The 72,089-nt window shown below is 37.0% G+C and overlaps 1 protein-coding gene across 1 annotated transcript; it reads left to right on the plus strand.

Annotated features, from left to right (window-relative positions):
• The first annotated feature begins 32,733 nt into the window (after nt 1–32,733).
• On the plus strand, nt 32,734–35,038 carry LOC111895950 (uncharacterized). The gene is made up of 5 exons (XM_023892005.1): nt 32,734–32,916; nt 32,976–34,024; nt 34,086–34,454; nt 34,551–34,733; nt 34,846–35,038. The coding sequence occupies exons 1-5, from the start codon at nt 32,734–32,736 to the stop codon at nt 35,036–35,038; spliced, it is 1,977 nt and encodes a 658-aa protein (XP_023747773.1).
• Nucleotides 35,039–72,089: the final 37,051 nt, after the last annotated feature.

The raw sequence follows: 72,089 nt of genomic DNA on the forward strand, positions 1-72,089 counted from the left end.
TTCCTTGCATTCTTTAGTAGAGGCTTCCACTGCAAGCGAAGCCTTTTGGCATTGAGAAGTGGAGGCATCAATGGCCTTCGTTGCATTGGAGATAGAGGTGTCATGCTCCTTAACTGCAAAAGAGAAGAGGGCCTTAAGAGCAGCTTTTGAGTAGGGATTAGTAGAGGAAGAGGAAAGTAACTAATCAAGCTTATCAGTCACAGCTGTAATATGTCGCTTGGTAATAGTAGCGTCATCATCATCGTCGCTCTGAACACGATAAGGACTGAAGTAAGTGGAATTAAACTCCAAGTCCTCACCTCCAAGAATAGTGTTCGTTTCGGTTGAACGGGTAGGAGATGGATGTTTAGTAGTGACAGGGGTTTCGGGTCGAGAAGAACGAACCCCCGCATTAGATAAGTTGGTCTGAACTCCCGTTGTTGTGGCAGTAGTAGCGTCGACAAAAATGGGTATAGGGATGGGAATCTTGGAAGAAGGTTCAGATGTGATAACGGGGAAGGTTGTGGGTAAGGAAATAGGAATAGAAGCAGGTGGAGGAGAAGGAGCTTTAGATCAAACAGGTATCTCTGGAGTCGGCGAGCGAGGAGGGGTATCACCACGAACCGAAACCTCCTCATCAGAGCTTTCGCTCCCAGATGCAGTAGGAGAGGGTCGTTTATGTCCAATAGGGACGTAATCAGAATCAGAATCACTTGAGGACTGAAGAATAAACCTCCGAGCAGGTTTCTTTGTCTTTTTCTGCTTGGGCTTTGAAGGTGCTGCCTTCTCAGTCTTTCGTTTCTTTGGAGTTTTCCCCTTAGCTTTTTTGATTACCAGTCCTTCATTCTGTTTATCTTGTTTCTTTCCCCTCTTGGATGGTTTATCTGCTTCCTCAATGCAACGAACCACTGATGGTGTGAGTTCCCTTCGGCCCGAAGAAGGAAGTTTCTTGTATTCTTGAATGATTGCATTATGGTTAGACACACATGCATACATGGATGCCGAAATTGATCCAACAAACAGATACTTGGACAGATCAGTGACTAGAATCTTGGTTGTATGAAACATGGCAATAGAAGAGAGAAGCGAATCTACCATGATTGGGACATGGAGACCATCCATCGCCCATTTTGTGATAATAGACTAGAACCTTCCACAGGAGACTTCAGAATGTTGTGAAGAAGAGGATAAGCTTTGAACAAGTTGTTGCCATAAAACGGAGGCATAATCCAATTGTACCCCATTGTACAAACCATAAAGCATGGTCATAAATGATTTACTGGCACCATCAGATCCAACGCTTCGCTCAGAAAGACCTTGGAACAACAAGGTGAAGAGGCCATTCCATTGAGGAGGAAGGCATGATTTCTTGAACTTTGTCACTGTGGTTAGGGTTTCATTATACCCCATATTGTAGAACATTGACAATAATTAACCAGTGGTGATGGAATCGGGGTTTACCATGGTGGGTTCATGAGCAAGAGCTAGCAGGTTGCAGAAGCGATTCTTGGAAATCAAGGTCTTCTCATTTTGAATGTCAAAGTGTAGTCTCTCAGAAACTTTGTCGTAGTATGCAGTGGAGTAGATTTGAAAAAAGGAAAGACATGGGAACAACCTCAACGTGTGATAGAGCGATAACGAGTGGAGAGTATTTGAGGCACTCCACAATTTGCAGCATGTAGGGTTCATAGGTTGAAGGCGTAAGGTAAATAATAAGATTCTGGTTGGGTTTAATGTCCAGAAGGTTGGAGTGAACCGAGGTATCTTGAACAAAAGACGATTTCGCCATTGATGATGCTTGAGAAGAAGATAATGAACCATAAGAGAAATCGCCTTTTTCTTTTAGAAGATTTGTGAGTGGTAAAAGAGTAAAGTTGATCGTGAGAAAGCTATTTATACGTGAGAGTAGGAGAGAGAGAGAGAGATCCACCTAAGATCTCGTCCTTTTGTGAAACGGTTCCTAATGCGATGGGGAGTAGACAGTTGGAAACCCCGATGATGATGCAAGAGAGAGAAAAAATGTTTCACTTTTTACGCGCCTTTCCATTGAAAGTACCTTTTTCAAATCGAAGAAATGATTGGATAATTGCTGACTCACAGTTCATGCTTTATCTGAAATGTCACCCACATAAATAACATGAACTGTTGTCACCCTTATAATATCAACCATAATGCTTTTTAGAACCCAATCTTAAAAAATTAGCTCATATATAAATTAGAACTAGACTTTTGGAAAATCAAAGATTTTCGTGCATAGAGTGTGAATGAAAAAGAAATAAATCGAACTTTATGGCATATTGTGATGTCAGTTAGGACATGAAACAATAGATCCCGGACACGAATCTCTTCATTTCAAGTCATGAGAGTCTTCAAAGTGTCTGTGTGGTTTCCCGTTAAAATACGATCAATGACATTTGAAGAAGCAATGAAAGGCATCTTTTAGATATGAAGCTTGTAAGGGTGGCTTTCTCTTCAATTCAGATTTTGGTACTTGATATAAGACCAAAAGAGAATGAAGTACTTGTGAGACCAGTGTGGCCTGTTGAACAAGTAGGTTAGAGATATTTTTAGTGACTTGTAAGAAATCTCAAAAATCAAAATTAAAACTGGATCCTTGGGGAAGAAAAGTCTTGGTGATAGAAAATTTCAAAAAGATCACTTAAAATAAAAAGCGATTTCATTGGTGAAAGCTAGAACATAGTAATTGTTCACCGTCAATTCATTATTGGTATTGAATTTTTTTGGGTTTCACTTAGTACGTAGTGTCACGAAACTAAGATCATAAACGCAGATGTGGTGTAACCATAAACCTCAGTGGTAAGTGCTGCGTCTCAAGGGTTACATGAATGAGATGAAGTGTAATGGAGAAAAATGATGGAGGTTGTTTAAGAAGCGAATGTACCTCTGCTATAAAAGTAGGACCTAGCAGAAAACTCTAAACTCAATATGAGAAGAGTAAGGTAGTTCTCGATTAGAGTGAATGTAACAACCTAATTTGGAAAACATGATTTGTATCTATCACATTATTAAGGCTGCACTCAAAATCATTTGAGGCTTTGGTTAACTTGCAGCAGCATGCATCTAGGGACACTTAACTATTCTTATGAAAAGAATTTATACGCGGCTGCAGCTCCACCATTGAGAGTATCTTTGATACGAAGAAAAAAAACATAAGAAAGTTGAAATAAAAGGAAAAATATTTTTGTATTTTGTGAAAAATTTCAAAAGAAAAATAAAAAAAAAAAAAATTATTTTTGGATTTTATATATATAAAAAAATTTGAAAAGAAAAACATAAAAATAAGTATGAAAAACAGAGTATACAGAAGAATACAACCAAAATTCCTTTTAATGAAAAAGAAGCGAACGAGTTCAGAAGGATCGACCTCGAAATAGATCGAGCGTTCGGTTCATTTCGGTTCCCGGGTGAACCGAACCCGAAATAGATCGAGCATTCGCTCTATTTCGCTTCTTACCTTTAATGAAGCGACGGCGATTTTGGTACTGATTCTGCTTCCATCATTCCTAGGCCTTGTAAGATCTTATTGAAACTTGCTTTAGGTAAAGCCTTAGTGAATATATCTACTAATTGATCACTGGTCCTAACGAAATGAATTTCTATGTTACCATCTTCCACATGATCTTTGATGAAGTGACACCGCAGTGCTATGTGCTTTGTCTTCGAGTGTTGCACTAGGTTACGACAAATCCTAATTGTACTTTTAGAGTCGCAATAAACTGGGATTTTCGTCATGTTTAGCCCATACTCCCTAAGTTGACTTTGTATCCAAACGACCTGAGATGTGCATGAGACAGCGGCTATATATTCAGCTTCAGCCATGGAGAGAGAAGAACAGGTTTGTTTCTTTGATTGCCAGCTAACCAATTTACCATCAAGAAATTGACATCCTCCAGTAGTGCTTTTACGATCCAATCCACAACCTCCTAATTCAGCATCTGACAATTCTTGGACAAAGAATCCTAAGTTGGTTGGATACCATAGACCGATAGAGGAGGTTCGCTTTAGATAGCGAAAGATGTTCTTCACTGCCAGCATGTGAGGTTCACATGGGTTGGCTTGAAATCAAGCACAATAGCAGACTGAGAACATAATGACCGACCTGCTAGCTGTAAAATACATCAGTGATCCAATCATCTAACGATAAAGCGTCATGTTAGCAGCTGGTTTGTCCAATGATGGTGTCAGCTTGGTGCCAAACACCATAGGAAAGTAACGTCATTGTATATGCCTCCTGATTGATAAAAATGCCTTCTGGTCCCTGTCTAATATCTAAGCCAAGGAAAAAGTTAATTGGACCCATTGAGCTCATCTCAAATTTAGTTTCCATCAACTTCCTGAATTCAACTGTTCGGCTGGGATTCATGGAGTCGAAGATGATGTCATCAACCGAACCTTGTTTAAATTTGGATATTTTTAATAATCGAGTTAGGGTTTCATAGCATGCTCTGGGAGCCTGCTTCAGGCCATATACTGCTTTGTCCAGAATAAAGAAGTGATCTGGATGCTTCTTGTTCACGAAGCCTAGCGATTGCTCGACGTACACAGTTTCTTCAAGTTCTCCGTTGAGAAAGGCACACTTTACGTCTATTTGATAGACTTCAAAATTCTTCTGTGAAGCATAAGCAAGAAAGATTCGAACCGACTCTAATCTTGCAACTGGAGCGATGGTCTCTTCATAATCTATACCTTCCTCTTGACAGTATCCTTTCACCACCGACCGGGCCTTGTTGAAAATCACATTCCCTTCCTTGTCCATCTTATTTCTGAATACCCATTTGAGACCGACAACCGAAGCATCCTTTGGAGTTGGAATTAGACGCCATACTTTGTTTCTTTCAAACTTGTTCAGCTCGTCTTGCATGGCTTGAACCCAATCAAAATGATTAAGAGCTGAATTCACGGTCTTCGTTTCAACTTTGGAGATGAAAGAGTTGAACATGCAAAATTCTACTGGAGAGAATAGGGGTGAAAACGAGCCAAGCTACTCGGGATCGGATCATTAAAAGCTCGACTCGAAATTGGTTTTAAACGAGCCCGAGCCGAGCTCGAGCTTAAAATTAAGCTCGTTTATTAAACGAGCTCGAGCTTGAGCCTATGTCATTAAGCTTGATTAGGCTCGCGAGCCTAAACGAGCCTTTACATAATATAATTTATTATTATTTATATATATTAAAATAAAAATATATTAGAGGAATTACGGATTTAGGGCATTAGTAAACGAGCTTCTTAACGAGCTCGAGCTGAGCTTAAGCTTATTTAGGCACGTCAGATAAAAAACGAGTCGAGCCCGATCCCGAGTCGAGCTTGGATAATTCTTTACGAGCTCGAGCCGAGCTCAGTACAAGAAAGCTCGAATCGAGCTGAGCTCGAGCTCGAGCCTCATATAACTTAAACGAGCCCGAGCCGAGCCTGGCCAGATTCGGGCTCGGCTAGGCTCGTTTGCACCCCCAGGAGAGAATAATGAAACTTGCTTCGCTTTCAGTTGTGATCGAGTTAATACTTTTTCAGAAGATTCCCCAATGATTTGACTTTAAGGATGGTCTTTGGTCCATTTAATGAGAGGTGGGTAATTTGTCTCACAAGAGGGATCCAGTTCTGCATTGATTTCTTCTTCAAATTCTGATTGTGTATCATCATCATTAGCATTCGTATTCTCCCCCTCGAATGATGACACGAGTTCAATTTCTGGATCAGAACGCTCCCCTTCATTTGGACTTTCAGTTGAACTTGATGACTTTCACGATGAATTCTCCCTCTGAAATGATGAATCCTGATTATTTTGTAGAGACAAACCTTCCCCCGGGATTAAAGAATAGTCACCAAAAGGTTCGCTTGAGTCAGACCTTTCAGTTGCATTTGGTTGTTCAGTTGCCATCTTCTGTGCAACATCGTCAATAATTTGCTTCAAACTATCGATTCGGATATCTTCAACCTTGGATTCAGAATCAATAGCTTTTTCTGGTTCATCGAAGAGAAGCATATATTGCTTGAAAAGATTTGAAATAGGCACAGTGACTTGACTAGACTTTGGAAAGATTTCCTGCATTGCACCTTCAGTTGTCTTCAACTTCTTGACATAACTGTCAACGAAAGTGACATAGTATGTCTCTTCAATCTTCTTTGAGCGTTTATTCAGAACTCTAGATGCCTTAGATTTCAAGGTGTAGCCCAGAAAGATCCCTTCATCACCCTTAGCACCAAACTTGTTTCGATTCTCATTTGAGTTAAAGATGAAGCATCTTGAACCGGACACGTGAAAGAACTTCACATTAGGCTTGAGGTTTTTCAAGATCTCGTAAGGAGTGATTGAGAATCTCTTGTTTAGATACGGTCTATTATGAGTGTAATAAGCAGCAGCAATAGCATCAGCCCAGAAATATAAAGGCAAGGAAGCGAAGCTCAGCATAGTTCGAGCCGCTTCACACAGAGAACGATTTCGCCTTTCGACGATTCCATTCCGCTATGGAGTATATGGAGCCAAAAAATTGTGAGTCGTTCCCTTCTCAGCTAGAAAATTTTCGAAATCCTTGTTCTAGAATTCCAAGCCGTTGTCTCTTCTCACGTTACGAACCACTTTTCGTAGTTGATCCTCTACTTGATTTATGAAGAGTTTGAGATTGGGAGTTGCATCTGATTTTTGCTTCAAGAAAAATACCCATGTGAAGCGAGAGAAGTCGTATAAGATGACAAGAATGTACTTGTTTCCACCAATGCTTTCAATAGAGGAAGGACCACATAGATGGATATGTTACATCTCTAATGGTTTTATCGCCTTTGTGTTGATAATGGAAGGATGACTTCATTGACTTTGCTTTCCCATTTCACAAGCTGCACATAGATGTTCTTTGTCAAATTTGAGAACTGAAAGGCCTCGAACATGATCTCCAAGTACCAACTTTGTCGCACCCCAAAACCGGAACGACGGAAACGTTCGGGGGTGGAGGACGTCATGTCAAGTATCACGAGATATGTATATGGTAAGCAAGTAATGAACAACCATTTCATTTAGAAGGAAAGTGTTTACAATGTATGTGTCCACAAAACATAGAAGTCATAAACAAATAACAAAACAAGACTTGAAGCTATAATGCTCCATCTTTTGAAGTCCCTGCACGAGCACCTATCTAATAGTCTCCTGAGAATACAAGTTATTTGAAAGAGTCGATCAGCAATTATGCTGGTAAGTTCATAAGATTTTAGTGATGTGAGTAAGCTGTAATAATGTGGTTAAAAATGTATATGTAAAGTGTTGTAAGCTGTAAGGTGTTGTTTTGTAAAGTTTTCCTGTTCCTCTAGAAAATCATATATTTCCTACTTAAAATGGGAGTTGAGTAAAATGACACTACAAGGCTTTCTATGCATAATAAACGGGTACAAGTGATATATACTTGGAGTAAACAAACAATCGATTGCGCCCATCTGCCCTCAACCCACAACCCAACGGGGTACAGAAAGTAAGGTGGATAGCACACATTCCATTGGTTGTTAGATCATTGTCATATATAACCTTGGTGTATCCACTTGTTACTCATGGAGTTATTTGTAATGGTTCCTTTATATCAAATGGAAAGTTCCTTTTAAGAAAACCTATATTTGTTACAGTAAAATATTGACTATAGTGATTACTTTTATAATAGCTTTGTTTATACTGCTATATATAATTTGGTATCGGGTAGATAGTAGATTGGGTGACCTCGGTGTAAGCCCACATCCAACGGGAACAGGACGTACAGCGAAGGGCACACATCCTAATAGTTGTCGGATATTAGTCTTATATATAAACATGGTGTATAAACTAAGGTGTTATAGAGTTAACTCACTTAAAGTCTTTAAAACTGTACTGGCTTAATAAAATGGATTAAGCCCTTAACTGGGAAAATCGCTAGTTTTGTATACCAAAAGTACTGACTTTGAAACGTAAGCTTTGTACTAGATAAACTGTGCTTTGACTATGTGTTCTATAATCTGATCTATACCTGGTACCCTTATGATGACTTAATGTATACTAAGCATAAATATATATAGATTCGGGTAGATAATAGATTGGGTGACCTCGGTGTAAACCCACATCCAATGGGACCAGGGCGTACAACGAAGAACACACATCCTATTAGTTGTCGGAATCTACTTAGCATATATGTATCCTATAGTGTATACATTACGGAATCATAAAGTTAGCATCATGGTCTGAACTTTTAAAAGTAGCTTCTACCAAGACTCGACTGTTTTGAAAGCAGTCTTCTACCAAGACCCTACTGTTTTAAAAGCAGTCTTCTACCAAGACTCTACTGTTTTGAAAGCAGTCTTCTACCAAGACTCTACTATTATGAAAGCAGTCTTCTACCAAGACTCTACTATTCCTTTGCCAAATGTAAAGTATATTCTCCCTAGTTTATAACCTATCTCGAATAGAGAGTAGGTTAACCTTCAAGTGTTACTGACACTTTATGAAAGTAATGGGAGAAATGAGTACCCTAACGTCGTTTATAATGACATACAGAGGTACTATCAACCTAAAAACATATTTGTTTTATTACGGTCATAATGTGAAAGTTGGAACCCTTACTAACCGCTCTCATGTATGGAGATTGAGGGAACCAAACGCAACCCTAGCAAATCCATGCAAGTTGTGTAATTCACATTAAGGTTATATGATCATGTATACCCAATATAACTATCACTAATGCGTTAGCGATTCATTGGTATAATTAGATCCTGTCTGCGTGTTGTCATGCTATAGCAAATTAACTTGTTAGTTATGTTCTGTTCTGTTGTTGTTTGATTCTCTTCACTGTTTGTTATGTTCTGGTATTGTTTCTTTGTGTGCTTCATTGTACTAGAAGTAATGAATAGTATTCTCCTAAACTATACCTATAATAGTTTACTAATGTTCTAACTATACTGATGCTGAAAAGACTCATTTGTCTACCAAGTTATGCTTATACTTTAAAAACGGAGTTCTGTACAACTATAAAGTAACACAACCTTTAAAAGAGTTTTGAAATGTAAAGACGACATATAAATGACATAAGTAACATTTTGAAAGATGTTTATAACAACATTTACACAATTTTCATTGTTTTCAACTTGTATTACCCCCTTAAAGCATTTAAGATAGTTTAAAAGATTTATTACGGGGTATGAACCCACCGGATGTGGGTGATTCAAACGGGTATGCGCGTATGGATGAGAAGTTCCACGAATGAAGTCTCGAGACACAATAAGTCCTAAATGATTTATAAGGACACATATTGACATGAATATAGTGTTTATAAACAACTATATGAAAGATAAGACCTTCCGGGACTAAGAAACACCTTGGCTAGGTGTTGGAATCACATGTGATTCAACAAAGGGAAGTGAAATGGCACTAAATGGTGTTTATGGTTTTAGAAACAACTCCTCTTGAGTTTACGGTGGTAAACCCATGAGTTTACGGTCGTAAACTCATGGTACCTTGACCATGTGGTGGTTTGAAGTCCTAGAAGTCCTTTTGAAGCATCCTAACTTCAATTTTTAGCCTGAGGAAGTGACTAGGGCAACATATCACCCTTTTACAGGGTTTACGGTTTTTGGACCATATGACTTTGAGTTTACGGTAGTAAAATCAAATGGTTTATGCTCAAATGAAGTTTTCAAGTCCTAAACACTTCTAGGTAAAGGTCTAGGCTAGTTTCTAAGCTTAAGGAATGAATATGGGGTCATTAAAACCTTCATTGGGGTGTTTATGGTTTTGGGAGCTCCCCAAACTGTAAACACCTAGACATGGGACATTTTTGTGGTTTTCTTGTGGTAAACATATCAAAGGAAGGTTCCATGTTTGCTTTTAAGGTTTGGCTAGAGTTTAGGGGCACTTTGGCACACTTAAAGCACCCTTTTAGGGTTTACGGTCCAAGGAGATTCTTGGACCGTAAACACCTTATCCTATGTGATTTTGGGTGTTTTCTTGATGCTCTTAGGGTTTAAACATGTCAAGGGTTGTTGCTATACTTGTTTCCAAGGTCTAAAGGGACAAAAAGGCACATTTAAGCCTTACTTTTAGTGTTCACGGTCCAAGAAGATCTTGGGCCGTGAACACCTTGTTCTTGGGGAATCTTGATGATTTCTTGATGTTTAACACTTGATCTAATGATAATAGGGCTAGAAACACTTACTAGTTGAAGATCTTTGAAGAAAACGGAATGATACTTGAGAGAGAAATAGCCTTAGTCTTTGGAAATGTGAAAAAGTGATTAAAATAACTAAGTCACACTTATATAGTCTTTTTGGTTTACGGTCCTAATACCATTTTGGACCGTAAACTCAAAACTCTTGAAGTTTTGGGCATGTTTTGCTACATAGTACACCCTAGGGTATCCGCTCTCCTGATATCTCTTGAAGCACTAACTTTAAAACACTCAAACTTATTCCAAAAAGTTTGAAAGTTAGCAGAAATAGTTTTAATTCATATTGAAGTGAACGGTTGAACAAAATGGCAAGTTTTGGGTTGTCACAAGCTTGATGATATCTTTGAAATTGAGATGAGAGAGCCTTCGATGCCATAACCAGCTTTCGTCTGAGTGTGCCTTCGTTAGCAAGCAAACTGCTGGTTTCCCTCTAATATGATTGAGATTTAAAGGGTATATTTCTCCCTTTCTCTTCAACTTCAGCAGAATATTATTTGACTTCTTTTCAACAAACTCTGAGCGTTCGTCATCAAAGGAAACCTTCAATCCAGTCCCAACTACCAGTTGTGAGAGACTGATGAGGTTGTGTTGCAATCCTTCAACATATGCAAACTTTCTGATTGAGAAGTCGCCATTTGTAATCATTCCATAGCCTTTGATAGTTCCAAATGAATTGTTGCCATACTTCACTGTTCCACCATCCTTGAGAGACTAAAACTCCCTCAGTTCTTCCCTTCTTCATGTCATGTGACACGAGTAGCCACTATCAATGTACCATTCTTCATCAAACTGCTCGTCACGAATAACCTGCAAAATATCAAGTAGATTTAGGAACCCAAGGTTTCTTGGGTCTTTCTGAGCCTTTTACAGGACATGGAATAGTAAGAGAAACATCAACAAGATAAGTACTTTTTATTAGAGTTGTTTCATTTTTTCTTTTTATTGTAAAAACTTTGATTTTGTTTGACTAAGACTCATTTGATTTAGACGTAGGATTTTTAGTTTTGACGTCTGCATTCTTTTGGGTCTCTTTTGGGTGTCCATCATCATCTGGAAAGAGCTTTCCTTTCCCTTTTGAATCTTTAGATAAGTGAGAATTAGAATAAGAATGAGAAGAATGAAGTTTAGAAGCTTGATTAGATCGTTGATAATTACTCTTCTTTGGTTGAGTATGAAGACTTTCTTCTGTTCTGTTCTTCTGACAATTGGATCTGGGACTGAATCCATCCTTTCGGCTGCTATTATGTTGTGTGCTGAAACCTTCCTTTCGGTTGCTTACATGTTGAGGACCGAAACCTTCCTTTTGGTTACTTACATGTTGAGGACCGAAACCTTCCTTTCGGTTGCTTACATGTTGAGAACCGATACCTTTCTTTCGGTTACTTACATGTTGAGGACCGAAACCTTCCTTTCGGTTGCTATTCCCATGATGACCAAAGTTACCATTTTGGTGGCTTACATTCTGATGCCCGAAACTCTCCTTTCATCTGGCTCTTGGTTCTCCTCGTGACTTATTTTTCTTTTCATACCTAACATAATGAGGATTCTGGGATCGCCAAAACTGTTTTCTTTCTGAAATATTCTTCTTGTATCTCAGGTTACGTTGGTGTTTTCGTTCTGCCACCTGTTTTGGATTATTATGAATATTGGCCTTTTTCTTCGGTACTTGATCATGGCTTTCACTCATTGACAAACACGTCTCACTGGACGTTGTCACTAGTTCGCCTGAAGATGTTTTAGTGCCGCTTGTGCTTGGTACATCATATCTTGTAGGTTCATTAAGTGGTTCTGCCACATACCTACCCTTCACTCTCCATGAGGTTTTCTGAGATAGGCCTTTTGTTTCATCAATGTTATCTATCGGTGCTGACCAGAAAAACTCCTCACATCCATTAGCATTATCTTCTTCTACCAATGTTGTCAGTTCTGCTGTTTGTTGAGGTGTGACTCCCTGAACTGTGTAAACTTGATTTGGAGTTGTTTGAACCTTTTTATATACAACAACTTTTTCCTTGAGGACTTTGGTCTTATCTATCGATGAGGAAGCGAACTCAATAGAGTTTTCAGAGATAAGATTTTTACTAGTTTCGGGTTCTCTCTTGACAAATTCAGAATAGTCCACCACATCCTCTATAGAGATTTCACTCATGTCATCATCCTCATAGAGTTCAGATGCATTTTCAACATCAATTTTATTTTCTGAACTTAATTTGGCATTCAACGAGTCAAATTTCTGTACAGTTTCGGTTCTCAGCTTCAATTTATCATTTTCATCTTACAAATTTTTGAGCATGTCCTTATGGTCTTTTGACTTTATGTAGGACTCTATTTTGTCAAGACCAATTTTGTAGGCAGGAGATATTTCGTAAGAAGATACAACGTTTTCATAGTTGTAAGCTTCGGCATCGAATTCATCCTCCTTTAACTCAAGGAAGGGTAAAATCATGCGATGTATCTTCTTTCCTATTTCACAATCGAGATGTAACTGAGTAATATTAAAATATAATCTTTTTACAATAAAAAAAAAAACGTTTCATTGTTTTAAAAGCTTAAGATTGTTTCGTTGCAATTAGATTGACTCATCCCTAGACCTAATTAATTCCTTCTCCTTCTGCTCAATCCAGATTCTCCTCTCCTCACTCTTCGACGATATCCTGCTAATTTGATCAGTCAGGTTAGAGTTCGTGACACGAGTTTGGGTAAGACTACTACTTAAACTATAAAATTTAGATTTTAAGCTATTCAGTTCCTTTTCATAGTTAGTAATAGGAATTTTCAGATAAGTGAGAATATTTTGTACCTTCTTGATCAACTCATCACATTCGTTGATTTGTGCACTGATAGGTTTCGCAGCGAAACACCTGTCCTCTCGCTCCTTCTTGTAATCCAGCCCACCATCTGTTGTGTATCCTCGCATCTGTGATACACCTTTCATCACCATCAAACATCTTCCCTCAACCTTTTCATATTCAGCATGCAGTCTTTGGCAAAGTGGTTCTTGCCTCCACAATAATGACAGTCAAAACCTGAGTCACCACCAATCTTTGTTTCCTTCTTAGATTTTTCAGACTTTGAACCCATCCTATGTTCCTCCTTCACCTTTTCATAACTATAACTTCCCTACCAGTTTCAGATCTTGTTGGCGGGGAACTTCCTCTTGATAAACTTTCTTGGATTGGAAACCATCAGGGCATACTCTTCACCGGTTAGATCATAGTCAGCTAGATCTAATTCTTCTTCTTCTTCAACAGCACTCTTTCCTTCGGAGATAAGAGCTAATGAACCCAAGCTGGAAACCACATTTGTTTCCTTTGATACCTCACTTTCATGGGACTTCAGAATTCTCACCAGTTTCGCCAGAGAGTATGATTTGAACTGTTCGTGTGCCTTCACTGTGGACACAACTGCCATCCATTCTGGTCTAAGACTGTTCATGAAGGTAACCTTCTGCTCAATAACCTTCCTTTCGATCCCGTGCTTTATGATCTTACTGAGGAGATGATTAAACCGATCAAAGGCCTGAATGAGTTTCTCTTCGGGCTTCTGTTTGAAATCACCAAATTCAGAAAGTAACAAGGTTTGAATCAAATGTTCCAGATCTTCATCAGTAGAGTACAATTCCTTTAACCTATCCCATATTTCTTTTGTTGTAGCACATGAACTTACCAATCGAAATGTGTCCAATTGTAAAGCAAACCTAATCATTCTTAAGGCTTTAATGTTGCACTGAAACTTTTCTTTCTCGTCTTGAGGAATGTCTTTGACATCATTCACAAGCTGATTGTACTCCTTTTGATTTTTGACAATCTTTGAATTCCTTGAGTGAGCAAACGAACCAACTGTAATTGCTTCCCAGATCAAATACCCATTATCCTCTGAGCCGATTACATAAACTTTGAAGTGGTGTGTCCAAACTTCATAATCCTGAGTGTATAAGTTTGGAATCCTTGTTTTTCACCTAATACTATTGGAGATGTTGATTGGATTGGATTGCGAATCGTCCATAGACATTGTGATGATTGTGTGATCGATAACCTGTTTAAGATCAGACTTGTAATTTATCGTTAGGGTAAGATCGACAATTAATGAGATATGTCAATTTGGAATGACGACTCAATTAATATCAATCAATGCGGAAAAACCCTAATAACTTCTTCAATAGAAGAGATGTGTATGAATTACACAACCTCCTGCTCTGATACCAATTGATGAGAATAAATCTCTTGATCGTTTAGATCTTTCATAGGTATATTAATAAAGAACAAACTATTCAATCAAACATGACAAAGAACACAATATGGAATCAATATGAAGTTTATGATTCAAACGTAGTCACGCCTTAGTAGAGCTCAATAAAGAACTCCCACTGTAGAGGCGAGCTAGGGTTTACAATACTATGATGAGAATAATAAAAGTGTCACCAACTAAGGATGCATGCATGCACCTTAAATACTAAAACCCTAGAATAAAATAATGCACGGTTGGACAGGCCCAAACCGGCTACAAAACTGGGCTATAAGAAACGAGCCCAAGATGCAACATCATAATCCCAACATAACTATATTTCGCTATTTATTTCTCTTTAACTGAAACAATTTGAAATTAACACAAAACAGCCCTATAAGTTCATGAAACTTCATACAATGTCTTTAATCAATGTGTGGGTCGTCTCAAAATATTCTTAGAATTTATTAGTGCTAAAAAGTATTTGATATGGATTTTTTCTCTATTTCTTTGAGATAATAATATTAATTCGAGAAAAATAAATTATTTTCTGAAAATTTCAAGAAATCTCATATTGTTGGTAAGATTCTGGGAAAAATCGGATTCATGTCAAATATGAGTTTTAGATAGTTTGGTGGATTTAAGTCACTTCATGCATGAGTTTGAACATTTGAACAACATACTTTGATCATCAAACATCTTAGGCTTGAAGATCAACGCATGTATGTTGGATTAAGGTCATGCATGAGTTTGAAAAGTTTAAAAATCATTTTTGAAAGAAAACATTGGTTAATATTATGATATCCCTACCAAAACATGTATAAAAGTGGTTTATTTTGATTTTGACATAAGTTTGGATCATGGGATTCAACCATTTGCAACATGCATGTTGTTTTATTGTGAAATCCTACCACCATCATCATCAAAATCGTGGTTATGGTATGTGGTTGAAAAATATTTTCATAGAATACAGTAGAAGTAGAAGGAAATGCATAAAATAGTGAAATTTTGAGTAGAAATGAAGGAGTAATGCTTGGTTTTTGTGATTACCTTAAGAAGAACACTTGAAGAAGATGATTTTTGGTGTTGAAAGAGCTTCTTGGCTGTTGATTTTCGTGAGTTAGAGAGGGATTTGAGAGAAAATGTGTGGTGGAAATGATAGAAAATGAGAGAGAGTGAGAAAGAAGTTAGAGTGCAAGTGAGGTGAAAATGAATAGGTGTGTTGGGAAAGGGAAGGGTGTATTGTGACAGGGGAGGCTATCTTCTTTAGGGTATTAGAGAGTCTCCCTCTCACTTATTTCTTCTAATTATAATCCCTCCTATTTTTATTAATTTTTCCATATTTTTATAAACTATGCATTTACCTAGTTTTCTTTTTATAAAATCTTGACATTTAACTTGCAGATTACGGTTAAATGTTGATAATTAAATTTTCTTTCCTTGATTATAATTACTAATTTTTTTACTTAACTTGATCATATAAGGTTCATAATAAATTTTATGGAGTTTTAGGTGTTAAATTTTATGAAATTTAGGTTTTTTAGGGCTTTTTAGGGTTTTGGGACCTTGTTAGCTATTTAACATTATAATTAAGTAAAATTAGAAGATTTTAACTTATTTTAGGGTTTCATACCCTTTTCAATTATATCAATGTTTGTATTTTGTTCTAATTCGGGTATTGGCATTCTCTACTATAGTTGAACAATTCACTTGAATTGTATGAGTCAAGTATATTAGTCCTAGATTTTAGTTAGATCCAAGTTTCTACATGATTAGGACATGATTTCTACTGCTAGGTCATGTTGGATTAATGTCTAAGTCCATAACTATAATTGGTAAGACTTGACTCGACCCGGCATGGTCCATTTGGGTTGCATGGCATCATGCACTTGGATAGACTAAAATGAGAGAAATAACACTTAGGGTTTATTAATATATTATAAGTTCTAATATATTAATAGAGATTATTTAATTAGTATTGATAATAATTGATTTAGAATTAATTATGTGATCAAAAGAAGACTAATTAAATATATGGGTTGATTGTGTAAATCATCCATACTTATATAGTGGGCTAATGCTCCATGGATTATCAAGTTGGGCTCAAACCCGTTGGATGCTCCATGGTGTATTTGAACCCATGGATCCAAGGAAATGAAAAGCCATGACAATTAGGGTTTACCCTAATTGTAACAACTATATAAGCATCTTATTGATGTGAGAATCGGGGGACTAGATATGCATGGAGGGCAAGCCGATTCTTGAAGTGTTCTAATTTCTCTCTAAGTTATTCCAAGTGCTTATGGTGCTGTGTGAACCATTTGAGGTGTCACACTTGGGTCACTAGGCACTCAGGCTTCATGAAGACAAGCACCAACAAAAGGTATGTTATTCTAACTTGTGTTATTCAATGTTTTGTATGCTAGAATAGAACAATACCTTGGAAAGTTTATATTTGCATGTATAATAGAGAAAACATAGATCCAAGGTATTTTGGGTTGCATGTACACTTAGGAGTGTTAGATTGCTCAAAACCCTACAGTGGTATCAGAGCCTAGGCTTGTTTTCTTGTTGTACTTGCTTAAACTGCTTACAAATCGACTTCTGGTGTTGTCTGCCCAGCAGACTCGTTGAGTCCCTGAAGGGACTCGACGAGTCCAAGGCAAAATGCATCCAACTCACTGAGTTTGTTCATGCACTCGACGAGTTGGACCCCCAGACAACATATTTTCGAGTTTTGGTGCTGGAATTGGTCTAGAATCATTACCTTTGACTGTTTTGGGCTTATAAAACTTGTTTTGAATCTGATAATGATTATATTAATCCAATTTCAATGTTATAATAAAAGTTTCAAGTTTATATATGTTCATGTTATTCTTGAAAATTGTTGATTATGAATGATCATGCTTATGAGTTTTGCCAGATCATAGGAATTGTGTGCAAATTGTTTGTTGATATAATTCATGATCTTGTTGAAAATTTTATGGAGTTCATAACTTGTCCTCAAGTTATGAATTTTCAATAATTTTATGTTTCCTTGATTTATGAGTTAGTTTAGATTGATAATGAAAAAAATTATGTTTTAGTTGTTTTCAATCCATATTAGTCTAAAAGAAGTTCATAAAATATGTTTTTGTAACTTGTCTTCAAGTTATGTGAAAATTCATATTTATGAATCTTAAAAACTCATAAAAGTTTTGTAGGTTACATAAAATATAAGAGTTTTTCCATTAAATAGTTTAATGACTCCATAACTTGTCCTCAAGTTATGGATGTTGAAGAGACACTTCTTTAAAGTGTTTTTAAAGAATAAGGGGTTACATTAAAATGAAGAGTCTTCATTTTAATGAACCATTAAACTCATAAGTTATGATTTAAAGAGTCTTGAAATAGTTTCAAAACTTGCCCTCAAGTTTTGGAATTTGAAAAGTTACTCCTCATGTATAATTTAATTTTAAATTGAACATTGAAATTTTAAAGGTTTAAAATTCAACCCTTATACTATTATTATAATTATAATTATATAGATATGTATAAGAGGAAGTCAATCTTACCGTTAGTAGGCCTCATTCACGAAGCCGGTCTATAAGGGGAGTATAAGGTTACTGCCTAGAAAATGGCAGTTTAATGGATGTCCACTCTCACCCACCGCTTCCTTGACTGGTGGAGGGTCGTTAGTCGAACGGGTAGGAATGGACTATAATTCTCCCTTCATTAAAAGTATAATGAAAAACACTAAGTAACTAAACACTTATAAATTCCCAATCTTAGTTACTTAGGAAAATGTGAAAAGGTGGTAGCCCATAAAATTACACTTTGTACCTTACGAAGTCGTTAGTGGAGCGTGTGTGGTTAACCGGCACACTAACATGGACTAGTAAGAGTAACAAAGGGTAACTTGACTTTATTGGTGGAGCGTGTGTGGTTAACCGGCACATCAATTAGGTAATATTGTTAAGGGTACCAAGTCAATTTGTATGGTTATTCACACCTTGTTTGTGATCCTCGGCATCCCAGTCACAAATTTGAGAGGGCACAATCGAGATTCAAACATGCCATTGACAAGTTCAATGTATCTCAAAAGATCTAGGAGTTTCAAAACCAATAAAACCTAATATTAAAATATTTCGTTTTCATGGTGGTAATTGGTAAATCGTCATTTACCTACCTTCAACTATTTTATAATTTGGATTACGGCATCCCTCTTCCAGTTATAAATAGGTTGTTGGGTCCTAGCCTTAATATTTCATATTGGGTGTTATATTAAGGACTTTAAATCAACTAACTTGAATTTCTCCCATTATAGATATCTAGTTTAGACAGCTATGGTCTTCCCAAATCTTTAGGAACAAGCTTCCTAATGAAGATGATATCCCAAATGGCAATGAAGGTGAAAGATCAATCCCTTTGTTGGGCATTTGTGGGACTAGAAATCATACTTCACTTCCTCCACCTCCTCCAATAAATCTCCCTATCCCACAAGTTTTAAGACTTTATAAGTTCTAAGTCACTCAATCCCTTTTGGCAAGCAAAGTCCATATGTGCTTAGATCTTGGGGATTAAGCCACATATTGACAAGTCGGGAGAGTCGGGTGTCGAAGTCTCGAGGTAGCTGGCTGTTCACATGGTTCTTTAGTCACTCCCTGATGACAGGTCGCGACAAGACCCTTAATGATCTTACCTATTTGCTTAATGATGCTAAATCAGCGGTGATTTGGAGCATTAGTAAAGCAAATTGGATTGGAAGATCTACTTTCCAAACCTATTTGGACATTGAAAATGGTGACATTGGGGGTCCTGGAAAAACTTTCTCTTCCCAATGGAAAGGGATCGGCCATAGTCAACTCGGTTGACCAAATGGTAAAGAGAAAGGTTAAGTCTGTGATAGTCCCATGTACCGTTTCCAAAAGGTCCATATGATTCTGTTGCCAAAGTAAAGACATTGGTTGCGAAGCTGCTAAATTTACCTGAAACATCTTAAGGATGCTAAAGTCAATAGGTTTGACTCTACTTCAGGTAAAGTCCATTGTCTAACTCTATTAAGTTTCTATTTTGAGATTTTTATTGCATAATGTGACGAGGTCACATGTTGATGGTTTAAGAATCAATGAAAAGGTGAAGAAACTTAAAGGAAGTATATGTTGATTCTGATCGCGAAGATGGATTTCGATCGCATGGTTCGGTGATCAAAATTTTGAGTTGTTACTTAAGAGTTATGATATATTGCTTGGGAATAGATGACAACAAGTTTTCCATATGGATTGTAAGGATAAATTTTTCCGCAAAGTTTTAAAATAAAAGAAAACTGGTTTTGATTTTATTTATTTTAAGTATCCTTACAATGGCATTTGTGAAAAATTGTTGATTATATGTTTCCATGGATAAGAAATATGAGTAAATGGATTTGATTCTTTCATTAGTGGAAGTGTCATAATTTACCAAATAAGGAAAGATTCTCATCACCCAAGTTTCAGTTGGATAGAAACTTGCAATCATGCAACTTGTATTGTATGATCATGAGAATTTTTGTATATATTTGGGAAATTAAATCTAATTCCTTGTTCACATGTATATGTGAATCAAGTGAAGGACAAAGGGATCGGATACACTTGGGTGTGCGTTGATCAGGTCCACCACAAAGTTGATAAGATTATTCATTATGATTTACTAAAGTTTAGTAAATATGATTATACTTACAAGTTTAAGTATAGTTCTGGATCATTGGAGAAGTTTCAATGATAGACATAATGAGTAAGAAGAATCAAATAAGGCAGAAAGATAAAAGTTTCTCTAATCTGAAGAGATGGGAGAGTACTTGAGTATCTTGGTTTATGATTATCTTAGTGATTATGAAACCATGTCACAATTGATCCTCTAAGGACACCTTAGTTCATTTTGTTTGGCTAAGGAGAGGAATCGTGAATTGTTGAAATGGTTAGATCAAAAGATAAATTATACTTCGTTCCAAAATTAAATCTTAGAGTCATAATCCAAGATTAAGCCTTGAGTGACATAATCTTAAGAAACGTTTAAAATACTTGTTAAATGTAGAGTAAAATGTGTTCTTACTCTTATACATTTGATGTTGGTAAGTTGTGATGTTTTGGATAAAACAAAGACCAACTAAGACCAATTGTGAGAAGTGTTTAACTTGATATGAATCTGCACTAACTCTTGAATATTCGTTTTTGTCAAGGAATGGTTCTTGACAAAGAGAATCTTATATGTCAAGAGGTCAGTGGGAGTCTTAAAAGAATCTTAAGATAGATTCAAGAACTAATCAAGAGTTTTTCACTAGACCACGACTTGAGGTTTGTAACCTATCGTGTTGACAGATTCTGTGCCCATTCCAGTTAAAGTTGGTTTTGCATTGGAGTTCTGAGGGTTCTCAACTGGTTGCATAACAACTTCGAAGCAATGGTAGGCCCTTGTGCTGCCAGGTGGCAAGAAATTAAGACTGCACAAGTTCAGCCCATATGAATTTGGATTTGTCATTAACCTTGTCGTGTGATTATGGTTATGTCAAATTCACATGGATAGGAACACATACACCATCAAAATCTAAGTTTCATAAGGTTTCTCTCCGATTCATGAAAATGATGGTGAGGAAACTATTTCACTAAGTAGATTTAAGTGGATAGCAAGTGTGAAGTTTGCATTCTCATGTCGTTAGTGGAGCGTGTGTGGTTAACCGGCACACTAACTAATGAGAATGGCAAAGGTTTAAACTCACATGTGAGCTATCCAAGGAAAGGGTTAGACTCCAGGTGTATGATTTGATAAAGTCTTATGAAGGCAATCTAGTATCAGAAATCTGACTGATTTCTAGGTACATGTCAAAGCTAGTGGGAGCATAAAGTGTTATGCTAGTTAGATAATAATCATCATGCTAGTGGGAGCATGATGATTATGTTGCAAGTTAGCAATGTTAATTATAGAAAACAAAAGTTTCAACTTGCTTTGAAAAGGTTGTTTTACTATAATTAAGGGAGAGAAATTTATACTTCATTCCAATTCTACAAGCTTAGATTGAGATTTTAATCAACTTTAGTCAAGAATATATATGAATATTATGTTGGAATGGTTCAACATAAGGAATTTCTATATATGTTGCTTTCTCAAAATTCGATTATGATTACGGCATCCCTCTTCATAGTTCGAATTATGAGAACATGGCAAATAAAAATTTTATAGCATGAATCGTATCCCATATGCTTCGGATATAGGATCGATTGCATGTGTTATAACATTCATCCATTCTAAATTTTCCTAATGCTTAGGGCGTTAAGAAGGGAAAAGGAATTAGAACTGGATATCACTAAGATGATTAAGCAATTGTCGAGAACAATTTGGGGTTTTCCAAAGTTTGGTTACTCATGGACAATTGGAAGTATAGAGTAAGGATCATATTGACATATTTTCGAAAGAGGCAACTCTTGTTCAAAAGTGATGGTCAAGTTGGGAACATGGAATTGTTTCCATAGGTGGAAGTTATTCTTTGAATCTGTGTAAGATTAAAGAACTTAATGCAAAGAAGGATGTTCAAAGGAATGTACTTTGAATTTGAGACTTCAACTCCATGTAATTGATTTCCATTGGAATACTTTGTAATGTTTGTTGCCAAGTCTTTGTGACTTGTGTGAATATCATTACAAGAGGATCATTGCATAGATTACGGTAAATGACATGAACTTGGTATTCTTACATTTACAATAAGGATTAGGATTGTGAAATGAGAATCATTGAAGTCATGTTCAATTGATATACATTTCACAAAGAGATGACCATATGTAAACATAGTGTGCATACTTGGAGTATGACATAGCTATTGTTTAGAGAAACATAGTATGCGTGCTTGGAGCATGGCATCACTACTGTTTCAATTCAAGTATTAAGTTGATTAATCGAAACATGAATAATGAGTGATCAATATGGTGCTTAGATAAAAGGTGTTTTATTTACGCTCAATGTGTTGAGGCCATATAGGACTAGTATTATTTTGTGTTTCACTTTGCATGTTTTGACTTCCAGAACAACTAGGTCATTCTCCTGAATGACCAAGTTATTCAAACCATCCACAGTCGGTCATATGTTGGAAGTAGATATGAATCAAGACTGTCATGAATTTGGCTTGTATAATTTGTCTAAAGTGCTTTAGACAATGCAATCGTTGCTACAACATTCATGAGTACTCATAAGGGCTGAGTATTGGATTCAACTCACGCTCATTTGGATTCACTTCATGGATTTTAGCACGAGTGAATCATGAGACGATAATATCTCATATTCTTCAAACCTAGAGACATGAGTTGTTGACTATGAGTTGGTTATACATTGATTGCACGTAAACGCATTGGTAATTCGATGTTATAAAACGTGCCTTTGTGTATGATTCAACAAATAGTTAGTACAAGCATATGGGTCAAAGTTTATCCATTCCTTTTACCTTCGGGATATAAGCGATAACTGTGGGACCCTCGATGATTTGATGATGACAAATGGAAGTGCTCAGTCGCGCCAGGACTGATTTGATTTGTTCAATTATTCAGTCGTCATAAATCAGAAATCATGAAACAACCAATGGACAGAGAGAATGATTATAATCCATGTCTCAGTCCATATGATATCTAGAATGGAGGAATATATGATCACTTATCTAATAGACAAGTCATTGACAAAGGTCAAAGTTCATCTACAAGGTCAGAGTTCGACAGAAGCTTTTGAGAGCTACGATTACTAGTCGGGTTATGAAGTCATACTTGCAATAATAGTTTTAGACTTATCCAAGTGGGAGACTGTTGGATTAATGTCTAAGTCCATAACTATAATTGGTAAGACTTGACCCGACCCGGCATGGTCCATTTGGGTTGCATGGCATCATGCACTTGGATAGACTAAAATGAGAGAAATAACACTTAGGGTTTATTAATATATTATAAGTTCTAATATATTAATAGAGATTATTTAATTAGTATTGATCAATAATTGATTTAGAATTAATTATGTGATCAAAAGAAGACTAATTAAATATATGGGTTGATTGTGTAAATCATCCATACTTATATAGTGGGCTAATGCTCCATGGATTATCAAGTTGGGCTCAAACCCGTTGGATGCTCCATGGTGTATTTGAACCCATGGATCCAAGGAAATGGAAAGCCATGACAATTAGGGTTTACCCTAATTGTAACAACTATATAAGCATCTTATTGATGTGAGAATCGGGGGACTAGATATGCATGGAGGGCAAGCCGATTCTTGAAGTGTTCTAATTTCTCTCTAAGTTATTCCAAGTGCTTATGGTGCTGTGTGAACCATTTGAGGTGTCACACTTGGGGCACTAGGCACTCAAGCTTCATGAAGGCAAGCACCAACAAAAGGTATGTTATTCTAACTTGTGTTATTCAAAGTTTTGTATGCTAGAATAGAACAATACCTTGGAAAGTTTATATTTGCTTGTATAATAGAGAAAACATAGATCCAAGGTATTTTGGGTTGCATGTAAACTTAGGAGTGTTAGATTGCTCAAAACGCTACAGTGGTATCAGAGCCTAGGCTTGTTTTCTTGTTGTACTTGCTTAAACTGCTTAAAAATTGACTTTTGGTGTTGTCTGCCTAGCAGACTCGCCGAGTCCATGAAGGGACTCGACGAGTCCAAGGCAAAATGCATCCAACTCGCCAAGCTTGTTCATGCACTCGACGAGTTGGACCCCCGGACAACATATTTTCGAGTTTTGGTGCTGGAATTGGTCTAGAATCATTACCTTTGACTGTTTTGGGCTTATGAAACTTGTTTTGAATGTGATAATGATTATATTATACCAATTTCAATGCTATAATAAAAGTTTCAAGTTTATATGTGTTCATGTTATTCTTGAAAATTGTTGATTATGAATGATCATGCTTATGAGTTTTGCTAGATCATAGGGATTGTGTGCAAATTGTTTGTTGATATAATTCATGATCTTGTTGAAAATTGTATGGAGTTCATAACTTGTCCTCAAGTTATGAATTTTCAAGAATTTTATGTTTCCTTGATTTATGAGTTAGTTTAGATTGATAATGAAAAAAATTATGTTTTAGTTGTTTTCAATCCATATTAGTCTAAAAGAAGTTCATAAAATACGTTTTTGTAACTTGTCTTCAAGTTATGTGAAAAGTCATATTTATGAATCTTAAAAACTCATAAAAGTTTTGCAGGTTACATAAAATATAAGAGTTTTTCCATTAAATAGTTTAATGACTCCATAACTTGTCCTCAAGTTATGGATGTTGAAGAGACACTTCTTTAAAGTGTTTTTAAAGAATAAGGGGTTACATTAAAATGAAGAGTCTTCATGTTAATGAACCATTAAACTCATAAGTTATGATTTAAAGAGTCTTGAAATAGTTTCAAAACTTGCCCTCAAGTTTTGGAATTTGAAAAGTTACTCCTCATGTATAATTTAATTTTAAATTGAACATTGAAATTTTAAAGGTTTAAAATTCAACCCTTATACTATTATTATAATTATAATTATATAGATATGTATAAGAGGAAGTCAATCTTACCGTTAGTAGGCCTCATTCACGAAGCCGGTCTATAAGGGGAGTATAAGGTTACTGCCTAGAAAATGGCAGTTTAATGGATGTCCACTCTCACCCACCGCTTCCTTGACTGGTGGAGGGTCGTTAGTCGAACGGGTAGGAATGGACTATAATTCTCCCTTCATTAAAAGTATAATGAAAAACACTAAGTAACTAAACACTTATAAATTCCCAATCTTAGTTACTTAGGAAAATGTGAAAAGGTGCTAGCCCATAAAATTACACTTTGTACCTTACGAAGTCGTTAGTGGAGCGTGTGTGGTTAACCGGCACACTAACATGGACTAGTAAGAGTAACAAAGGGTAACTTGACTTTATTATATATCGGTGGAGCGTGTGTGGTTAACCGGCACATCGATTAGGTAATATTGTTAAGGGTACCAAGTCAATTTGTATGGTTATTCACACCTTGTTTGTGATCCTCGGCATCCCAGTCACAAATTTGAGAGGACACAATCGAGATTCAAACATGCCATTGACAAGTTCAATGTATCTCAAAAGATCTAGGAGTTTCAAAACCAATAAAACCTAATATTAAAATATTTCGTTTTCATGGTGGTAATTGGTAAATCGTCATTTACCTACCTTCAACTATTTTATAATTTGGATTAGGGCATCCCTCTTCCAGTTATAAATAGGTTGTTGGGTCCTAGCCTTAATATTTCATATTGGGTGTTATATTAAGGACTTTAAATCAACTAACTTGAATTTCTCCCATTATAGATATCTAGTTTAGACAGCTATGGTCTTCCCAAATCTTTAGGAACAAGCTTCCTAATGAAGATGATATCCCAAATGGCAATAAAGGTGAAAGATCAATCCCTTTGTTGGGTATTTGTGGGACTAGAAATCATACTTCACTTCCTCCACCTCCTCCAATAAATCTCCCTATCCCACAAGTTTTAAGACTTGATAAGTTCTAAGTCACTCAATCCCTTTTGGCAAGCAAAGTCCATATGTGCTTAGATCTTGGGGATTAAGCCACATATTGACAAGTCGGGAGAGTCGGGTGTCGAAGTCTCGAGGTAGCTGGCTGCTGACTTGGTTCTTTAGTCACTCCCTGATGACAGGTCGCGACAAGACCCTTAATCATCTTACCTATTTGCTTAATGATGCTAAATCAGCGGTGATTTGGAGCATTAGTAAAGCAAATTGGATTGGAAGATCTACTTTCCAAACCTATTTGGACATTGAAAATGGTGACATTGGGGGTCCAGGAAAAAATTTCTCTTCCCAATGGAAAGGGATCGGCCATAGTCAACTAGGTTGACCAAATGGTAAAGAGAAAGGTTAAGTATGTGATAGTCCCATGTACCATTTCCAAAAGGTCCATATGATTCTGTTGCCAAAGGAAAGACATTAGTTGCGAAGATGCTAAATTTACCTGAAACATCTTAAGGATGGTAAAGTCAATAGGTTTGACTCTACTTCAGGTAAAGTCCATTGTCTAACTCTATTAAGTTTCTATTTTGAGATTCTTATTGCATAATGTGACGAGGTCACATGTTGATGGTTTAAGAATCAATGAAAAGGTGAAGAAATTTAAAGGAAGTATATGTTGATTCTGATCGCGAAGATGCATTTCGATTGCATGGTTCGGTGATCAAAATTTTGAGTTGTTACTTAAGAGTTATGATATATTGCTTAGGAATAGATAACAACAAATTTTCCATATGGATTGTAAGGATAAATTTTTCCGCAGAGTTTTAAAATAAAAGAAAATTGGTTTTGATTTTATTTATTTTAAGTATCCTTACAATGGCATTTGTGAAAAATTGTTGATTATATGTTTCCATTGATAAGCAATATGGGTAAATGGATTTGATTCTTTCATTAGTGGAAGTGTCATAATTTACCAAATAAGGAAAGATTCTCATCACCCAAGTTTCAGTTGGATAGAAACTTGCAATCATGAAACTTGTATTGTATGATCATGAGAATTTTTGTATATATTTGGGAAATTAAATCTAATTCCTTGTTCACATGTATATGTGAATCAAGTGAAGGACAAAGGGATCGGATACACTTGGGTGTGCGCTGATCAGGTCCACCACAAAGTTGATAATATTATTCATTATGATTTACTAAACTTTAGTAAATATGGTTATACTTACAAGTTTAAGTATAGTTCTGGATCATTGGAGAAGTTTCAATGATAGACATAATGAGTAAGAAGAATCAAATAAGGCAGAAAGATAAAAGTTTCTCTAATCTGAAGAGATGGGAGAGTACTTGAGTATCTTGGTTTATGATTATCTTAGTGATTATGAAACCATGTCACAATTGATCCTCTAAGGACACCTTAGTTCATTTTGTTTGGCTAAGGAGAGGAATCATGAATTGTTGAAATGGTTAGATCAAAAGATAAATTATACTTCGTTCCAAAATTAAATCTTAGAGTCATACTCCAAGATTAATCCTTGAGTGACATAATCTTAAGAAAGGTTTAAAACACTTGTTAAATGTAGAGTAAAATGTGTTCTTACTCTTGTACATTTGAAGTTGGTAAGTTGTGATGTTTTGGATAAAACAAAGACCAACTAAGACCAATTGTGAGAAGTGTCTAACTTGATATGAATCTGCACTAACTCTTGAATATTCGTTTTTGTCAAGGAATGGTTCTTGAAAAAGAGAATCTTATATGTCAAGAGGTCACTGGGAGTCTTAAAAGGATCTTAAGATAGATTCAAGAACTAATCAAGAGTTTTTCACTAGACCACGACTTGAGGTTTGTAACCTATCGTGTTGACAGATTCTGTGCCCATTCCAGTTAAAGTTGGTTTTGCATTGGAGTTCTGAGAGTTCTCAACTGGTTGCATAACAACTTCGAAGCAATGGTAGGCCCTTGTGCTGCCAGGTGGCAAGAAATTAAGACTGCACAAGTTCAGCCCATATGAATTTGGATTTGTCATTAACCTTGTCGTGTGATTATGGTTATGTCAAATTCACATGGATAGGAACACATACACCATCAAAATCTAAGTGTCATAAGGTTTCTCTCCGATTCATGAAAATGATGGTGAGGAAACTATTTCACTAAGTAGATTTAAGTGGATAGCAAGTGTGAAGTTTGCATTCTCATGTCGTTAGTGGAGCGTGTGTGGTTAACCGGCACACTAACTAATGAGAATGGCAAAGGTTTAAACTCACATGTGAGCTATCCAAGGAAAGGGTTAGACTCCAGGTGTATGATTTGATAAAGTCTTATGAAGGCAATACACCAAACAATAAATTAATAATTATTGTGTTAATATCAATGATTAAAATATTTAAAGTCTTACTTTCCAAAAACTAAGGTCATGGTATCCGTTCCTGGTTCAACATTTACTTGTCCTTCTTTTATCTGCTTCTCATGTTCCATCTACCAAACAATAAATTAATAATTATTGTGTTAATATCAATGATTAAAATATTTAAAGTAAAAGAAAAAGTAAAGTGTGTTGAAGTTACTAGTTTATCAGCCATGATTTTAACATCTTCATCCTTAAATTCTCCTTTACTTTCACGCCCTGTACACCACATAACTGACCTTGGGGGAATTTCCTCCTACGAAATTACATTCTCTTCAATATTGATAAAAAAAATTAAATTATAAAGAATATGAAACAAAAGCATGTTAAATAAAATGATATGAAGTTAATGTAGCTTACCAACTTCCTCCTAGAGTTGTATACCCCCTCGTCCCATCCGATGATCATATTTTGACATCTTTCTCGCTTTGATAGTCCTTTGTGACACATTCTGTGAATTAAAAGTAACATATTTGTCATGAACTTTTAGAACCCAGATTATGATAAATAAATGAATAAGTTTTGAAAAAAGATTTTAACATTAAACTCTTGAGATTGTTTATAAGTCACAAATTTGTTCCAGTCATCTTGTTCAATGATTAGTGCACGATAACGAACTGGGATTTTTTCAAGCATATCGGTATCGCCTAGATGTGGTTTCATGTAATCTGCATACAACTTTCTTTTGAAATTCCGTAGAAGAATACCAAGCCTATTCATCACGAATTGTTTTCCACTTTCATGAACCTCAAAATAGCGCTAAAAAAACAATGAGAGTGTTAGTTTTTAAAACTTCATTTTTACATATATTATGTTATATAGATTAAAAAAATTGAAGAAAATATTTACTGTTATCTCTTCCCATAGTTTGTCCTTCATTTCTAGTTTAACTTTTTTTTCTAGCAAAGAGCACTTAATCCTACCTTCTCGCGGACAAGATTTCCCAAATAGCTAACAAAGACTGCATTATTCTTCCCTGTAAACTTACCAAATTCATGGAACCTGACACGTTTTTTTTCTACTAGATATGACATATTTAGTCTTCAGTTTTGGCAATCGAGTCATGCCCCTCTTCCTATATGATTTTGAAGGAACTGTTTTGTGGATTTCTACTTCCGAATCTGATTGGCTATTGTAGTGAATGTCTTTATTTTCACCATTCTCTGTAGGCAAATCATATTCTTGGTTTCCATCATCTAGCTCATATTCTGTATTATAGTCAGGGATATCCTCATGTTGTTCCTTGTCAACCTCCATGATTCTTCTATTGATAAAACATATTGAAAATAAGTTTGATTGTTTATAAGTATGATGATAATGTACGAACAAATAATATTACAGACAATTGCTCACATAAACATTTCATCGAACAGTTTGTGTGCAAGAAGCACACCAATATGAAGAATCAAAATTCTTTGTGTTATGCATGATCCATGATCAATACAATCAATAACATTGAAACTATACGTACACAAACAATATACTTACACTAGAAAGCTTGATGAATGATGAACTGAAGTATGATCCTTCTGCGATATAACCAAACGCTAAACAAAACAATGGTGGAATAAATGACAGTCTATTAAATATTAAAATGATATAACAGGTCCTAAATTGATGGAGGTTACCAAAAATTACCGGGATTTCCTTCATCCGATGGATTAATCTTCATAGTTTTGGCGGTGTGATAGATGAAGATTTCCCGCTTTGATTTGGAGCCCAAAAACCATACAAAAAAATATTTTCCTCTCATTAGTTTTTGTTTAAATTGGTTTGACAGATTCAAATGTGTTTCAAATTTTGATCTCATAGTAATCCCGCACGATTAGAAGAAAAAATCGTGGTTTGGAAACATGTCGTGCATTTTCAAAAATTAGTATGATTTATTTGGTAAGAATATAAATATTACATATTTGGTCCTTATAAGTTAACAATTTATTTTTTGGAAAAACATTTATGACTATTTGAAATAAAAAATATATAAAATTAAAAAATTAGATATACAAGGGAAAAATATTTTTATATAACAGAAATAATAATATGGTCTAGTAGGCGTAATTTGGTCCAAACCCACAACCAAAACTATGGACATGACCAAATGAGGTCCAAACCCACAACTAACACTATGGACATGACCAAATGAGGTCCAAACCCACAACCAACAACCATGCATGACCAAATGAGGTCCAAACCCACAACCAACACTATGGACATGACCAAATGAGGTCCACACCCACAACCAACACCCATGCATGACCAAATGAGGTCCAAAGCCACGACCAACACCCATGCTTGACCAAATGAGGTCCAAACCCACAACCAACACCCATACATGACCAAAGGAGGTCCAAACCCACAACCAACACTATGGACATGACCAAATGAGGTCCAAACCCACAACCAACACCCATGCATGACCAAATGAGGTCCAAACCCACAACCAACACCCATACATGACCAAATAAGGTCCAAACCCATAACCAACACCCATGCATGACTTATTGAGGTCCAAACCCACAACCAACACCCATACATGACCAAATGAGGTCCAAACCCACAACCAACGCTATGTACTTTGAAACTTAGTTGTAACCTGTTTTTATGCTAAGATAGGGGTATAACAGTCATTTATATATTATATGTCCAGATTTGATGATGTTTTTTATGTAATTGTCTTATGGTCAAAATGGTAATTACTTATCATTCTATATTTTACATGTTAATTATGTCCATGTGTTGCATATTTTTCCCTGTTTTAGATAATTTTTTATTAAGATGGCAATGTACTTTGAAACTTAGTTGTAACCTGTGTTTATGCTAACACAGGGGTATAACAGTCATTTATATATTATATGTTTTATATGTTAATTAAGATTGTGTTAGCAAGGGTATAACAGTCATTTACATAATATATGTCCAGATTTGATGATGTTGTTAATGTAATTGTCTTATGGGCAAAATGGTACGTACTTATCATTCTATATTTTACATGTTAAATATGACCATGTGTTGCATATTTGTCCCTGTTTTAGATAAATTGTTATTAAGATGGCAATGTACTTTGAAACCTAGTTGCAACCTGTGTTTATGTTAACACAGAGATATAACAGTCATTTATATATTATAAGTTTTATATGTTAATTAAGATTGTGTTAGCAAGGGTATAACAGTCATTTATATATTATATGTCCAGATTTGATGATGTTTTTAATGTAATTGTCTTATGGGAAAAATGGTACTTACTTATCATTCTATATTTTACATGTTAATTATGACCATGTGTTGCATATTTGTCCCTGTTTTAGATAAATTTTTATTAAGATGGCAATGTACTTTGAAACTTAGTTGTAACCTGTGTTTATGCTAACACAGGGGTATAACAGTTATTTGTATATTATATGTTTTATATGTTAATTAAGTTTGTGTTAGCAAGGGTATAACAGTCATTTATATATTATATATCTAGATTTGATGATGTTTTTAATGTAATTGTCTTATGGGCAAAATGGTAATTACTTACCATTAATTGTTATTATGATAAAACAAACAAAATTATATAATTTCCTGCTAACTGTGTTTGTATTAGATAGGTTTTACTGGATTCCTTTCTGTTTTGGTTAATGTTTTTGTTTATTTGGTAAAGCAATTATTTGCAAACAACCAGATACCCCACTTGGTAAGTGTCAATGTAGTTATTGGTATATTTTGGAGTGTCATGGGTTCGAAACCAATTACCAACATTTTTTTGTTTTTAATGTCTCGATATGTCCCTGATCATTCACTTTTTTATCAATTCTCCACTTGCCCCTAATCATCCAGACTCATTGCGTAAATATACCAAATTAGACAATATGAATTCTTATCGATTCAATCGCTGATAACTATAAAGGCACTGCAACTACGTTTTTTCTTTAACCAAAAATTGATGCGTCAAAATCAAATTCATACAGGTACAAATATTACATTTACTTAATACAGGAAATTACAAGTATTTTTCTTTCAAGATATTGGATTTATTAGTAATCTGATCTATTTTGTTTATACACACCAACTATTTGTTAAAATGGGTCAATAAACAGGAAACGTATATTGCTTGTTGACGCTGTTGTAAGCTGAATATGGGTAAGTCTTGGATGGGAGCATACAGAACATCGGAAACCTATGTAAAAGGTGTTGCAGAATTTATCAAATATGCAGTGCGCAATTACAGGATTTCTAAACATATGGATCCTACAGATACCAAAAAAAAGATAAGAATTCCATGTCCATGTGTTAAGTGTGTAAACCACATATGTCATTCGGTGGATGTGGTAGATGATCATCTATTTAGGAATGGAATTGATCAAACATACACAAATTGGAATAAGCATGGAGAAATAGAAGAACCACCAAAAATTTATGTATATGAACATAATTTGGACATGGATACGTCAAACGTTGTAGATTCCACGAACATGAACACATAAATGCCAACTGATGCTGCAGAAAATCTAGATATGGTTGAAGCTGTAGAAGAAAATTTTAGTGGGAACCCTGATAAGTTTAGAGAACTGATAGAGGATGCCGAGAAGCCCCTATACACAGGGTGTCTTAATTTCACAAAGTTATCTGCAATCAATCAACTACTCAACTTGAAGAGTAAGTATGGAGTATTAGATAAGTGCTTTACAAAATTATTAGTTTCGATAAAAAAACATGTTACCAATAGGAAACGAAAATGTACAGTAGTACATATGAGGTGAAAAAAGCATTTAAGGCAATGGGTTCAGGGTATACTAAGATACATGCCTGTGTCAACAATTGTATACTTTACAGAAAAGAATACATAGATTTGGTAGCATGTCCTACTTGTGGTAAATCAAGATGGAAGGTTGATGAAAAAATAAATAAAATTTACAACAATATTCATGCAAAATGTTTGTGGTACTTTTCAATTACTCCGCGCTTCAAGCGTCTTTTCCAGTCTAAGACAACTACAAAAGATTTAACATGGCACGCAATAGAAAGAATGGTGGATGTTGGAGTTTTAATTCACCTAGCTGATTCACCAGCATGGGCTGCCATTGATGACAAATATCCTGATTTTGATAGCGAACCAAGGAATTTGCGACTAGGCATTTCGGCGGACAGGGTTGATGTGAACAGAGGAAATAGGAGTCATAGTGTTTGGCCTGTTTTAACTGTCATTTACAACCTTCCACCATGGTTGTGTATGAAGAGAAAGTTCATCATGCTTTCGTTATTGATTTTGGGAACACCAGGAAACGATATTGATGTGTTCCTAGCACCTTTTATTGATGATCTGCAATTATTATTTGATTTTGGAGTTGAAACATACGATGCATATGCACACGAGCATTTTAAACTACGCGCAGTTGTGTTATGGACTATTAATGATTATCCTGCTTTAGGTACATTAAGTGGTTGCCCATACAGCGGTTTTCAAGGTTGTGTTGTGTGTGATAAAGAGACACACTGCATTAGACTCCCTGAATCGAATAACCAGAGTTATGCTGGTCATAGAAGATTTCTACCGTATGATCACCCGTTCAGAAGACAAAAGAAGGCATTCAATGGACAACAAGAGTTCTCACCCTCTCCAGAACCTATGAATGGGGAGGAAATATATAACAGGGTAAAATTTATAATTAATAAATGGGGAAAGGTTAATAACGACAAGGAGGCAGAAATCCAACAAGCAACAAGTGGAAGAGGTGGGAAGATGAATAAAAAAAAAGAGAAAACCACACCAACTGGGTACTTCAGATGTGGTCCAGCAAAATAATACATACTAGAAGAAATTCAATATATGGTATAGACAACTAAGGTATTGGACCGACAATTTGGTTCCACATTGTATAGATTTTATGCATGTGGAAAAGAACGTGGGTGAGAGTTTAACAGGAACTGTTTTGAACGTTCCCGGGAAGACAAAAGATGCTTATAAAGCTCGATTGGATTTGGTTCATTATGGTTTGAAACCAGAGCTGCATCCTCAAATAGAAGGGAACAACACAACACTTCTCGCAGCAGGTTGTACATTGACAAAAGAGGAAAAAGACAAATTTTGTGAGACTTTATACAACTTAAGGGTTCCTCAAGGGTATTGTTCTAATTTTTCTAGTTTGGTGAGTCTAAAGGATAGGAAGTTGATCGGACTAAAATCACATGACTATCACATGCTCATGTAACAATTTTTGCCCATAGCAATTGGATCTATTATGCATCCAACCACCAGAGTTGCTATTACAAGGTTTTGTTTCTTTTTCAAATTAATATGTAGCAAAGAAATCATAGTGGATGAGCTCGATAAGTTGCAAGAGGAGTTATGTGTAACCTTATGTCTTCTTGAGAAACACTTTCCACCATCATTTTTTGATGTGATGATTCATTTAATCGTTCATCTCACTAGGGAAGTAAAATTATGTGGTCCAATATTCTTTAGATGGATGTACCCATTCGAAAGGTATATGAAGGTTATTAAGGGGCACGTGCGAAAAAAATATATCAAAAGGATGCATTGCTGAAGAGAATGTTGCAGAAGAGACAACTGAGTTTTTTAGTCAATTCCTTAAAAGGATGGATACTGTTGGTATTCCGCCTGACAATCATAACAATTGTGGAATTCATAAAGGTGTAGATAGTAGTTTTATTACGGATGGTACTCCTGTATCAGCTGCTAAATCGGTAGAAGTTTCTGCAGAACTATTCAGTAAAGCACATTTCTTTGTATTGCAAAATACATCTGAAGTACTCCCATATATCGAGTAAGGTTTTTTACATGTATGTTTTTTTATAGTAATTGTTAGAACAAAGTTCTTTTAGGATCGTATGATTCTAAGCAAGATATTAAATAAGAACGTAATAAAGAACACAAGTATGGCATTGAATATGTCGTATGATTAATGTGATAACACCTCAGAAGAGCTCGATAAACAACTTCAATCTATAGAGGTGTTTAGGGTTACAAGAATCAACGTGATTAACAACTATCAATATACATATACATGCATGCATATATATACTATAACCCTAACAGCTAATTTAGATAACAATGAAACTAATCTAGATAGACACGGATGGACAGGCCCAATCCGGATACAAAATATATGGCCCAAGACGCAACACAAATGGACTCAACAATCTCCCCCTTTGCGTCTTTGGAGCCGAAACCTCATTCATTATTAACAGCTGGAGGCTTCTTCACAGTTTTGAACACATTCGGTATAATGGCTATCATATGATGGAGAAAAGTAATATACCATCGAAGCATGTTAGTAAAGTTCTTCTTATCACCCGCTGAGTTCTGCTTGCATCGGTGTATGATACTAATGATATGCTCCAAACAGTCTGTTGAAAACATATGCTTATCAAAAAGAGCAAACAGAAACTTGAGTCCTCCACCTTTCGTGAACATGACAGTTAGATTTGTTGAATCTATATGTCCCAATTTCATCATTTTTACATCACCAGGTTTAGGCGTTGTCTTCACAATCGGCTCTCTATTCATTACCTTTGCTATCTCCTGATCCATAGTTGCAAGATCATGGATATAGGAGGCCAACATTCTCTTAAGATGACCTAAAATAGGCTCACACTCCTTAGGATCAGAGAGCAGAATGTTGTATAGCAGAATCCAGTCATGAGGATTGAGGTTAGGAAGATCTGCTAGAGAAATTATAGACACCGTGTTTGCTGAACCACGGGTGATTTTGAAATTGACATTTACGAATCTCCCAGCAGGTGAAGGTTTCAGTACCTTGACTTTCATAATCTTCTGTGCACTCCTCGTCAAGTACTGTGGTTTACCATACTTCAAGTAAAAATTGATCAATTCCCTGTCAACCTTCGGGTGTGGATGCGGAAACTCAACAGTCGCCTCAAAGCAGTGAACTGTAAAAGCTTTTCTGGTAATAGGCATATCAAACTGCGAGTCTTTAGAGTTATCACAATCAAACGAAGCAACTGGTTCCAACCAATAAACAGAAGGAAACTCAATCGCCTGATTGATAAGTGTGTCTTTGTTCCACTCAGGAAACAAAGCCTTCTTGCATTGCAAGGCATCCTCTTCTTCCTTATTTTTCTTTTCCTGCTCCTCTGATTCCCTAGCCACTTTCATCGTTTCATCAAGCTCTCTGTCTCTTTTCTTTCGTTTTAGAGCGTCGGCTATGGTCTCTTCAACATCACTCTCACTGTCACCATTAATCTCTTTTTGCTTTGATTGAGAACCAGAACCCGAAGCTAAATTAACCTTCGGTTCTGTTGTGACTTTCGGGTGTGCACTTTCTGTCTTCACAATCAGTCTCGTTTGAACAAAATGACGAGCACTACTCTCTCCCCCTTGTTTTGGAGGTACAAATCCCTCCGAAACACCTTTCATTTCACTTAAAATGGCAATAGCAGGGAGGAGTTTGGATTGAAGATGATTCCGAATAGTCAGAGTGAAGATCGGATCATGCGCTTCAAGAAAATTTGTCAGCAAATCTTTCACATCTCCTGCACAACTTTTATAAATAACCCTCTGAGTTTTCAACAAGGAAATTTCTTTCTCTGCCTGGGCTAGCTGTACTTTCTAAACATCAATTGTTGCTTTCTGTTTAGCCAAATCCTCCTTCAAGGCACTATCTGTTGCAAGATTAGCAGCAAGAGCATCAAAACGAGAATCCATTGATTTTAAGAAAGAGGTGGCTTCTGTTTTGAGCTCAGAGTGTACAGCCTCAAACTTAGTGGTTTCATCGTGAAGGGGTTTAGAAAAGGAGTCCACAGAGGATTGATAGTTTGCTGCATGGGTGTCAGCATGAGACTTCAACGACTCAAGGAAAATCTGAGTTGTATGAACAACCTCAGAAACTTCTTTGGTAGCCTGCTTACAAGTGGAGGTAGACTCATTAACTGCCGTCGTAGATTTGTCAATTGCCTGAGTATACTGCTCAATGGCTGTCTCCAGAAATGCTTTAAGAACAACACCACCATAGGCTTTGCTGTCGGCAAGAAATCGATCCAACTTCTCATGAATGCCCTGTATTTGTTGACCTGTGACAGGAGCATCAACATCATCATCGGTTGGAAGTCAGTAAGGACTGTAGTAGATCGAGTCAAATTCCACATCGTCTCCCCCAAGAGTAGCACCAGAATCAGATGATGGGGTTGGTGAAGGTGGTTTGGTAATGATTGGAGTTTCAGTCACAATAGTAGCCCATGTATCAGATACATTGACTTCCACTGTGGATTTGGGAATGGTAGTGGTTGTTGATGCTGTTATAAGTGGAGAAGATAAGGGTATAGTAGAAATAAGAACTGAAGTAATTGGTGGTGGGGTTGGCAAAGTTGTTGCTTGAGTGTTAAGGGGTGTAGTAACAGTGGGAACAAAACGTGGAACAGTCTATTTTGGCGATTGGGACGGAGTTGGAATTCTGTTGTGATTTGGAGATTCTGGTGGAGTAGGAGAACGTGGAGGAGTGCGCTCTCGGGTTGAGACATGACGAACCTCTTCTTCCTCACTTTGCTCATCTACATGATCTGTACATGGAGGAGCTTTGTCTCTAGGTCTGCGAGCCATCTTCTTTATTTTCTTCTGTTTCGGTTGAGAAGTATCTCCTTCACCAGACTTGCGTTTAGAGGACTTGGACTTACTTTCCTCAGGATCCTCTTTCTTTGAAACCCTATTTCCTCTGTTGGTAGGCTTCTCCAGTGCATCCAAAGCTGCTTGCTGCTCAAGAGACAGAACTCTCGGTCCGATAGGAGGAAGTTTCCTATAGTCAGCCAAGACATTGCTCTTTTCTGTAACACCACGATACATGGTTTCAGGAATCGTTCCATAATGAGGAAACTTGAGCAGATCAGAGAGAATTATCTTCTTTGTATGGAATGAGGCAATAGAAGCAAGTAGAGCATCCTGCATGATCGGAATCTCTAAAGAATTAATTTCCTTCCTTGAAATCAGGGTCCAAAAACGCCCACAAGAAACTTCATAATGTCGTGTCGAAGTATTGAGACTCTACACCACCTGATACCAGATTATAGATCCATAATCAAGATTGATCCCGTTGTAGAGGCCGTAAAGAATAGCGAGAAAACCCTTGCTAGTAGTATCGGAACCACCACTTCGTTCTGCTAAACCCTTAATCAGTTGAGTGAGCAAGCCATTCCACTGAGAGGGTAAACAAGATTTCTTCACTTTGGTAATAGTCGTTAGCACATCGGTATACCCCATCTCGTACATCATTGAAAATAACTGAGATGTGGTGATAAAGTCGGACGAGATGATAGAAGAATCTACTGCAAGATTCAAAATCGAACAGAACTTCGCCTTTGAAATCGAAGTCTTCTTGTCGTGGATGGTAAAATAGATACGATCTTTGTTTTTGTCAAAAGGCGCCGTGGAATAAACCTGTGATAACAGCGACATTGGGACTGCTTCAACCTGGGTTAGGGCTAAAACCAGGGGGAATATTTTAAACATTCCACAACCTGCAGCATATATGAGTCATACAAGAACGGATTAAGTTTGATGATCATATTTTGGTTAGGTTTAATGGTGAGCAAGGATGATGATGCCGTCTGATCATGTACTGAAGAGGAAGTCGCCATTGATAAATGAAGAAGAAGATGAACAGTGTTTACTTGTCGTTTAAGTTTGAGAGAATAGAGTGCTGGTAAAAGACAAATAAAACGTTCAACCCTTTATATACCATTGCCTGGAGAGAGAAAACCGTGATGATAATGATTAGATCACTAAAACGTCGCCTGAAAAAGCGCGATGTGACGGTGTGGTTACTCCCAGGTATACGTCAGCACGCATGGGTTTAGAAACCGTTGAAATTCACGCGCCTAAATCTTATCTTCAATCGGAATTTGAAATTCCACAATAGCCCCTTGTTTGGTTGCAATAGATAACCCAAAACTCAAACCAAACAGTAACCAGAATGTTGGAAAATAAAAAATTTCATGCATAAGTGTGACAAAGATAAAGAAACAAATCAAATGTGTATGGGATGTGAGTGATGTCTTATTATTAGACAGAAAGCAGAGGATTCTGGGCAAGAATCACTTCCTTCAAAGTCAAGAGAGACTTAAAGTGCTTGTGTGGTTTCCCGAGAAATACGATCAACTGTTTGTTAATAAACCGAACGTTGGAAGAAGTACCTGTGAGACCGATGTGGTCTGTAGAACAGGTGGGTGGGATATATTGTTTTAGTGACTATAGAGAAATCAGAAATCTCAAAAAAATAAACTGGATCGCTTTGGGAAGAAATGCCTTGGTAGTAGACAATTTCATAAAAGATCACACAAAAATAAAAAGAGAGATTTCCTTAGGTAACCAGTAAGTTCTTGAATATATAATTCACCGTCAATTCATTTTTGGTGTTGGATATTGGGTTTCACTCAGCACGTGGTAAACGTATCTAAGATCACAAACACAGATGTTGTGTAACCATAAACCTCAGTGGTAAAGACCAAGAGTTTCAAGGGTTACATTGGTGAACCGAAAGTAGATGGACAATATAAGGAGGTGGCTAAAGAACCAAATGTACCTTCTGCTAGATAATCCTGACAGAGCAGAGAAACTCTTAACTCATATGAGAAGAGTAAGGTAGCTCTAGACCGAGTAGTTATATTAGCCTGATTTGGAAGAAACGATAGGTGTAGATCGAATAATTAAGGCCTGCTCAAGATCGTAGAGGCTTAAGACAACATGCAGCAGCATGCTTCTAGGGACCCTTAACTAGTTCATTTTGAAATTGAATCATACCTTCCTTAGATCCACATTCGGTTATACAGGTACTTAGATCACCTATGAAGAATAAAGAAACACACCAAACAAACCAAACAGACAAACATATGAGACAAATAAAACTTAGTGAAAGTTTTGAATTTTTTTTGAAAAATAATAAAAACAGAAACATAAAATATTTTTGGAGTTTTGAAATTTTCTGAAAAAAGAATAAAAACAGATAGATAAAATATTTTTGGATTTTTGAAATTTTCTAAAAAAGAATAAAAACAGAAAGATAATATATATATATATATATATATATATATATATATATATATATATATATATATATATATATATATATATTTGGATTTTTGAAATTTTCTGAAAAAGAATAAAAATAGAAAGATAGAACAATTAAGTTCAAATCAAAAGAAAGATATGCACAAAATATACAACCGAAAGCTTATCTTTAAATGAGTGAAGCGAAATAGACCGAGCATTCGGTTCATTTTAGTTCCAGAAAATTACGGAGCCAAGATAGGCCGAGCGGTCTGTCCATTTCGGTTCCTTAAAAGTCTGGAGCAGAAATAAACCGAGCGGTCTGTCCATTTCGGTTGTCTAATTTTTAATAAGAGATTTGAGGATTCGGTACCGACTCTCCTTCCATCATGCCCAAGCCTTGTAAGATTTTGTTAAAGGTTGCTTATGGTAAGGCTTTAGTAAAGATGTCAGCCAGTTGATCAGCAGATCGAACAAAGTGTACTTCCACGTTCCCATCTTCTACATGATCCTTGATGAAATGATACCTAAGTGCAATGTGCTTGGTTTTTGAGTGTTGCACTGGATTATGACAAATCCTAATTGCACTTTCAGAGTCGCAATAGAGAGGAATCTTCTTCATACTTAGCCTATAATCTCTTAGTTGACTTTGAATCCAAACCACTTGAGAGGTGCAAGATGCAGCATCAATGTATTCAGCTTCGGCTGTGGATAACGAAACACAGGTTTGTATCTTGGACTGCCAACTAACAAGTTTCTCGTCAAGAAATTGGCATCCACCTGTAGTACTCTTTCTGTCCAGTCCACATCCTCCTAGATCAGCATTAGAGAAGGCTTGGATGAAGAATCCAGATTTTGCAGGATACTAGAGACCGAGAGATGAAGTTTTCTTAAGATATCGAAAAATGTTCTTCACAGCAAGCATGTGAGGTTCTCTTGGATTGGCTTGAAACCTGGCACAGTAACAAACAGAAAACAAAATATCTGGTCTACTAGTTGTTAGATACATAAGGGACCCTATCATTTGACGATAAAGTGTTATATCCACAGAAGGTTTCTCCAGAGATGGGGTTAGCTTAGTGCCAAATGCCATAGGAACCTTCACTTTTGAATCACCCTTCATTCCAAATTTTGTCAGTAAGTTCTTGGTGTATGCCTCCTGGTTTATAAAGATACCATCTGGTCCCTGTCTAATATCCAATCCAAGGAAAAAGTTAATTGGAACCATTGTGCTCATTTCAAATTTAGTCTCCATCAACTTCCTGAATTCAACTGTTAAGCTAGGATTCATGGAGCCGAAGATGATATCATCAACATAAATCTGAACAATCATCAAATGTTTGCCTTCCTTCTTACGAAAGAAGGTTGGGTCAACCGAACCTTGTTTAAATTTTGACATTTTCAAGAAGCGAGTTAGTGTTTCATACCAGGCTCTCGGTGCTTGTTTTATCCCATAGACAGCTTTATCCAGCACATAGCAATGATCAGGGTATTTTTCATTCAAAAACCAGGTGGTTACTCAACATAGATGGTTTCTACTAATTCTCCATTCAAAAAAGCACATTTAACATCCATTTGGAAAACTTCAAAGTTCTTGTGAGCAGCATATGCAAGGAAGATTCTGACAGATTCTAACCTTGCTACTGGAGTAAAGGTTTCTTCATAATCTATCCCTTCTTCTTGGCAATAACCTTTTACCACCAATCGATCCTTGTTACGAATGACATTCCCCTCTTTGTCTAGCTTATTTCTAAACACCCATTTCAGGCCGACAACAGAAGCATCTTTCGGTGTAGGAATCAACCTCCAAACTCTATTGCGTTCAAACTCATGGAGCTCATCCTGCATTGCTTGAACCCAATCTGAATGATCAAGTGCAGCATTTACAGTTTTCGGCTCAATTTTGGAAATAAACAAATTAAACCTACAAAATTCCACTTTAGAGAATAATGCAGTTTGTTTCGCCTTCAGTTGAGATCGAGTAAGAACACTTTCTGAAGTTTCACCAATAATTTGCTCTTTGGGATGGTCCTTTGTCCATTTCACTAATGGAGGATAGCTTGGATCATATTCTGGATTCAATTCAGCTTCTACTTCTATTTCAACATCTGACAGATCACCCTCACCTTTTTCAGTAGAACTGTCACTTTCTTTCTCCTTCTCCCCCTGGACTGGCGAAGTGAAATCTCTGTCAGCATCAGAGTCTGCATTTCTTGTGGAAGTTGGTTTCTCCCCCTCGATTTGACTATGACTTGTTTGTTTTGGATCAGTGTTTTCCCTATCATCTGAACCTTTAGATGTTGGGGATGAACTTGGATTCTCCCCCTCAACAGAAACTTCGGTTGTCTTTAAAGTTGTAGTGCTCTCCCCTTGGAAGGTTGAATCTTTGTTTGGAGAGCCTGTAGATGACTTAGTACTTGGTGGTTCGCTTTCCATCTCTTTAGTAGCTTCATCTATGACCTTCTTGAGATTATCGATTTTGTTATCTGCTGTTGTTGCCTCTGAATGAATTGTTTTTTTTGGTTCATCGAATATCCGAATGTATTCCTCAAACAGGTTGGATATTGGAACCGAGACCTGTCCAGATTCTGGGAATATGTCTCCTAAGGCACTTTCAGTCCTTTTAAACTTCTTCATATAATTTTCATCAAAGGTGACATAATAAGTCTCTTCAACATGCCCTCATCGGCTTTAACATCAAACTTATTTTGGTTATTTGGTTCTCTTTAGAATTAAAAATAAAGCACCTTGAACCATAGATATGGAAAATTTTCACATTTAGTTTCCTATTGTTTAAGATCTCATAAGGAGTTATGGAGAATCTCTTGTTGAGCAAGGACCGATTCTAAGTATATCATGCAGTGGCAATTGCATCAGCCCAAAAGTATAAAGTTAGGGAAGCGAAACTGAGCATGGTTCTGGCTGCTTCACATAACGAGCGGTTTCATCTTTCAACAATCCCATTCTGGTGTGGTGTATAAGGGGCCGAAAAATTGTGAGTTATCCCCTTATCAGCCAGAAAGTCCTCAAAATCCTTGTTCTTGAATTCCATACCATTGTCACTTCTGATGTTCTGACCGTCTTCTTTAGTTGTACTTCCACTTGCTTGATGAATGTCTTCAGCTTGGGAGTAGCATTTGATTTCTTCTTAAGAAAGAAAACCCAAGTGAAGCGTGAAAAATCATCTACAATGACAAGAATGTACTTACTTCCACCGATACTCTCTATAGCAGAAGGTCCACACAAATCAATGTGTAACAGTTCAAGTGCTTCCACTATCTTAGTATTGATGCGTGTAGGGTAGCTTCTTCTGCTCTGTTTACCCACTCACATGTTGCACATAAATGCTCCTTATCGAACATGGGAAGAGGAAGGCCTCAAACGTGATCACCAATCACTAATTTGTTTATGTTTTTGAAATTTAGGTGTGATAGACGTCGATGCCATAACCAGATTTCATCGGTGTTTGCCTTTGACAGCAGACAGATAGCTGGTGTCCCTCGAATTGGGTTAAGGTTCAGAGGTTACATCTCTCCCTTTCGTGCAGATTTCAGCAGAACCTTCTTGGATTGTTTTTCCATTAACTCAGACCCCTCATCATCGAATGATACCTTCAAACCTGTGCCCACAACTAATTGCGACACGCTGATGAGATTGTGCTGCAATCCCTCTACATAAGCCACCTTTCTGATCGAGAAGTCTCCATTAGTTATCATGTTGTATCCTTTGATTGTTCCATAGGAATTGTTTCCAAACTTCACAGACCCACCATCTTTCAGAGACCGAAACTCCCTTAGCTCCTCCTTCCTCCCTGTCATGTGACACGAGCAGCCACTGTCTATATACCATTCGTCGTCAAACTGCTCGTCACTAATTACCTGCAAATTCAAGCAGATTTAGGAACCCAAAGTTTCTTGGGTCCTTGTGAGTTTTTCATAGAGAAAGGAATAACTACAGAAACATCAACTAAATAAGTTCGTTTAATAAGAGTGGTTCGATCTTTTCTTTTAATGGTATACACCTTGATTTTTGTTTTATCTTCTTTAAATTTTGGTGTATCATTTGGGGTTGATTTTGATGGTTTAGGATTTTTCGTTTGATTCCTAGGTTTAGAGGAGGATTTCTTATTTTCCTTCTCAAAGTCCGATACCAGCTTTCCTTTTCCTTTGATGTCCTTTAAAGAATTTGTTTCAACTTAGGACTTGGAGGATCCATAACTAGGATTGGGACCGAATCTGGGTTTAGGACTGAATCTGGGTCGAGGACCGAATCTGGGTTTAGGACCGAAACTAGGTCTAGGACAGAAAGTGCATTCAGGACCGAGACATGAATTTCGGTTCTGGGATTTGGAATAGTGGGAATTTGGACTGAAATTTTCCTTCAACTTTTCCTTTCCCTTGTCCATGGATCCTTTCCTGGGAGGCTCATAGTTGGGATTTTGAGAATTCCAATGCCTTTTCCATTCATTCAGATTCGTGGCATATCTCTGATTTCTCAAGCGTTTTTGTTCAGCTAGCTCCTTCTGAGATTTGTGGACATTGAAGCTGGCCTTTGGTTTCTCCTTCTAAGTTACAGTTGCCTTACCTTCCATTTTAGATTCTGTACTCTTCTTAGGTTGAACTTTCAGTGCTTCCTCTCTCTTGAGTAGAATTTCGGTTCTTCCCTCTTGATTGGAACATCAGGTTCAACCATTGGTTCCTCAGGAACATCTTTGGTTCCACTTGTGCTTGGAATGTAGAAACTGGAGGGTTTGTTGATGGGTTCTGGTATGTATCTACCTTTGACTCTCCATGTGGTTTTCTCAGATAGTCCCACAGTCTCGTCTGCGTTGTCAAAAGGAGCACACCAGAAATAGTCTTCGCATCCTTCAGCATTATCTTCGTCAACTATGATTCTTAATTCTGCCGTTTGCCTTTGAGTGACCCCAGTCACAGCATAAACCTGATTTGGCATGGTCTGAACTTTTTGATAGACCAAGGCCTTTTCCTTGAGTTTTGGTTTCTGTTCTTTTGACAGACGAGCAAACTCAACCAAGTTTTCTGATATATGAGGTTTTTCATTCTCGGTTTTATTTTCATAAACTTAAAGCAATCAACTTCATCCTCTACTGAGATTTCACTCATCTCGCTTTCCGCATCAAATTCAGACGTATTATCTAAGTTTATTTTATTATCTTTAACAATTTTGGCATTTGACAGATCGAATGTTTGTATAGTTTCAGTTTTAATCATTAGCCTAACATTTTCATCTAAGATATCTTTTAACATACTTTTATGTTCCTTAGAATCGATGAAGGTTTATATCTTATCCAAACCTAGCCTATACGAAATTGATCTCTCTTCAGAGGACACTTCTGATTCACATTCTGCTATAACTTCATCTTCCTTAAATTCAAGAAAGGGCAAAATCATTTTATGAATTTTCTTTCCAATTTCACAGCTTAAATGTAATTGAGCAATATTAGTATAAAGACGCTTAGCAATTAAACAGAAAACATTTCTTTGTTTTAATAACTTTAAATTGTCTCTTTGCAAATAAATACTTTCATCCCTAGCTCTAACTAACTCCGCTTCCTTCAGCTCAATCCATATTCTCCTTTCCTCACTTTTTGAAGACACCCTGCCGAGTTGGTCAGTTAGGTTAGAATTCGCTAAGCGGGTTTGCATGAGGCTACTACTTAGGTTAGAAAATTTTAAGTTTAATTCATTTAATTCTTCTTGATAATCAGTTTTTGAAATTTTAAGGGACTCAAGAATAGAATGTACCTTTTTGATCAATCGATCGCAGTCGTTGATCTTCTCACTCACCGGCTTGGCCGCAAAACACTTGTTTTCTGTTAGGTTCGGTTCCGTATCTGCACTTTCGGTTGATGGACCAGCAATGATGATAAAGCACTTCCCACCCGAACCTTCACTCTTTGCCACATATGCCTTTCCATGAGTGGGCCTTCTAACCTCTTTGTCTTCAGAGTCGGTTGACTAAACTTCTATGCCACCGAACTCATCTTCCCCAACATTCTCCTGTAGGATTAAGGCATTCATCGAGCTGTTGGACGCCTTTTTCTTCTTGACTTCTTCTAATTTGCGCATATAATATGCCTCATCATCTTCACTCTCTCTTTTCTCAGCCATCTTTCTCAACATGCAATCTTTGGCAAAATGGTTCTTGTCATGACAATAGTTGGAGTCGTATCCAGAGTCTCCTGCAAGCTTGCTCTCCTTTTTCTCTTCATCCTTTTGAGAGGAGACTTTCGGTTCATCCTTCATCTTCTCAGAACTATAACTTCCCTGCCAGTTTCGGTTCTTGTTGACGGGAAATTTTCTCCTTGGAAATTTCTTTGGATTTGTGACCATCAGGGCATATTCCTCACTTGTAAGATCGCACTCTGACATGTCTAACTCTTCTTCTTCTTCTGCAGTACTTTTTCCTTTAGAAACAAGAGCCAACGATCCCACACCATAGACCACTTTCGCTTCCTTGGTTACAACACTTTCATGGGACTTTAGTATTCCTACTAGTTTCGCCAGCGAGTACGATTTGAACTGTTCATGCGCCTTCATAGTGGAAACCACAGCCATCCATTCTGGTCACAGCCCGTTCATGAACGTTACTTTCGGCTCGATCAGCTTCCTCTCTATTCCTTGCTTGATCATCTTACTTAGGAGATGATTGAATAGATCAAAGGTCTGTACAAGCTTCTCTTCAGGTTTCTGTTCGAAAACTCCAAACTCTGACAGTAACAGAGTTTGAATGGAGTGTTCCAGATCTTCATCAGTTGAGTAAAGTTCCTTCAACCTATCCCAGATCTCTTTAGCAGTTGTGCATGAACCTACTAGCCGAAAGGTGTCAGATTGTAGGGCGAATCTTATCATTCGCATGGCTTTAACGTTACACAAGAGCTTGTCCTTCTCATCCTGTGGCATCTTCTCAACATCTGTCACCAACTTGTTGTAATCCGTTTGCGACTTAACAGTCGTGTTTGTTCCCGAATGTACAACCGGTCCAAGAGTGATAGCTTCCCAGATGAGATAGCCATTGTCTTCAGATCCAACCACATAATCTTCAAAGTGATGAGCCCATACTTCGTAGTCTTGAGTATAGAGTATGGGTACTCTGGTTGTTGATCCGATGCTGTTTGAGATGTTAATGGGGTTTGTATGTGAATCATCGTGAGACATGGTGAGCTGCTAGAATCAAACCTGTAAACTTGAGATTAGGGTTTTATCAAAAATAGAGTTGTCGTCGATATGAAGACGACGACTTCTATTTATACGATAAAAGCGGAAACCCTAAAGTATTATGAATACAGAAGGAATGTGTATTGATCACACAGTCTCCTGCTCTGATACCAATTGTTAGAACAAATTCTTTTAGGATCGTATGATTCTAAGTAGGATATTAAATAAGAACATGATAAAGAACACAAGTATGGCACTGAATATGTCGTATGATTAATGTGATAACACCTCAGAAGAGCTCGATAAAGAACTTCAATCTGTAGAGGTGTTTAGGGTTACAAGAATCAACGTAATTAACAACTATCAATATACGCATACATGCATGCATATATATATATTATAACCCTAACAGCTAATCTAGATAACAATGAAACTAATCTAGATAGACACGGATGGACATGCCCAATCCGGATACAAAATATATGGCCCAAGACGCAACACAAATGGACTCAACAATAATATTAACATTAACGTATTGACAGACGACACATGGAATTTTTGGAACATATACACCCTACTAAATGAAAGGCACATCTAGAACAAGAGCATAGTAAAACATTTGGTCATTGGTTATGAAAAGAGGTCTATTCTTTTCAAATATGTTGTGTTCTTTGTTATTTTTGTGTTGATTTCTTAAATTCATAATGTAATTACAATTCAGGTAGAGAGAGAGAGAGTTAGGGGCCTGTAAAGAAACTATAACAGAGACGATGAGATGGGTTTCACATGGACCCAATAAGAAGATTATTAAATACGATGTATATGCTATTAATGGATATACTTTTCGTATAAAAGAACGTGAACCTAAAGTTTACCAAAACAGTGGGGTTAGTGTTGTTGCAACTGACACACACATCAGTAAAGAAGTTGTAACATATGCCAAAAATACTTATTATGGTGTTTTACAAGAGATATGGGTACTAGATTATCATTTTAAAAGAATTCCAATTTTCATGTGCGACTGCATTGACAATAGAAAAGGGGTAAAAAGGGATAAATTGGGGTACACACTAGTTGAAATAAAAAGATTAGGCCATAAAGGTGATCCCTTCATATTGGCCTCACAAGTACAACAAGTATTTTACGTGACAGACCCACTCGATCAAAAAATGTCTAATGTGCTCAAGACACCTCCCAAAAATTACAAAGATACATATGAAGATGTAGATGAAGAATTTAGTATTATTGTTCCTCATAATGATAACATATTGCAACGTGTAGACACACTTGACTTGCAGAAGGAAAATGATTATTTTCGTAATGATTGTCATGGTATTCTTATACGTACGGTACGTGTTTCTTAATGTCATGAATTACATTTGTTGTGATAATATTTCTCCTTCTTTTAACACTTAATGATCTTTATTTTTTGTTTGTAGAAGGGAAAGACCAAAACTTGAGCACATCGTTATGTGGAGAATAAGAAAATGACAAAAAAAAGACATTGTACTTTACTTAATTTCTTTTTACCATATTATACCATCAAACTATTCTAGTGTAATATTCTTATAACTCAAAGATATTTTTTTTTTTTTGGTTTTTTACTGTTATATTTTTAGACATGTTATAAGATAAACTACATGTAATAGCAATGTACTTTCATTATGCAATGTTAAACAAGTTATGTTGTATTCACTTCATTTATTTATCATAATATTCTGTTAAAATAAGTTGTATTCTTTTCATTTTTAATGGTGTATTATCTGGTGCAATTAAAAGAATAGATGACAAAAAGGGCAATTTGGTACTTTCTTATAACTCTTATTCAAGACGACATTTTTTTATGACTATATTTACATATAGACACATATAATAGCTGTAAATGTAAATAAATACTACCTACACACAATATTTGTTTATTCTTAAAGCCAATTCATAATAATTTGACACACATAATAAAAGGTACATGACCATAAGTAACATATTTAATGAACGACCCCTAATTATAACGATAAGACATTATTTTTCTTTTATGACTATATTTACATATACACACATATAATAGCTGTAAACGTAACTAAATGCTACCTACACACACATTATTTGTTCTTCTTAAAGCCAATTCATAATATTTTGACACACATAATAAAAGGTACATGACCATAAGTAACATATTTAATGAACAACCCCTAATTATAACGATAAGACATTACTTTTCTTTTATGACCATATTTACATATTGACACATATAATAGCTGTAAACGTAACTAAATGCTACCTACACACACATTATTTGTTTATTCTTAAACCCAATTCATAATATTTTGAGACACATAATAAAAGGTACATGACCATAAGTAACCAATAGTAACTTCTTTTAAATTTTTGCGTAAACAAAATACAACTAGTATAGAACCGCCCTAAGGACACACAAATAATTAGTGTGACCAATATTTGTCACCTTTTAGCTACTTTGTCTGTTATGTGGCTAAAAAGGCAACATATTATAGACACACAGAGAACTAACTCATGTGATGATAATTTTATCTACTGTCTCTCATAAAAAAGTGTGACAATCTTAATCGATATATGTGGCTGATTGTGACCTATGGCCTCAGTGTTTGAGTGTGACTAATATTTGTCACATTTGGTATAATTAAGTGTCGTAAAAGTTTTGATTGTCTATATAATGGCCACACAATCTAATTTAAATGTATCCAAAAATAGTCTCTAAATTTTTTTAGTGACTTTTGGCCACACTTCTAAGAAAAAGTGTCACAGGCCGTTTTTCGGAAATTGTGACCGTAGGTCATTTTTGTACTAGTGGTGGGTAGCATAATGAAGAAAGATTGTGATGGCTTCAAGGCATGCAACCGGAGAAAAAGTCTCATCGTAGTCGAGTCCTTCAATCTGTGTAAATCGATTTGCCACCAATCTTGCTTTATTCTGAATAATGACTCCTACATCGTTAAGCTTGTTGCGAAATATCCATCTTGTGCTGACAATGGGATGATCCGAAGGAGGAGGTGCAGGAGTCCAAACTTCATTTCGGTCAAATTCTGCCAATTCTTCAAGCATGGTTGTAATCCAATCAGCATGCTCTAATGCTTCCTTGATGGATTTGGGTTCAACCATGGATATTAATGCTAATAAATGACATTCATTTTGGATACTTGTAGTAGAACGAGTCTGTACACCAGCATTGGGGTTTCCAATCACTTGGTTCGGAGGATGATCTTTGGTCCAGACATGTAATCTTGGAAGTTCATTAGCACCGGAAGAACTGATATCAACAATAGGATTGAGTTGCTCCCCCTTAATGGTATGAACTTGAGGATGATGATCCCCCTGAACTTCTAAACCAGAGTGGTTGACATCATCATCATAAGGGAACTCAAAGAAAATTTCGTTGTCATCAATGTTGATTGCATTAGAGTCATCGAAATCAGTAGCTGTATCTTGGAAGCCGTCCACATTTGATTAAAGAGAGGGATGAGAATTCTCCCCCTCAACCTGAAAAGGTTGAAACGGTTCGGAATCAAATGGAGGGAGGCTTGGAATCGAACCGCAGATGTTGTGCGAGACAGGAGCTTCAGAAGGAGAAATTGATTTGGGAGTAGGCCCTGTTTGAGATTCTGAATTTAGAGCAAATTCGGAAGGACCAAAGAGAGATTCAAAGTCTACTTCATGAATAACTTGAATATTCGGACATTCCGGAGGAGGAGCATCGGACTCCATAATATGGATGGTGACGTGAGTGGGAGTAGAATTTCGAATGAATTTGTCATCAAAGGTAACATCAAAACTTTCTTTAATAACTCGAGTACGTCGATTGAGAACTCGATAAGCCTTTGATTTTGAGGAGTACCCTAGAAAAATAGCTTCATCAGCTTCAGGTTGGAACTTGGTAAGCTGATCACGGTTGTTCTTTATGAAGCATCTGCATCCAAATACATGCAGAAATGAGATAGTTGGCTTCTGACAATTCATCGCTTCATACGGTGTTTTGTTGAGGTGTCGATTGATGATACTCATATTATGAGTGAAGCATGCAGTAGAAACAGCTTCAGCCCAAAGATAGAGTGGAAGATTTGCAAAATTTATCATTGATCGAGCAGCTTCAACTAAAGTTATGTTCCTTCATTCAACTACACCATTATGTTGAGGAGTGTAAGGAGCAGAAAAATTGTGGTCAATTCCCTTCTCGGTTAGAAAGTTCTCAATGGTGGAGTTTGTGAATTCTAAACCATTGTTACTTCGGATGCGTCTAACTGGAAGTTTGATGAGAACTTCTATTCCTTTGATGAAATTAATGAGTTCGGAGGTTGTTTCTAACTTTAGCCTAAGGAAGAAAACCCAAGTGAATCTAGTGAAATCATCCACAATCACAAGAATTTACTTTTTTTTATGTAAACTTTCCATTATTGATTGGCCACATATATCAATCTGTAGAAGTTCAAGAGGTTCCGAGATTGATTTTTCAATGATAACGGGATGACCTTTCTTTGACAGCTTACCACACTCATATGCAGAACATAAATGATCATTTTCGATTTCAAGTAGTGGCAAACCTCTAACCATTTCGCCTGAAATAAGATCATTCATGTATCTAAAATTTAAATGCGCAAGTCTTCGGTGCCATAACCAACTAACGCCAGGAATGGCTTTCGAGAGTAAGCACAGCTTTGGCTTGCCAATGATCATGTTGATATCAAGGGGGTACATGTTTTTGTTGCGGTTGGACCTGATTAAGCATTCTTTGCAGTCTTCAGTCATGATGTAGCTGTGTTTTTTGCAGAACTCAACTCGTTGTTCTGCATCGGTGACCTCAGCCACACTTATCAAGTTGTGCTTTAAGTCAGCTACATATGCTACGTTCGAGATTGAGAAATTGCACTTGTAAGGATTCCATAACCTCAGATTTGAGAATTTGAGTTGTTGAAATATGTTACATATCCAACATTGGTTCAAGCTTTAGATCTCGCCGAAAGTCCTTCTGCCCCGTCATGTGCATGGAGAAAGCACTATCAATATACCATATTGTTTCTTGCTCCGAAGCACAGAGTGCCTGCAGAATTAGTGAATACTGGAGTTTTTAGGCTCCAAGTTAGATTTTGGGACAAAGGCACAAGTCTTAGGCTTGGGATGTGATTTATGAGCAGCTGAGGATTTGGAAGGTTTGTTTCTAAATTTTTAGGAAACAAACAGAAAGTTAATGTTCTTTCAACAAACAACTGGTACTTTTGGAACCACAGGTTTATCAGATTCAGATTTAATTTTCCATACTAAATTTTGTTTTGAAGATTTTGACAAGGTTGTTTTTGTGGCGCCTTTTGGTTTGTTTGATGGCACATTGGTTTTTGAAGAATTTGATTTAAAAATCATGCCATCGGTTTTGGCAATGAAAACGGAGGAAACATTCCGAGAAGGAGTGCTTCAGACTAATGAGGTATTTTCACGAGTTTTAGGCTGAGTGGGATTAACAACCATCTTACGTTGTGCATGACTGGGAGAACTGGAGGGTCTTTTGAGTATCTTAGTGGGAGTAACGAGGTTTTGCCTAGGTGCGGAAGAACTAGAGTTCAAAGATACACTCATTTTGGAGTTCTCAAGGAATCGAGAATTTTTCCTAGACTTAACTTCCTTTTTGTGAGAATTTTGTGCTTCCACTTTAGGATCTACCATATCCTTCCTATTGAGCATTGGTTTTTTCCTGGATTGAGACGAGGATTTAGAAGTTTAACCAGCAGTAGGATTACTAGATTTTGGATCGATGGGAACCAACTTGGTTTTTGAAGTAACTAAGGATTCTGATTCACAAGAATTAGAGGAGACACAACTTGAGTTTTCAATTTCATCATCTAAGCATGCCCATACAAACTTAGAGGCAGCGGTTTTAGTTTTCATTGGAATGATTTCCTTAATCACATAATTGTTAGGAGGAATATGTCTTGGAACATAATTAACACAGTTTGAAACACTGTGATGATATTCCGTGGTCCGATTCAGGTCCAGGTTTGTCAGAGGCGGAAGAGGCGTGGAATCAGGGCTCTTGACAACAATTGGTTGAAACATAGGAATTAAGAAAGCAAAAGAATATTCGTTTTTGTGAAGAGGTAACAAGGGAGAACCTGGAGTGTCCGAATGTTTGATGTTCGGAACCTCTTCCATGAATGTCAAATTTTGCAATTCCTTCAAAGGACTAACAATTGGTTTCGGAAACTTGCTTCCGAGACAAGGTGCTTTAGACCATCGATGAAGAAAATTATGTGTCATCCGAATGTCAGCTTCAAGCATGTCTATGGAATTATGCAACGCATCTATCTTAGCATTAAGATGTTTGTTATCAGAAATCATAACATTTCGTTAAGAATAGGTTATTTCACATTTATCTTTTAAAATGATACATTCATCGTTTGACATTACAAGTTCACGCTCTAAAGACTTGATTTTCAGTTTTTTATCCTCGAAACGTAACTTAAGACAATTTAATTCACACTCCTTCTCACTCACGTCTATGGCTGATTCATAGGCTTTATAGATGGTGTTCATGTCTATTTGAATCTGGGTTAGATAAGGTTCATAGAGAGACAAATCAAAGTTATTATTAGAGATCATGGATTTTACCTGCTGAACGACGCTTCGACCAGGTGGATCATCAGTGGCCATGTAGCAATAGTAAGGTTTAGCAACATCATCTTCATCTTCTGACCCAGAAGACCAATAACTTTCGTCACATTCAGCTATTTGTCTTGCCATTAGACACATATTCTTTCCAATGACCATGTCATCATCATCCCCGGATGACCAATATCCTTCAACATCTCTCGAGACTGTTGTCACAAATGCTTTTTCGCTTTAAGCCATCTCTTGAGCTTTTCTAACGTAGTAGGCTGAATCCTTGATTTTTGGTTTTTGAGGAACATTAGCCAGACAATCTTTACTAAAATGCTTTGCATGTCCACACTTGTGACACACAATTTTAGGTTTGTCCGATTTGGAATTTTGAGAAGATTCCGGAGTAGAGTTTGGCTTAGATAAGTTTGGTTTGTATGCTAGAGGATTTTCTGAAGATGGCTTATGTTTCAGAGCTGGGTATGGATGAGGATTCTTATGGTGAGGATCTTGGAATCTGTTTTTATATGGTTTGAAGGAAGGGTTGAAAGGAAATTTGTGTTTCATGGCTTCAGAATCATATGTAGGATATATTTGTGTGGGTAAGATGGGTGCGGATGATTGAGTTCATGGAACAACGGATTTAAAAGGATCCGAAGTAGACAACTTCAGAATGGTTGGTTCGAAAGAGCTAACAAGGGCAAGAGGACCTACGGAGAGTTCCCTTATGGTTTGAGCAACATTAGATTCATGTCCCTGAAGCACATCAAAAACTTGATAGAGTTTCAACCTTTTCAAAGAACCATTGCTTTGGGGACAAGATTTTACATTTCCCCATAATTTTCCGAGACTGTTAATGAATTTGAGATTGTACTCCAATGGAGTTCGGACAACCCTATGAGCAGTCATGTTGTTGACCGCGATTCGATAACAGTTGGAGGTTGAGGCTACTGATTCGCCAGGAGTGGTAGTGAAGGTATCAAAGTTGTTGACAACTGAGGTGAGGCGCTTGTCTTTCACATTTTCCGAACCTTCAATCAGGTCCTGAAGAGTGTCCCAAATTTCTTTGGTTGATTTACACAGTTTGATCTGCTCAAAGAGTGAGGGAGGAACACCAAACACCATTTTTGAGAAAGCAACTTGGTCAACATGTAGGTTTTCAGTATCATCTGCAGTTAGAGGAGCTGGACGAGTTTCATCTTGACCCATAAGCTGAGCAGCAGCATCTCTCACAACAATCTCACAGGAACATGAGGACCTTCTTTGACAAATCTCCAGATTTCTTCACCTTTATCTTTAGCTAGTAAAAATCGTTCCATTCTAACTTTCCAGTGACCATATTCTTCCACAACTAGTAATGGGGCACGTGTAGGGCCGCCTAAACTATTTGCGATTTGCATAGAAATCATTTGTTGAGGATTAGAAACAACCATTGAAGTTAAGATATCTTCAAGCTAAATGGTATAAAGAATAACTTTTATCCTTATCACAGAAATGGATTAAATACCAAGGTAATCTCAAACCAATTATAATCTGATCTTATGGATTCAAAGGACAACCACTCAAGCTCTGCTACCAATTGAGAGAACAAAACATATCTAATGCGCATGGACAAAGTTTGAAAACTCAAACCTTGAGTGAATGCTTAAGATCAATGTCTACTTACTAATAAATGTTCAAGTCAAGGCTGGAATGACCAGTCAAGTCTTAGATAATGTATTCAACAAATGATCAAGCCATGAATGAAGTATGAGAATAAATGATCAAGGTAAAACTAATAAATGAAGAAAAAGAAGAATATTTGAAAGAAGTTCATAATAATAGAGTGAATGTCAAAAAGTTTTGTGAAAGATCCGTATTGACTTTGCATTGAAAGCTCCTATAAATAGGAGTGAAGGTTACAGTGAAATAACTACAAAACTTACATAGGACTGGACAATAGAAATGTTTCTGACATTCTGATTCTCTAATATAACAAAAGACTAAGTCATATGAGAAATTACATCAATACAAAGACAAATTTAATAAATGCACAAGGAAAAAATGTTGCGACTCCGGATCAGCATTCATTCCGGACATGAGAGTCACTACTAGAAAAACAGTCTTTTACGACGCGCAATGTGTGTCGTAAAACGCTCAGACGATGCGCAAATGCGTGTCAAGAAAGGCCCTGTCATAACGAGGGACAACGCGCTTTTGCGCGTCGTCTATTTACAACGCGCATTTACGACATGCTTTTATGCCGCACAGTTATGACACGCAATGCATATCAAGGAAGACCATGCCATAAAGGAAGACGTGTTTACGACACACGTGTTTATGACACACAATCCATCTCAAGAAAGCCTTGTCATAAAGGAATACGACACACATTTTTGCGTGTCATAATTTTATTTGTTTATAAAATTATATATTTTTGATAGATTTACTAATTTTCAAATTAAATAACATACATTAAAAGTCTCATAAAACAAAATAAAATACAATAAAAAAAAAAGATAACTCACTGCATTAATATGTCAAATACAAATAATCATTCCAATAGTAAGTAAATGTAACACATTGCTAATATTGCATAATATTTATTATAGAAAACAAAACATGTACAACATTAAAAGAAAGTCATGACTAAATTATCCTTTGACAATTTCCTTTCTAAGAGAATATGAACCTTTTGCTGATGATAATGCTTTTGGAAAAAAGGCTTCACTCTATCATCAACTTCTTCAAGAGAAGATGGGTCTACAACAAAAGTTACACGAATCTAGTTTTTCAAACCTACAATAAGTCCTGGAAAACCCAAAAAGAAAAGTCAAAGGGGTATATTATATGGTAGTTTGTATTAAGATAAGAATATGTGTATCTACATGAGAACGAATTAAATGCCATAAAAAATCACCAGCCAAACCTGAACATAATTTTAGGTGCTAAGATATTATAATGGGAAAACAAGAAACATAAACTGAGAAAGTCAACAAGGAAATTTTGGCTTACTATAATCATAGGAAGTGCTTCAGCTTCAAACACATCCTCCTTAACCAGACTAGATTCACTTTCTTTCTAGGAAGCATCCTCAACCTTTTCAGTGGGTTTAACATATGTATCATTATTATTTCTTTCAATGCCATCATCCCCTTTACCCTGAAAGAATAGATTATAGGTATGATTAAACAGGATAATTATAAATCACTCTTAGTATATAAATAAATGACCATTAACCACAACTAACATACATCTCCCACTTTATCTTTCTCTAGTTTGGTTTCTCCTTCAGAACCCTGCATGATGAACATGCCCCAATACAATTGAAAATAGCCACAAGTTTAAAAAATCAAAGACAAAAAAAATGTATGTTCTGTCTTATGATCATTGCCCTTATGGGCTCTAGGTTAATTGGATGTCTGAGGATAACATTTTGTTAAAGGCTCCATCACTTCATCACTAAGCAGCCTAAACTTTTTCTTCATTCACATATCCAAGAAATAGGATTTATTTCAGTAATTAATTTAACATCTTACATTTATTTCTTTCTATTAAGATTTTGTAGAATTTTCAAAGTAGAATTCTATAATAGGTAAAAAGCGAAGTGAAAGTATATAATAAAGAAATAGATGATAGTAGATTGGTGTATATAAAATATAATATACCTGAACAATTGAAATCAATGAGTGAAACTTGGTGATGCCAAATTTTGATAGCTTTGTTCTAGAGGATTAAGAGAGATATAGGACATAGAAAGTCCTAAAAGAAATTGTAGAAGATTTCACTTCAATATTGATATGGCGATGTTGGGATAAGAGTGGAGAAAAGGAGGACAATCGAGATTTATATAGGTAAAAGGAAATAATCTCACCTAAACATCGGGAATCACTCTAACTTCATCATTCGCATTGTCGGCTCCTATTTCCACCTGCTTCAGAAGGTGGTGATGGACTTACGAATGGTGATGAGTGGTTGTCGTGTGGCTGCAGACTTAATGGTGGTAAAGGGGGATTTCTGGAGAACAGATGAGAAACTTGGTGGAGAATTGGATAGAACTGAATTCGAAGCCATAATCGCCAAAATCAGTGAGTCTTTCAGTAGATGGTGATGAAGAAGAAGACCAATCGGAAGGACTGATGAAAGAAAAAACACCTTGGTAGAAGGATGACCGGAAAAAGGCGTGCGAACATCTGCAAAATCTAGGAATTGAAATTAGGGCTATAAATCATACAAATCAAGATATGGAGTGAGGTTTATAGAATGAAAAATACACCTTTTTGAAGAAACACAGGTGGATAAATAGAAAATTATGCGATGTTCTGATATGTGAAGTCGGCCGGGTGCTTATCAGAAGCTTTAAGAAGCATCTCAGTCAGTGTTCTTATCAAAAGCTTTGAGAAGCTTCGAGAAGCATCATAAGTCATAACAATAATAGGTGCATTCTTCATTCATGTTTCTTCTCTTTTCGTCTCTGTCTCAGAGGGAAACTAGGGCTTGAAATTTCTTGATCTTCAGAGTCCACTAGAGTAGAGATCCGATGAGATGATTAACAAGTAAGGTCACGAGTAGTGGAGAAGCAGATCGGAGAGGAGGGAAAGGGGAGAATCAATTGAGAAGATGAAAGATAGAAAGAAGGTAGAAAGAAGAAGGCGGGTTTTCAAAAATTTTGGGATTTCATTTTCCCCTATCTTCTAAATGCGCGTTCATTAAAATTATAAAGCGACACTTATAGAGGACGCACATTAAAGATACAGTGCCCTCCGTGTTTTTAATTTTTTTCTTCTTATGATATTAATTTAAGGGCACGCAATAATGCATGACCTAAATGCTTAAATTTTTTGAAGAGATGACACTTTTTAAATGTCACTCTCTTTTTCGTAACACAATTCAATGAGTGTCGTGGTTTGCATGTCGTAAAAGGGTCTTTTTCTTGTAGTGATTCATTCTAGAATGCCTTCAGCTTCATATCTTCTCCTCTACTGGTCCGGACAGATTTCGGACTGCTCTCCACTTCGAAACACACACACACACTTCGGAATGAGTACTTAGGATTTCTAGAGGTTCACTTTCAGATTGCAACAGAACCCCCAAGCCTTAATCAGACAAGAACAGGCAGAGATGCTCTAACACAACCCTCAACCTAGATCCATCCACATACCTACTATGCATCACTACTAATGTGCAATGAAACCTAAATATCCACCCTTGTGCAACCTTTAGACCAATAATTCTTCCCTACTTGGGTTTGACTGTGCTCTTCCAATCCACCAAAAATTAATGGATTTCCAGTCCATCTCTCAACCTTACAATTCAAACTTCTCAACAACCCGAGCTTGCAAGAACTAGCATTCCATTACTAACCAACCTTAGCCATCACACACACTCCAAAACCAGATGAATACTTTCCAAAATCTCAACAAGCTCAATAATCCCAAATACTTCCCATACTACAACTCCAATTCCTTAAGCCACTTAAGCTCATGGCATAGAACTATAACCCCTTGGAGGGAACGGAAAGATCATCAATTTAACAACTCACCAATTGAATGATCAATGCACTCAAAGTTCGCCAATAGGTACCATTCGATTTCTATTGAAAATTCTAATGGCTAAAATAACCCATGCGAACAACACTTTCCCATTACATAAGAGCGATACACTGCCACTTCTCACACCCTACTGATGATAGTAGTTAGAAATCTAAGCTTTACAACAGCTAGCTTTCAATGAGTAGCCAGGCCTAATGCTTATACATTCCAAGACTGGGCGATCATTCCCAATACTTCATGGAATCTCAAGACCTTTAGGCACTTACTGTTGAATCCAATAAAAGTCCTTGGCGACTGATTGGTTGATGAGGAACAACATATCAATATGGAACTAGTACCCAACCCACTCAACCACTTACTTTCACTTAGATCAATTTCTATGCAACCTGCAACTAACCTCTTTCAAAGGTGTCAACTTGAAACTACTGATCTTACACTCATGAATGAACTAATTTCTTACTACCTCAAAACCATGAGCGCCCCTACACATCATGCATTCAACCCAGCATGCCTATCTTGCAGATTCCTTGTATTCACGCTGACACCACTAAAGATCTTATCGACTGCTGCTGTCCTAAACAGAATACTCAAGCCTCTTCTAAACACAACACACAATATGCAAAATAGCATATGAAGATTCTCAAGATCATCTTGAAGAAAACTCAATTTCTAAGTGGAGACTTAGATAAACCACATATAGTGACTCACATGCAAATATACAATCTCATAAGAGCATGAGGGAAGAGATTGCAGAACATACCTATGACGTTAAATGATGGAACTCAGATCTCCTCGGCATGAGACTGTAATGTTTGGCTGCTCCCCACTGAAACCTCCACCATTTCCTCGCGATCATCAATACTCCTCAGAGTGGCTAGAGCAGGTTCCCACGCTGCTCCTCTCATCATCTTCGGAAAATCGCCCTTCTTGTAGCCTACTAGATTGCAGTGAAAACATATTGAAACCGATTCTCAAGGGAAATCCCTACTAAAATAACCTATCTATCCGCAACTAAAACATCCCCTCCCTGTCTCACGACACCTTCCCACATGGGTCCTCCTATACTAGGCATAACAGCACCGGCCCTGTTGGCCTCCCATGCGCGAATCCTGAGTCATGGGCCTCTTCGATGGGCCTACTGTAGTTTGAATTGGTTATGCCTTGCTCTGCCCAAGGTGCTCTAAATAAATCTCCAGCTCACTGGCTCCAACAATCACAACATTCATGGTCTTACACCCTAATACACTCACAAACTCCCCTGCCAACGGCTGCACTACGATAGTTGGCGCATCCTCCACCCTGAACAGGGTCACAAACTCTTCCCAACACATAGTCTCCAACTCAGTAAGCATAATATATTGTGCAATAAATTCCTAGTAACTCCTTTCCACATGATGTAATAGATCCAAGGTAAACCGAACCTTGGCTCCTATGGGATAGGGACTAGTGTGGAAGACACCTTCCATCTCCTCAATCCATTGCGAACTCAAAACCTTGGCAATCCTCCCTCCAATTGGCTCATCGCCATTATGTAAACCATAATACACATGATCAGAACATACTTAAATAATCCTCATCCCACCAAATTCCTAGATTCTTCATGACTCCTCGAGTCGAGTATGGATCTCGTGCTTTCATCAGTACGAGCCCAATACTACCATCCACACATATCCATACTGTTCTCAAGAATCATCTGAATCCTCGAATTCACCTTCTTAAACTGATATTCCAAATGCCTGCTAAGCACCGCAACCAATCCACTAAATCATTTCCTAAGCTTTCCAAGGTTCCCGACCTCACCCTGCCATTAGCTGTTAATGAACTTCCACTAATTTTAGCTAACTACTTCATTAATAGAATGACATTCCATAAAGCTTAAATAATCCTTCGAGTAAAAGACTCAACCCTACAACAGTTAGACTCAAAAAAGAATTGTGCAATAGAGTCAAATTCGTCACTCTAAGATTATTTAACCTTCGCAACATGTGACTTAACGTATTCACTTAATAGTTAACTCAAATCATTAAGAGTTCCACAAAGCACAAAACAAACAACATTCATGTGGTAACACTCTAAGCCATAGAATAGACCAAGAACATCCAAGGCTCACTTACTCCAACCCATGCTAGGAACTTCCATTCTCACTGCTAATTTCCTTATGCATACAAATTATATACAATACAAGATCAAATAGTCTATTGAATAAAATACTCTACCCTAGGACCACAACTAAACGAAGAACATGAAATAAGGCCAACTCAGTCATTCTAAGGCTATATGATCCTAACCGCATATAATTTTTGAAGCATATACTTAGCATTTAATTCTACCAATACAGATTTCTAAATCTAGCATACCATTCAATCCTCCTAGGCTATGAGGCATCTCATATCAGGTCAATCCATCTAATCACCTGAAATCCATTCTAGCATGCAATTCCATAAGATCAAACAATTAAGCACATAAAGGCATCTCTCCTACCATGAAATCTTAAGCAGATCCTTGCCTCTAATCTAGCATGCAATACTTATAACATAAAAGCATAACAAACATTTATGGGTATTCTGGGAGTCACTTACATGAGCTCGGCCGATTGCACGCATCACACCCCCTTTTTCTTTATACAAAAATCTTTTCAGAAACTTCTTTTCTTTACAAAAAAATATCTTTACAAACTTATTTTCTTTCAAAAGATTACAGATTCCTCAGTTTCAGTTTAGACATACACAAGAGTGTGCCTGAATCCCTCAAACCAAGGCCATGATACCAACTTGTAACGTCCTAAAAATTATAAGGTAAAAATTTTACTTTTAGTTCAAGCATAAACACCATTTAATCTTTTTAATCATTCAAGAATATGTCAAAGTTAAATAGTTACCAGAGTACAATCCAAATATCATAAGGTTGCGGAAATATACGTGGACGCACTGCGATCATGTCGGGCCCTTCCCTTTCGAACCAGAAGTAGCTGAAACCATAAACATAAATTGTAAGCACAAAGCTTAGTGATTTCCCCCATAATACCCCATACCATACTTACATATTAGTAAAAAACATACTGGGTCAATTTCACGCTCTTCGGTAGCTCTCAACCGTCACTGGGTCTATTTACCCCCTTCAGTATCTTTTAACCAGTATGGGGTCTATTTCTCCCTCTTCGGTATCTTTTAACCGGTATTGGGTCTATTTTATCCCCTTCGCTATCTTTCAACTAATATTGGGTCTATTTCACCCCCCTTCAGTTTCTTTTAACCAGTATCAGGTTTGTTTCACCCCTATAGCTATCATATATAATCATACAAATAAGAGTCATAGAGACATCAAGCAGATATACGCATAACAGGTAATTGTCACGAAGACAATCATCATCCTATAACGTAATCTAGTCGGCTGGCATTTGTACCTTCGACCCACGGATACAATGAAGGAAACTCACCTCAATCTGCAGACACTTCAACTGTTGCTCAGGCTAATGGACTATAGAATCTCTGAGCTAACCAATGAAATATAATCATAATCAATAATTAGGTTAGAAACCATAATCGGGACTTAATTCAATAATCCTGACTCCGAGGGTAAAATACTATTTTACCCCTCCTTCAATTCGCCTAAGTCCATAAGACACCCAAGGCCGAATACGGGCCTAATTTCATAAAGGCCCAAAAACTAACCATGGCCCATCTCAGCAATACTTGTGGCCCAACATAAGCCCAAACCCTAAAGTCCAAAAAGTGGCCCAAAATCTAGAAGGCTCACTAAAGCATACGCCCTGCGTACCAAGCTTGTGTTGGATAAGGTGTCTAAGTCCATAACTATTTCTGGTTTGTACTTGACCCGACCCGGCATGGTCCATTTGGGTTGCATGGCACCATGCAATTAGATAGACTAAATGAGAGAAATAACACTTGGAGATTATTAATATATTATAAGTTCTAATATATTAATAATATTATTTGATTAGTTTGATCAAAGAATTAATTTGGAATTAATTAAGTGATCAAAAGATAACTAATTAAATATATGGGTTGATTATGTAAATCATTCATATCTTGTATAGTGGGCTAAGAGGCTCCATGGATTATCAAGTTGGGTTCTACCCATAGGATGCTCCATGGGAGTTACAAACCTATGGGTCATGGAAATGAAGAGTCATGACACATTAGGGTTTACATGGTGTAACCCTAGATGTGTCAACACTATATAAGAGTCCCATTCTCCACCAAAATCGGCTACACATAAGAAACAAGAGGGCTAGGCCGATTTCAAGAAGTGTGTGTTCTCTCAAAAGTCTTTCCAAGAGCATTTGGTGTTGTGTGAAGCATTTGAGGCATCACACTTTGGGTGCTAGGCTCACAAGGTTTCAAGGAACATAAGCAACAACAAGGTAAGTTATCCTATCTTTCATTCAAGTTAGAAATTGTTCCCCATGTATGCTAGATAGGAATATAACCTTAGAATTCAACTTTGCATGATAATTAGACAAACATAGATCCAAGGTTATTAGGGTTGCATGTACACTTAGGAAGTGTTAGAATGCTCAAAACCCATCAGTGGTATCAGAGACTAGGCTTGTTTGTTTGTTATTTGTGCTTAAACGTTGAAAAAAGTCGAAAAACTTGTTGTTTGCCTGATGAACTCGCCGAGTCCATGGGGAGACTCGCCGAGTTCACTTGTATCTTCAACGTACTCGCCGAGTAGGTTCATGCACTCGGCGAGTAGGAGCCACAGAGTGTAGATTTTCGACTTTAGTTGCTGGAAATGGACTAGAAACATTACCCTAAACTGTTTTGGTACTTGAAAACTTGTTTTAGATGGTGTAATGTCTTAGCTAATCCATTTACAACAACTAGTTATCAAAATTACAAAGTTTTAAGTGTAATTTTGATTCATGAATGTGTTCATATTCATGTTCTTGATCTTATGATGTTTAGATGATCATAGGAATTATTTGTAACCTATGTGGTAGTTTAATTCTTGATCATAATGTGTTTTAATGGAGTCCATAACTTGTCCTCAAGTTATGCAAAAACCAAAAGTCACTTAAGTTAAAACCATTAAAAGAACACAAGAGTTAGAAAAATGAAGTGTCTTCATTTTTATTACTCTAATAAACTCATAAGTTACAAGAAATGAAAAGTTTTGAAAGTTTACAAAACTTGCCCTAAAGTTTTGGAACAAATAAAGTCATGTTAAAAACTTTAGTTCCAACCCTTAGAATTTTAAAAGTTAAAATTCAACCCTTATACTTATATTATTATGATTTAATAATTATATATATATATATATATATATATATATATATATATATATATATATATATATATATATATATATATATATATAAGAACAAAGTCGTCTTACCGCTAGTACGCCTCCTTCATGAAGCCGGTCTATAAGGTGGGTATAAGGTTGTTGCCTATAAAATGGCAACTTAATGGGTGTCCACTCTCACCCACCGCTTGCTTGACCGGTGGAGGGTCGTTAGCCGAACGGGTAAGACAAGGACTTATAAATTCTCACTAAACGTATGATCAATATTATAAAGTAACTAAATGTTTTATTAGATTCCCAATCTTAGTTACTTTAGAAAAAATGTGAATAAGGTGCTAATCCATGAAATTACACTTTACACTTTGTTTACGTCGTTGGTGGAGCGTGTGTGGTTAACCGGCACACTAACTTGGACTTAACAAGGTAGGTAAAGGGTGACTTAAAGTTTATTATAGTATCGGTGGAGCGTGTGTGGTTTACCGGCACATCGATTGAGTGATAAACTTTAAGGGTACCAAGTGATTTGCATGGTTACTTCACACCTCGTTTTGTGATCCTCGGTATCCCAGTCACAAAACTTGGAGGGCACACTCGAGATTGAAACATGCCTTTGAAAAGTTCATTGAATCTCAAAGAATCTAGGAATTTCTAAGAACCAATCAAAAACCTATATAATATTTAATATTTCGGTTTTCGTGGTGGAAATTGGTGAATCGTCATTCACCTACCTTTCAAATATGTTATAGCTTGGATTACGGCATACCTCTTCTAAGTTATAATATATTGTGATTGGGTCCTAGCCTTAATATTACATTTGGGTGTTTTATTAAGGATTCTCTTCATATCTAAACTAATCTTGTCCTTTTCATTCAGATGTCTTCAAACAATGTTGCTTCTGGCTCTAATCCTAATGGCTCCTTTACCCTTATGAACTTATGTGGGAAAGTCACTTTTGATGGATCCAACTTCAATGAGTGGATCAGAAACATCAGGATGATTACCCGCTACGAGGACAAAGAATATGTCCTTGAAAAGGAGCTTAAGGAGATTGACGAGACCACTGCAACTCCTCAGGAGATCGCTGACTTTCAGGCACATGAAAGGGATGCTACAAAAGTGGCATGCATCATGATGGCCACGATGACAGCGGAACTCCAAAAGTCTTATGAGGATTTCTACCCTTATGAAATGCACCAAGATCTGATGGACAGATACCATCAAAGTTCACGACAAGAGAGGTATGAAATCATCTGCTCCATGATAACAACCATGATGAAGGACGGGGAATCCGTCAGGAGCCACATGCAGAAAATGCAAAGGTATGTGGATCGATTGCTGAAGCTTAATGTGAACTTCCCTGAGGAGCTTGCAATAGATATCATTTTGCACTCCTTACCATCGTGCTATGATCAATTCCGCATGACATATCACATGAATAAGGAAGAGGTCACACTCAGCAAACTTCAGGGACTTCTCAAGACCGCAGAAACAGGTCTTAAGGGGAAGTCGGTTGTTAACACTCCTACTCCAAATTCTACTCCGGTTTTGGCAATCGGGAAAATTCGAGGGAAGAAGAGAAAGAGTTCTTCTAAGGGTACCAAGGCTCGAACCCTTGATGGATCTTCTTCAAGTGGAATCAAGAAAGGTTTCATCACTCCTTCTTCTGACCCAAAAGACGCTGAATGCTTCTATTGCCATGAAAAATCACATTAGAAGCGGAACTGCCCAAAATACCAGCAAGATGTGAAGGATGGGAAAGTTAAACCCAACCATGCAGGTATTTACACTATCATTTCTAATAACTCACCCCATTCTAAATCTTGGGTCCTTGATACCGATTGTGGTATTCATATTTGTTGTGACTTGCAGGGACTAAGAAGAAGTGAGAATGTGGAGCAAGGAAGAATAAACATGATCATGGGGAATAGGAAAGCTTTACCTGTCACCAAGATTGGAGTTTATACTTTATCGCTAAGTACTGGGTTTTGTTTAGATTTGAATAAGTGTTGTTATTCGCCAGAAATGGCAAGAAATATTATTTCCTTTCATGCATTGTATAAACAAGGTTTCACCTTTTCATTTGATAATGAAGTTGGTTCGATTAATGCTTTCTTTAATAATGTTCTTTATTTCAAAGCATTACCTTGTGATGGCGTGTATGAAACAGTATATGTGGTTGATAACATAGGAAATAATATATTGTATATTGATTCTGTTAATAATAATAACTTGGATAAAGCATCATTATGGCATTGTCGTCTTGGACATATAAGCAAGAAACGCATAGGCCAACTCCAAAAGGATGGAGTCTTGGAGTCATTTGACCTAAGGTCAGATGATAGTTGTGAATCATGCTTACTTGGAAAAATGACAAAGTCACCCTTCACAGGCTCGTGTGAGAGGGGTGAAGGTTTGTTGGACCTTGTACACACGGATGTGTGTGGACCATTCAAACATGCCACAAGGGATGCTAATCGTTATTATTTGACTTTTGCTGATGATTACAGTAGATATGGATATGTCTACTTGATCAAGCATAAGTTAGAGACTTTCGAAAGGTTTAAGGAATTTAAACAGGAAGTCGAGAATCAATTGGGCAGGAACATTAAGATGCTTCGATCTGATCGTGGTGGTGAGTATCTTAGTTCAGAGTTCTTTGACTATCTAAAGGAATGTGGGATAGTCTCACAATTGACACCTCCCAGGACACCATAGTTGAATGGTGTGGCTGAGAGGCGTAATCGAACCTTGTTGGATATGGTTCGTTCTATGATGAGTCGAGCTTCGCTACCAATCTCATTCTGGGGATATGCCTTAGAGACTGCCGCCCATATCCTTAATCTAGCCCCTACAAAGAAAGTCGCCAAAACTCCTCACGAGATGTGGACTGGTAAAGTGCCTAAACTAGACCACATCAAGATTTGGGGTTGCGAGGCTTTCGTGAGACGCGAGACTCATGATAAGCTCGAACCCCGAAGCGAGAGGTGTATTTTCATCGGCTACCCACAACAATCCTTTGGTTACCTCTTCGACAGACCTAGTGAAAATGTGGTCTTTGTAGCTAGGAGGGATTTCTTTAGAGAGAGAGAGAGAGTTCATAAGCCAAGGAAACAGTGGGAGGCAAGTTGATCTTGAAGAAATTCAAGAGTCAAGAGGTGAAGGAACTTCAAACCCTAGCACTCAACTTGAGGAGGAAACCCCTGTTGAGCCAATTGACAAGTCTGTACCTCTAAGGCATTCCACAAGGGTTAGGAATGCTCCTGAGCATTACTATGAATTCCATATTACTGCAGAAGGAGATACACTTATCAGTGATGAGACACTGATAGGTCTGGATGAACCTAACAGTTACGCGGAAGCCATGGCAGGCCCTGAGTCAGCCAAATGGAAAGAGGCAATGGACAGCGAAATACAGTCCATGTATGACAATCAATTTTGGAACTTGGTTGAGAATGTACCAAGTCATAAGATAGTGGGGTGCAAATGGGTCTTCATGAAGAAGACTGACATGGATGGTAAAGTACACACTTATAAGGCTAGACTGGTTGCAAAGGGATTCTCTCAAATTCCTGGAGTGGACTATGATGAGACCTTTTCTCCAGTAGCCAAGATTAAGTCTATTCAGGTTCTGTTGGCCATAGCTGCATTTCATGACTATGAAATATGGCAAATGGATGTCAAACCCGCTTTCCTTAATGGAAAGTTGGCTGAAGATATTTACATGAGTCAGCCAGAGGGTTTTGTCAGCAACGAGTACCCAAATAGAGTGTGTAAGCTTGAGAAATCCATTTATGGATTGAAGCAAGCACCTCGCAGATGGAATCTTTGCTTTGATGAAAAGGTCAAGGAATTTGGCTTCTCTAGGAGTGAAGATGAGTCTTGCGTGTATGTCAAGGCTAGTGGGAGTATAGTTTGCTTTTTGGTATTGTATGTGGATGACATACTACTCATAGGAAATGACATCCCAACTCTGCAGGAAGTTAAGTCATGGCTAGGGAAGTGTTTCTCTATGAAGGACCTAGGAGAAGCTGCCTATATTCTAGGGATAAGGATCTTGAGAGATCGGAGTAAAAGACTAATTGGACTTAGTCAGAGTACCAACTTGGATAAGGTGCTGAAGAGATTCAGCATGTAGGAGTCCAAGAAAGGAGAGTTACCCATCCATAGTAACGCCAGATTGAGTAAGACACAAAGCCCTAGCACTGAGGCTGAGATAGCAGAAATGAGTCGAATACCTTATGCTTCGGCAGTAGGATCGATCATGTATGCTATGACGTGTACTCGACCTGATGTAGCCTTTGCCCTGAGCATGGTTAGCAGGTATCAGGCGAACCCTGGCAAGGCACACTGGACTGCGGTAAAGAATATCCTCAAGTACCTACGAAGGACTAAGGACTGGGTCCTAACCCTCGGTGGGAGTGATGACTTGAGAGTTGTAGGGTATAGTGATGCTAGCTTCCAGACTGATAGGGATAATTTCTGCTCTCAGTCGGGCTGGGTCTTTACCCTAAATGGAGGAGCAATTTCTTGGAAGAGTTCCAAGCAAGAGACAGTGGCTGATTCAACTTGTGAATCAGAGTATATTGCAGCTAGCGAGGCGGCAAAGGAGGCTATATGGCTGAAGAACTTCATTGGAGACCTTGGAGTTGTACCAGCTATAAAAGAGCCAATGGAAATTTTCTGTGATAGTGAAAGTGATTTTGCCTAAGCCAAGGAACCAAGGGATCATAGCAGATCCAGACACATCGACAGAAAATACCATTTTATCAGACATCGAATAAAAGAAGGACTCCTCGTGGAAAACATGGTATCATTGGATGAGAACCCAGCAGATCCTCTCACGAAGGGACAGACTCGGGTTAAGCATCTCCAGCATGCTCAGAGCATAGGGCTGAAGGATGATATTAGATTTAGTAGTTAGATAACCTAGAAATTTGTAAAGTGTAATTGACATTAGATGATGAATAAAAGGTGTTTTATTTTTGAGTAAAGTGTTGCTATCTCTTGTCGATCGTTTACTATATTTCTTTTGCATGTTTTGACTTCCAGGATAATTTTGTTTGGTAGGTATGAATCAAGACTGTCATGATTGGTTGCAGAGGTCTAAAGTGTTGGACAAGGCTACAACAATCATGAGTGCTCATAAGTTCTGAGCATTGGACTCAACCCACGCTCACTGGAATCACTTCATGGAATTCTATCTCGAGTGATCGTGAGACGGTAATATCATATAAGTCTTCAAACCTAGAGATATGATTTGTTACTTACAAGTTGGTTATGCATTGATTGTACGAAAATGCATTGGTAACTCGATGTTATAAAACGTGCTTTTGTGTATAATTCAATGAGTGGTAGAACAAACATATGAGTCGAAGTTTATCTGTTCCTTCTTGGATTAGAAGCTGATATCTGGGCCCCTCGATGATTTTGTTTTGACCTATGTACCGGGCCCGGTCAGAACTAAGTTGATGTGTTCAATTAAGTTCTTTGTCAAACAAATCGGAAATCGGGAAACAAACTGCTGGACAATAAGTAAGACATTGTTCCATGTATTTGTCCGGGTGATATCTAGAACAGAGGATTATATGATCACTTATCTTAAATGGCGTATCAACATCATCTCAGTTCCAAGAGACCTTGAAAGAGCTACGATTGCCGGTCGGTTCCTGAAGTACTGGAGTTATAGTTATTAGACTTATCCAAGTGGGAGACTGTTGGATAAGGTGTCTAAGTCCATAACTATTTCTGGTTAGTACTTGACCCGACCCGGCATGGTCCATTTGGGTTGCATGGCACCATGCAATTGGATAGACTAAATGAGAAAAATAACACTTGGAGATTATTAATATATTATAAGTTCTAATATATTAATAATATTATTTGATTAGTTTGATCAAATAATTAATTTGGAATTAATTAAGTGATCAAAAGATAACTAATTAAATATATGGGTTGATTATGTAAATCATTCATATCTTGTATAGTGGGCTAAGAGGCTCCATGGATTATCAAGTTGGGTTCTACCCATAGGACGCTCCATGGATGCTCCATGGGAGTTACAAACCCATGGGTCATGGAAATGAAGAGTCATGACACATTAGGGTTTACATGGTGTAACCCTAGATGTGTCAACACTATATAAGAGTCCCATTCTCCACCAAAATCGGATACACATAAGAAACAAGAGGGCTAGGCCGATTTCAAGAAGTGTGTGCTCTCTCAAAAGTCTTTACAAGAGCATTTGGTGTTGTGTGAAGCATTTAAGGCATCACACTTGGGGTGCTAGGCTCACAAGGTTTCAAGGAACATAAGCAACAACAAGGTAAGTTATCCTATCTTTCATTCAAGTTAGAAATTGTTCCCCATGTATGCTAGATAGGAATATAACCTTGGAATTCAACTTTGCATGATAATTAGACAAACATAGATCCAAGGTTATTAGGGTTGCATGTACACTTAGGAAGTGTTAGAATGCTCAAAACCCATCAGCTTGTACGCCTCGCGTACGTCCTAATGAAGCACAATTTACAACTCCTCAAAGTAGGGAAAACATAACTTCATGCATTACTCCTACGTACGCCCAGTGTACTCATCAGATGTCCAAAACCTCTCATTAAGCACTTAATGTTGAATACCAAATGTCCAAACTCAAATCGAACTTCAATTTAAGCTCTTAACAAATAAAGTTGGCGACCCCAAAATCCATTTGAATCCAACTAATTCCATAACATGAACACCAACTCATAAATGGGTCATCTAAACTCATCCAGATGACATTTTTATGCACTCACAACTTTAGAAATTCTAAGATCCATCATTCTAAGCCCTTGGAGTAGCTCATACTCAAAAGGATGACTCAAGGGACCATCATATGCCTAAAACAAGCCCTAGACCAGATCTAACATGTCGAGTTACCAAGATAGAACCATTATACCTTCAAATATTATAAAAATTATTCAAGACTATTGATCTTTGAGACCTACACCAACCAATGCTTTAACACCAACCTCCCTCTTCCTAAAAGTGAGCATAAACACAAAAGGTTAATCACCATAGCTGAAGAACACTCAAAAACAAGCTATGGTTTCGTATTTATGGCTTAATGAGATGGAGGCTAAAGATAATAGGGTTTAAATTTGAGTTAAGGTCATTAAAAAAAGGTCCAAGACCTGAAATTAGGGTTTGCATTTGATTACAGTATGTCCTGCATACTCCAGGTACGTACAACG

This window comes from Lactuca sativa, chromosome 6 (genome assembly GCF_002870075.4).
Source record: "Lactuca sativa cultivar Salinas chromosome 6, Lsat_Salinas_v11, whole genome shotgun sequence".
Classification (NCBI taxonomy): Eukaryota; Viridiplantae; Streptophyta; class Magnoliopsida; order Asterales; family Asteraceae; genus Lactuca; species Lactuca sativa.

Coding starts and splice junctions, on each gene's coding strand:
- LOC111895950 (XM_023892005.1), top strand. CDS start 32,734: ATGCCAACTGATGCTGCAGAAAATCTAGATATGGTTGAAGCTGTAGAA. Junction 34,025..34,085: donor GAGAAAACCACACCAACTGG/GTACTTCAGATG, acceptor TATATGGTATAG/ACAACTAAGGTATTGGACCG. Junction 34,734..34,845: donor TGGATGTACCCATTCGAAAG/GTATATGAAGGT, acceptor ATTCCTTAAAAG/GATGGATACTGTTGGTATTC.